Source organism: Neodiprion fabricii, chromosome 1, assembly GCF_021155785.1.
Source record: "Neodiprion fabricii isolate iyNeoFabr1 chromosome 1, iyNeoFabr1.1, whole genome shotgun sequence".
Classification (NCBI taxonomy): Eukaryota; Metazoa; Arthropoda; class Insecta; order Hymenoptera; family Diprionidae; genus Neodiprion; species Neodiprion fabricii.
The window spans coordinates 2,537,624-2,609,712 of record NC_060239.1 but is presented as its reverse complement, the minus strand read 5'-3'; the positions used below and the strand labels follow the sequence as shown (position 1 = coordinate 2,609,712).

Below are 72,089 nucleotides of genomic sequence, written 5' to 3'. Positions count from 1 at the left end.
TATACTTTAATACACTTCGTATCTCGCTTTATCCTTCTCTTCTTCCTCGTTTTTTTCCCCTCCATCTCTCTCCCGTCGTTCCAACGTTCTCTCGTCTTACCCTCAAACCGCGTCTAAATTACACCGAGGAATTCCCTTCGGGGGTTGCGTTACGTATCTGCCTTGTCGTGCATAAATACCGCGTAATAATTCATCCCGTCGGAATGCACTCGGCATGTCGGAATCTGCTATTCGTGAAAAACTACCCAAATACGTCGCCCCGTTACGCGTAACACATTTTTTCCCTCCCCTTTCCGTCCTCTTTTCTCTATTTTATTGTATATAACTCCCGATCATCCGCACCTAATATCCACGCCGTTTCATACCAATAATCGCGGAATAAATTCTTTACGAATCGAGCAGCTTTTTATTTCCCGCTTTTCAAATGGGGTAGGCACAGACTTGGAAACCAGCCTATGATTATCTAATCGAAAAAGAGGGAACGAAGAAATTGATCATCGTATAACTGAGTGTAACAGTGGGTCTCGTTGTCGGTCAATCTGAATATAAAATTTCTTTACACAGTGCAGGACGAGGGATTACGACACTCTGGTCTATTTCCTATTTTGCGTTTAGGTATGTTAGATGTGGATGAGAGCTGGAGCGTGGGCGTGGGCGTGAAAAGTAGAGTGAGCTAGACGGAGATGGAAGGAGGAATAGGAAGAGAGAGAGAGAGAGAGAGAGAGTCGGATATATTTGGGATGGAAACAGAGTGACCCTTGTATTACGAGTCTCGCAGCAGCCATCTCATCCCGTCTGGTTAGCTCTCGCTCCATCGAACTTTGTGACGGTAACCAGACACTGAACAGATTACCGAAACGCTGGCCCGAAATGGTCGCCCTGTGCTCGTTTACTAACGACCCTTTTTCCTCGAGCCCTTCGCCCTCGCCCTGCTCCTCCTTCTCTCTCGTTTCCACAGTTCACTGCTCCGTATCATGGTTGCGGCATATATCGAGCACCCGGATTCAGTAGCCACATGACTCGTCGATCAGTTGACAGGTTCGGTTGTGTAGTGGGACATAAAATTCCAACGTAATATGAGGAGAAAAGAGAAGAGAAAAACAATTAAAAAAAAAAACAAAAACACACTCCAACAACAACATTGAAATTAGTCGAAACCCTTGGAGAATGTAAATTATACGAGCTTTATATCGTATAAGCATTAAATATACGACCCCTCCTGGTCACAGCAAACAAGTGAAAGCCGTGCCGAATTTTTTCCAAGAAAAGGGCATACAGCATAACTCAAACCCCAGTCAAATTCGTGCTCGGAGAGAGAAAAACCCGCCTAACTTGGTTAGGAAATCTCTAGATCACACACCCGCACCATTCCGTGCAGAAGGCAAAAACGTTGAAGGAAATTCTATAAGTCTGTACGCGAGGCACGTGCGGCGTTAAAACTCTATGGCGACGGGGAGGATGGATTTGGCGCGCAAAGCACGCGGCCCGGGACGAAGGAACGGCGTTAAGGGTGAGAGAGTTTCAGCGGGCAAGTTTTGTTCGGGGTGGCTGCGAGGGTGGAGCCTCTTTGACGGCGCGGGTCCCGGGCTTTCGGGGGAAACATTCGTGAAGAGATGGCGAACAGGGGCGGGGGAGGGTTTAGGGGTTGAGGTGGAGCCACGAGGGGTGGGGGAGCGATAAATAACGCCGAGAGGCAAACTTTGCATTTTTTTCCTTTCTTTGCTTTTCGCTTCCTTCTCTTATTCTTTTTTACCTTCTCTCTCTCGCTCCCGGGGAAAGGGGGAGGGATTTCTCTCGTTTCCTCCCTTCCGTTCCCCTCGACTTCCAGGACTTCTACCGCCAAGTTGCGAAACTCGAGCGAAAGGGGGGAGGGGGCGAAGGGACCAAGGACGCGTATCATTGTTACGGAAAATAGAAGCAGAGACCCCTTATACTGCTTCTACTGCCTTTTCTGCAGTAGCCCGCGATGAAATCTTTTTAAAGAAAGTAAATGGAACGGAGATGGAGACGAGGGTATAAAAATGAGACCTCCCCCCCCCCCTTCCGAGTTGGCGCACCGTACCCTGCGTCACTATATACATGTATACCTAAAATATACCTATATACCCGAACTTACATATATTTACCTACATTTATTTACATAGCGTATATACGGTGTATAAATTTTACATGTAAAGTTACGCCGCACAGATTTCACCCAGGAATGAAAGTTCGCAAGGTGAGAACTTTGATTTCCGTCGCTAATTCGTTTATCATCGAATATAAATACGCCATGACGATACATCTGTACTTTTTTCAATTTTGAGTAATTTTTTTCGATTTAAACAATTTTTTTTTCTCCCTCTTCCCAAGATATTGGTACAGCGGAAGGCTTCGGATTAATTTATGAGACCTGCGACACTGGTACAACTTATTTCCATAGTAAGTGCAGTGTGTTCGTAATTTGTTACAGCTGGGTTCTTACCAACAACAACCAGGAGCTTTCTCGGAACGAAACAAGGGGTTCTTTTAGCTCTGCACCCTCGCTCAACCGTTCGATGAGAGGGAGGCTTGACCGGTACTTGAATATTTAAAGGGTCTGGAAGGAGAAGAAACTCGCTTCTTTTCCTGCAGAGGATACGGGGGAAAAACAATCATCGTTTGGTTGGTACCGGCCATTATTTATATCGGGTCAAGTTTCTACCCCTAATTTGGCGATCGATCGTCTCAGAGACGTAGAAAAACTCGATTTGTACTATCGCCCGAAATTTGTCTTCCCAAAATTTCCCCCTTTCCCACGATAAATATTCCGTTGCATGTAATAGAAATTTATCGCCTGCATAAATCTGCAGAATCTTCTCTTATGCAAAGACACGCGTCGAGCGTAGATACAACTCGAAGGCTAATTTTACCAAGTGGAATACATACATGTATAAGTATAAGTGCGGTAGCTTTTGTCGAAAAGGAAATAAATCACACTCTCAGACTGTATCTCGATGTTAGATATGGTATACGGTATGCAAACGAGCCGGTATACTGTACGCCAACCAACAATACCCATTCTCCCATGGTGCACCGCTTATATATATGCGTGTGCGTATAGCGCCAATATCGAGGAGGTGTTATCAAGTTATTTATTTATTTTCTCCTTTTCTTTGCCGCAGGGTGAATTTCCATCAAGGGGAGTACGAGGACAAATAGAATAGGGGCGGCAGGGGGGGGGGGGGGGGAGCAACCCCGTACGTATAAAGCCGCTGTCGCAAGGGGTTTGTTTCTTCGCCCCATCCCTTCACGCAGGAAACGCAAAATGGACTCGTTCGGTTTTTCCTTCGTCTATCTTCGGATGGAATGGGATTTTTTTTTTTTTTTTTATTTTGATCCGATTCGTCGGTTGGAACTGTACATTGTATGGGAGAAAGAAAGAAGATGACAGAATTGTCAAGACGAAAACATACGAGTGAATAAATGTTGAATTCGTTCTTTGCAGAGTTTAATTTCGGAATGACTGTGTAATGGGCGTAATCTATGTGTTCGCAGAAAGAATGTCGTGGTGATGACTATATATATATATATATATATATATATATATATATATATATTTTTTATATATACATATGTACGTAACGATTCAACTGGGTTTTATTGCTCACTCGAGGAAATATATCGCGTGTTTAGATACACATCTATCATTTCACCGCGAGATCAAAGAATTAGCCAGAGATAATAATTTACACCGCTGTTTGTCACCAACCATAACGTTTGATTTACGACGCGATAGAATTACCATTTCGCTCGCTCGCAATTAGCCCGCTACAACTTTCGAGTAGCTGCTGCTGCACACTCGTACCAACCTAATATTTTTTCACATACCGTGATTTTTACTGCCTTTTTATTTCCGCTCATTCAACGTCGCAGCAAATCGTATCGTACCGGAGTTTTTGTATATTTTGAGGATGGAAGAAAATTTTCAACTAGCGAGCGACTACAAATCCGGAAACTTCAACGGTATATCTTTCAATTCTCTGTAATTATCCGCGCTTCCGCTGCAGACAAATGGAGATAATTTGTACGAGATTTACAAGCGTTAGATTAGAACAGTATACGCCGATTTTTAATGTAATAAAATAAAAGAGTTTTAACGACTACGGTATCGTGAATAGTCTATAAATAGAAAATTAACAAATCTTACAAGTTTGTATGCCAGTGAATAAAATTTCGTAATTATTTTATCATACTTGGTATTTATACGTTCAGTGTGTAGGGCATAATTTATTATATCAAGTTCTTGAGTCCGAAAATATTAGTTTATAATAACCGAGCCTAGCAAGGCAAGTGGTATATAAGAAAAAAAAAATAAAAAATAAAAAATAAACGCTTAAAAATATGCTTTCAGGAGAAGATACTCGCTTCTGTTGAAACACTTATGTACCTCCGATATATAATCCATGTATAATACGGCCAATGCCATTGGTGAGTGTGCGCCTAAATATTGATACGAAACCTGGTTTTCGGTCACGCCCAAAATTTATCTGTTAAAAAAATTTCCACTCGTGTATCTAAATAAAGCTTTTTATTTTCAAATCCAAGCATAGGTATAGGTATACAAATGTACCAGGATTAATTACAATTAAGGTATAACAAACTATTGATTGAAATGTTTGACACGAAATTCAAAGTGTGAAAAACTGTGAATTATTTTGAAACGCGAATCGCTTAAAATTATTACCATTTTTCTTTAACCCGAGCTTGCGGAAAATTCTGGCGATATAATTCCTCGATTCGTACCACGGGCAGGACGAGGTGGCGAGCTTTTCACGGTGAAACGGCCAGAAGCTTTGATCGGCTCGGCAGAGGCGCCATCTAGTCGAAGAGCGTTAAAACCGGGAGCCGGAAGTCGGTAAAAAAGATATTTCCCGTAGTAAATGGTTGCGGGTAAGATAGAGCTAGCTCGATATTTGAAAGGTAGAAAGGCGCCGCTGCCTTGATACGTGCCGGTAGATGAATACGGCGGCACGTCAGAGGGTGAAATACATAGAGCCCCGTGTATAAAGAAGCGTATTCCGCGCTTCGCTTATTATGGGAAATACATAGGTATGTACGTGTGTATGTATACATAGATAAGGAGGGAAGAGAGGGGGCGTATAAATAAGAGGGTGGCTCCACTATGAAGATGAAAAGTTATTCCCCGAGAAGAAAAGAAGTGGTCTCATAAATTCCGCTCGCCTCCGGTATAAACAAAGGGGTCGAGTCCCGAGTCGACTCGACTCGTTTAGTCGAGATTCACCGAGTCTCAAGACTCGAGAGTCGAGAGTTGAGATTGCATTAGCTAAACATGGCCGTGCGGTTCCTCGAGTGCCTCGAGATTCTTCTTCCCCCGACCTTTTGCCCCCTCGGTGGATCATCTTCTTCTTAAGTATACGTCACGTCTCGAGTGGATTGCCTCGTTTCGAGGACCGATATAATTATGATACAGTAATGACGGTAATAACGCCTCTCGCCGAAGCACGAAAGCTCCGTTGATCGGCAAAAACGGAAAATCGAAAGGACGGACAACTGGGTGGCGAAACATTTTTTCGCCTGAAATAAGTCGGAGCTTGCAGTACCGAGTCGAAGACTTCGTAGGTACGCTTTTCCTTGCATTCACCTCCAAAATATCCGGCAGCAGGTTGCGAAATGTGTTGCAAAATCGGGGTGACCTGGTGTTTGGATATAATCGCGAGCGAATCGCGCGTCGATTTGGTCGATGTGCTTGCAAGCCAGGCCGACGAAGAAGACGGGAACGTAGGTATGACGGCCAAGCGGAGGAAGTTGATACGAATCTATTCTTGCTCTACAAATAATCATCGCTGTGCAGCTTCTGCAGAGCGATGCAGAGAGAAACGGATGAGCGCCGTTTTCGTCCTTCACAATCGAACAAACTCAATTCTTGTATTTTCTCTCTCACTGTCGATCCAGCCGCAGATGACGCGATTTCCGTGTCGTTGAAAAATGCGCCAAGCCTCGATCTCGACGCCGAAAAACTTCTTGATTGAACGCAATTTTGGAAAAGCTCGAGGCGAACCTTTTCCCCGCTAACAGTCCACGCTTCGAATCATAGTTGGCATCGCGCTGGAGGCCGCGAGCCACTTCCGGGAGTAAAATTTTGTTTTAATAGCTCCGCAAGTATATTTCCGGCACAAAGCGTCTATGTAACAAACACAGCGCGAGACGCAAGCTCAAAGTCTGCCGTTGGCGTATTATATATATTATTGACTAAAAGCGGTTTTGCATACCTACATACGTACGGCGTCGTTTGAAAGGCGTCGGTGGAGGATATTCGCTAGGAGCGAAGTGTAACTCTTCCGCAAGAGATGTGGATATACGTACACGTAGCCGAAGGTTGGTATATATTTACATTACTTACGTATAAAATATATTTATACACAGCATCGCTGGCTGACCAAAGTCCCCCGTAAATCCCAACCCTCTAACGTCAGCGGCTCGTTACCCACGCGGCTTAAGGAATGGACTATAGACCCGCGCTTTTTCTACCGCCGCAAATAATAATTTTGCAGCAAGCTCGGGCCGTTATCGCAAATAGGACGTGACAGCCGTGATTCATGCGCAAAATCCAAGAGCTTTTCCGCGTTCGTCATATATATATTTTTCGAGCAATTTCATGCGCGGTTGAAAAAAACTTGGGTTTAACGTTCGCAAAACTTGTAAAAATCATCGACGATCGTGAATAAAAGAGATTACACGGTGTTTTTTGAAGAGACGTATAATACCTGCAATGCCTAATCTCAACGATGTTTTCCAAAACCTCCGCGGATTCGTATCAACCGAAGCTTTTTCTTCGGCGAATAAAACGTTATGGGAAAATGTATGGTAATAGTTTGGACCTGAATAACGTCAATAATTCGGATACCGTACTTTCGCGGATTGATCAATTCATGAATGAATTTATCCTCGCTGGTCTTGTGGACGAATGTTTCAACGTAATGCCTTGCCGTTATTACTATTACCCTTTTTTCGCAGAGCAACGATGACACAGTTCGATATAACGAACGGTGGATAAATCCTCAGTGAGCCTAAGATTCCTCTCGAGCTGTTGGATCTGAGCGCTACGTTTCAAGGATGGTAAAATGGCTGGGTGAATATTTCTGTAGGAACCGCAGCTCGGCGTTTTTCTCACGGTTTGCGAAGAGCTGGTAAGTTATATAACATTTTCTTAGGCTGCGGGGATCGCCAAGCAATTTGCAGAAGTGAAAAAAAGGAAAGTTAAATTCCTCCGTTTTATTTTACGACAAGTTTTTTCCAAACCTAGGATTCTCGCCCGAGTTTGCGTTGATAATTAACCGTGTTTTCTCTTATTCCCTGGGTATATCAATTCTCAAGCTTTGCAGCTCTTACAGACTGTAACTTATCGCCGAAGTTAACCTCTCGCAACCCTGTCGCCGTTCAACGTATGTCCGAGCAGCTGGTACAGAAATGATTTATGATTTTTACCACGACACCGGGAGCCTTGAGTTTGTAAATATAAGAACAAATTCTCGCTGTTGGACAACGCTGGCTCGGTTTTCACGATGCCACGGACAAGAAACGCCAGCTGCGATTACGACAAATAAAATGCTGCTTGTATAAGAACGTGGAAACGAATATAGAAAAGTATAATCTCGTCTATGCGTCTACAACTTGATACGAAGTGTATTACATTCTCGTCTGTAAACGATTGTATTATCGTTGCAACAAAGTTCAGCCTGGATTTTGTACCGCAGCAAATACTCGCGTGTCTCGCTAATTAAGCCTTACCTCACTTTAATAACCGTACATTCGTTTAACAGCCGCAATCGCAGACTGAAATCGCCGCGTTGTGTATCTCTGCGTAAGATTATCGGCGTTTGTTAAGGATACACGTAACACGGTGTTGAATGGAGAACGGAACGAATAGTTTGTTACGTCATAAGGCGAACGCTTGTTCTTACATCGAGATCATTGTTTCGGTCATTGGAAGCGAAGGATGAATGTGTAAGATTCTCATTGTCTCGTTGACGCATCGTTTGACTTGTCGTTACGCGAAGAACAAACCCAAAGATACTGATTAGCGGACACAGCGTATAGTATTCGCCGTTCATTCATTGTGTTGAATATTTTTTCCCCTCTCTCACTCTCTCACTCTCTCTTATTTTTACGAGGCATAACAGTAAACTGTCGTAACTCAACGGCTTTCAAATAAAAAAGTAAAACACAATGCCCGTTCGCCTTAACTGTATACGTATGGACTTAAGGGCCGATATGTGTATTATAAGTAGACCGTAAAGTTCTATTTACATAAAAGATCCCTAATGGCTTTCCCCAAAATTCAAAAACTTGATATAATAATTCTTCTCGAATAATCAAGACGGTATAAATGTAACATAAAACAGTATCTTAACGTTTAAATTTCTCAGGAAAAGTTATTTCCTTTTTTAAGAAAAAAAAATCCGAACCTTCTTCCGACCGTCCCACGTTATGTAGCCTTTACAATCAAGCGACATTTCATTGGACTTCGATCAAGGCTCAGGGAGGAATCTATTTCCACATGAAACCACGTCACGAGTAAAAGTCGAAGCTAACTCAACGTGAGATCGGTTGATTGCAACGCTCACAAACTATATGCAATAATAATTAACGACATAAATTACAAGCTGACTACATAGTCGCAGTGACCTGAGCATGAAAGTATCGGAACCCGAGGTACTCGGGTATATTATAATTACGGAAAGAGGTATTTACGGTATCAGATCCAAGATTTATTACACGCTTGTTAGAGCAAACGGTTGCGCAATTCTTATACTCATTTAACATTCGACCCGATGCCAACAAGCTGAATATAGTTGCAGATATTTGAAAAATATCTGGAAGCGCGGTACGATCGGTTAGTTAGCCGCACGATCGCGGCTCGAGTTAAGTATAATGCAGGGTAGGAAAATTAGACAGAATAAAAAATCCTCAAACAGCCGACTAGTTTACGGCCAATTATTATCCTCTATATCTTGAGGATAAATTGCACTACAGAAACACGTACACCGCAGGTATATAACTCGCAGGTAAACTATCCTGTAGGCCAAGCGATCTCTCTTTCTCCTTCTCCGTTTCTGGCCCAAGACCCGCGTCTACGTATTTTCCAAAGTCTTGTGCCACGGCGAATCCTGATCAGCGACCTTGCCAGCTTCCGGATGAATCCTTCTCCCAGGATTTATTGGAGCAAAAAATTCTGGAGAATGTCCTTCGACCCTGAAAGCAGCTTACGTCTTTCCAAGGATTCTCCTCTAGCCTCGTCTAATTGATGTTGCGGGAACTTGGAAATCCTTTGAAACCGTTAACGGCAGTCCTTGAAGCCAACATCGTTGACGAATCGTAAGTGGAGTGATAAAAAAAAAATTCTTCGGCTCGTTTTTCGGAATGACCTGATCGATTGTCGTTGATTTATTACATGGATAAGCGGGGACACGACGATTGAGTGGATCACAAGTAGGTGTACCGACTTGCAATTATTCGCATTGTACGAAGTTTCTAGGGTCAAAACCGAAAACGGATATATTTATTGCACTCCGTATAATTTATGGCACCTGACGCGGGTTAAAGACGCTACATTATGGACCATTAACGTTTTATACGACCGCAAGTATCGGAGACTTGACTCGAACTGCTGCTGCTGCACAACCATGCGCGGTAGGTACACCTTCGAGTACTGCAACAACGGTACGATACGAGCAAAGCGTCATAGGACCACCTTCTTCAATGGGCGCCGATCAGCTTCCCGTCCGCGTCCGACGGAGTGAGATATTTTTTCGTTATAGTAAAATAATAGCCTCTGTTCTCCTTTTTCGTCGTTTCGCATTGTTACATCAAGCATCCGTAAAGTCGTTCCAAAGACGCGAACCTTCCGCGTCTAAACTGTTCTCCCGAAGCCGCGCATCGAGCGGTACCCGCGTTAAATTTGCACAAAAAGTCTCAATATCAGAAGCGAATACCCACACGTGCCTCCGCCAACCTAACATGTAGCTAAGAATAAAGAAATACGCGAGAAGACAGGGCGACAGATTTACGGTAAGCGATCGTCGTTCGCCGCACGACGTCCCGTTGAATTCTCAAGAAACGCTCGAGTAGACGAAGCGAAACCTGGCTGCAACATCAAGTATCAACAATATTGCCGGCAAGGGAGTGTCGGATTTTTTCTAACCATACGTGCAGGCATGAAACGCGCTTGGAAGTCTGAAGGAAATAAAACGACTTCTTCGAGAAATACCAGCGGGAGGAAAGAATCCACTGCATCAGCCTTGCCTTGCAAATACATGCATATAGGCTGGAGTTTGTAGAGGAATTCAAAATGGCTGAACTTTAAGCCGCAGAAAGTTTCTTCGGGATCTGACGTCACTTAGCTCGCCTGTACTCCAGTTGCATTTGCAGTTCACTCTCCGTGCTCGTATACCTATACATACACGTATACAGTACACAGTATACGGTATAAGCGTAATGTATCCAGTGTATAAACATACATCGGAATCACAGCTGCGGTACTTGCCGGACTCGCGTGCATGTGCATCGTGCACCGAGCAACATGCGACTCGTTATCAGAATCGTGGACCGTTTGAATCCATCGCGATAGCTGGCCGCGATTTTTTCATATTGAAACCGTATACACAAGGTCCGTGTACCGATGATGTGGACCAAACTACCGATCCAACACTCCCCTACCTCCTATCAGTAGGCCAGTAAATATTCGTAATGATCCGAGCAGTGATTTTATTGCGGAACCGATTAATCCTTCTTCGACATTTTGTATAACTGTATTATTTTTCGTTTTGTTACTGGGATTCTCTTATACCGTTCCTTATACCGTTCTTCTTTTCTTCTTCTTGTTTTTTTTTTCTTTTTTTACAACCCTAAACTGTATTGATTCGAGAATGAGATTTATCGGCAAGGTTTTTCTGGGATAATGTAGATACTGGTTAGATACTTTGGACACCGTGTTCAGCGCCTGGTAGAGTGTGAACGGTTACAGCCCACCTTCGAGATAGCCTCCAGACTCGGGCCACGTAATGGGCTATCGCAGGCGGGTTTATTCCGTTAACAAATCTGTATAACTTTACCGTAGATAAGAAAACTACTCGATCCGTCTATGGAGCTCTTGCATAAGCATCGGACGCTGTATACCATTTGTGCACGAACGCATACAAATGAGTCAGACCGCACAGTTTGTGTGCATGAATAAAATTATGATTCATTAGAAAGCTCATATCGTTCCACACATAACAATCAATCGCTTTGTGGTCTACCCGCATGTCGATCGTCTCCGCGAAAAACCTTTTTAATAAAAAAAAAAAGAAAAAAAAAACAAGAAAAACAAGAAAGAAAGTAATTCAGACTGTTAGGAAACCAAAAAATTTTCTCCAACACCGTTGCCGGTAAGAAGTGCCCGTCATCGCAGACCACCGTTTGTAACACCTGCCCAACCGTGATCGTCTACCTCGTTTGTAGCTAGGTGATGAGAAGTTTGTCGATGGTAGCTAGACCGGAGAAAGGATGGCGGATGAGACGGGACCACGGGGACGAGTGGGCGGGTGGGTTCAGCCACCCGGAGTTTCGAGGAGCTTTAGATTCAAGACGCGGCGAGCAACATGGCGGCCCTCCAAGTTTCAACGCAGCTCTCGGGTTAGCCTGGGTTGAGCAGGGTTCCATTTGGCTCGGCTGGTTCGGGTTGGGTTAGATCCAGCCGTTCCGGTCTGGCCGGGTTGTCTGGCTCTGCTCGGCAGGCGGGGCACGGCGACCGAGATCCCGATCCGCCCGCCCCATGCCCGTCGGCATCCATGCTTCGATCTCTGTGTAGTCCAAGCTTCGTCTGCATATTCCAGCGAGCAGCGCGTTGTTACAGTGTTTGATCGGTACGACGCTTTGATGAACAATCAAGGTCAAATCGAGAGATGGGGGAAATGCGACGTTGGATGGACGATGACGATGACGATGACGTAGGTAAGGAACGTATCAAACAACCATTGTGGGATAAGTACCCCGTGCGAGATGGAGTATCTTGTACCATATCGTCAAAAATAAAAGACATGTGTCTACGAGTACACGCGTGCAACACTGTCGGGTAAATCGAGGTAATTTCATTGACTTGATAATGCGGCGTTAAACCCCAAGATAATTAACGGATGTTCCGATATGCTGTAAGATTGAGGGTTCCTATCCGTAGTCTAATTGACGTTATATACCTATAGACACTGAAATTATACGCGACGTGCCGCTGGAATTTCCTGCTGGTGCTAAACCTGACTCCAAATCGAGGTGAACCTGGTGCGTGGGAGAAGCGACCGGCAGGTATGGTAACTGGCTGGGGTCATTAACGATTGATTTATCAATCGATTTACAGCCCTCGAAAGGCGCACCGCGTTCTCCGATTACCGTGTTGCAGGGTGTGGTCGTGACTGCTAGGAAAGCAGGCTGCGTGGAAACGAGCTTTGAACACGGAACGTAATTAAGGGTCAATCCAAACTGCACTCGCAATATTTGCGTACAAATTGCGCTTATATCAAGTGGGAACTATTTTTGCGAATAAAGTTAGAGTTTATCTGACGGCTTGATTAAAAAAAGTCGACCACCTTGAACTGTGCTGACATTTTTTTTTTAATTTCATATTGGAAAATGTATACGCTAACCGTGAGAGAGAAGACAAAGAAGAAAATAAAGTTATACACCTACGATCCCCTGAGCGATGAAAAAAGGGTTGAAAAAGAAAAAACGATGACACATCCCCAAAGGCGTTATTTACAGTCCGCTTTGGAGTTTAATATTTGGTACCGGCGAAATGTGGACTTCGTTAGTAGTCCAACGGAATCCGTGGTATGTTCTCATTAGCCGTAACCCCCGAGTCGGCCGGTCTCATAGGATGCTGGAGCTTAAAAGCGAGAATCCGCGGCCCCTGCGGTATAATTTGTGCTTAGGGCATAACACAGATGTGGCGCACTCATACTCGGCGTCGCAACGACGAACAACGGCGATGCAAGTTCGTTGGCACCGTCGTCGGAGCACGCAGGCGAGTCGAGTCCCAGTTGGTCCCTGATGTTCGGTCCAATTTACGATCATCCTCCGGCATCTGAGCAGCAGCAGCAGCAGTGGAAGCATCGGCATGAGCTTTTCAGAGACGAGAGACCGAAACCACCAGGTTTCAAATTATTTCCTTCACTTTGTCGAGTCCACCAGAGAGGAAATCGGCGTCAGGACGACGACCGGACCTTAACCACCGCGTAGCTGCATCTCTACGCTCGCACGGAATGAGTTGAAGATATAAAGTGTATAAAATAGCACCGCTATCTAAATTACCTCGGCGCTGATTATCGTGGATGCGTTGGAAGGCTAACGCTCATCTCGACGCGTTGCGCTTCCACATGTTTTTCTCACCGACGACGGCTCTCCGCATGCCCTTCGCTTACACGCATGTACAAATGTACGCACGTATGTGTGCGCGTGCGCCTGTAGCCGAGAGGGATAAAGAAGACGCACGAAGAAGACGCGCGGGCGAACCGGTGCGGCGGCCCGAATAAAATTCAGAATTTATGTAAAACGAGGGAAGAGAGCGAACGGCTAGGGGGTGAGAAGAAGTCGGAGGGGGGTGAAAGAGGCGAAGGAGAAACGCGGTGGAAGCCGTAACGAGCGAACTGGGAGTGCCGGCTTGGTAGCAGCCAACGGGCATCTCCCGCAGGGCTTATTTTCTTATTTTCTTTTCATTTTTCTCTCCCCCGTTTTACTTTTTTCCTTTTTTCTCGTTGTGCTTCTTTTATTTTTCCTCCTCCTCGTTTCAGTTTTTTCTTGTCGTTTTTTTTTTTTTTTTTTTTTTTATCTTCTTACAACTCCCTGACCGTAGAATGAATTTGAATAAAAATGGAAACCGAAGAAGGAGAAACGCCTGTATCCTACCTGTACGTAGATCTCATGTACCGAAAACGCGGAATCTCTTACGCGCCTTTTATACGCCTCTCGGATTATATTCGTATACGTATGCGGATACGCATAAACGTTGGAATTTAATCCTGATTCACGCAACCAAGATATAACTGTGGGTAGTAATAAGACATCGGCATGTTATCGTTATAATACAATCCGCACACGTGCACTGACTATCGCGGATTTAAAACTTAAACCCGAGTTATGTACCGTACACGTTATTCGTATAAGTATTATACCGAGGTATTAGATATATGAATGTATAATATTCTCGTCCGGACGGAAATAACGATTAATTTTTATTCATGCTTTTAAGAAATATTTTACGACGGAACTGTGTGTGTGTGTGTGTGTGCATGTTTTTTTTTTCTTTTGATCACTTTTTGAGCTAATGCGTTATTTATATACGTATGTCATACGGACGTGTATTATACCTATGCTCGCCTAATCAGTTGACATCCATTACACCGAGGGACACTGCGAAGGGTTTGATTTACGATCAGGCAACGATATTATATCTGTTTACGCATTAATACTTCCACTTATCTCTGGCTGCAGGAACGAAAAATGAAAATAAATACATGGATTTGAAAAAACAGACGATGGAAACAAGTAATACTCGAGAATTCGTCAAGTCAGTCAGGTTCCATTCGATTCGTTATACGCGTCGTTAATGATCACGGGTTGAAACGCGGACTCTGGTAGTCCACAATTGCTCAGTTATAATTGTCATTAGCATATTTGCAGAGGAGTGCAAACACGGCACGACACAAGCGCGAAAGCTCCGGTTTAAATAATGTCACCGTTTTCTCAGCGGGCATAAAGCTTAATTAAACGTATAAAATCTTTCGCGTGCGCTTTTCAATTTCTGCCTCCGTACGTAATCCGGCACAGCTCTTCTTTTTTTTATTACGCGCGCAAAACAGAGGTATAAATATTTCGAAATACTGATATTATTTCAAGCTCGCAAGCATCGACTACCGAACCCGAGCAAAAGCACAAAAAAAAAAAAAAAATTACACCTCATTCGGCGATGAATGCTTCAGACTCCTGATAATCTTGTGACGCAATATGACATCGTTGAAAAATAAAATTCTGTATACACAACGCAGACTTTTCTTGCGGGTCAATTGTTTAACTGGAATGTACATACGACTTTTTAAAATATTCCAACATTTATCGTGGAAGAAGAAGAAAATATTTCCGATAACTTTATCGTGTTACTGAAATAATTAATATACCGTAGAAAAAAATGCTGTACGTTATACAGTCTGCATAAAAATCCTTAATGTCATCGGGCGCATCAGCACGGCATATCGGTATGAAATGGAAGTAAAAAAAAAAAAAAAAGAAAAAAAAATACGTAGGTAGATATAAATATATTCAAAAATAGAAGCACGGAGGTTTTGGATCTGAATGTTAATTGAAAAATATTGCGTAATCGATAGGTCTCATCGCTCAGATATCCGGGATTGTTTGAGCACTTCCTACAAACACGGTGCCACCCGTAAGAGCCGGAGCTTTTTGTAAAGGAATAAACTTGGGAATACATCGACATTTAGATAACGATACGATTAGATGCCGAGGCTACCGTCGGGCAGCCTTGCCGTCTAATTCCGGGTATATTCGATGCCATCAACGATGGGATGTACAGAAGTATTCCTCTACATGTGAATTTCTTTCGCAATAATACGAAGAATTGAGAAAACAAGTCGTCCAAGTCAGTCTGACCTAATTTTATTGGACAAAGGAATTTGTTCGCAATTGAGATTACTAGCAGTAATTCCGGTCTCATAAAAATTATCCTATTTTCCTTTGTTCCGCGTCTTGAAGATAGTTCAAAATTAATTAAAAAAAAAAAAAAAAACATCAAGTTTACCATTGAAACCACAATTAATCACCAATGTCGCAAACGACTTCCACCACTTGTATTCTGAACCCTTCAATTATATCCACGGATCGTTCGGAACCTGCCAAGAACAAAACCGCAGGTCCACGCATACAAAGCGCGCAAATATGAGAATATACCTATTGAACAAGCACCGCGAATGCGTCGACTCACCTTGCGGCTGTTATGGCGTCGTGGAGGGCGTTGCGTCGCGGGGCAACGTCCAGGGGGTGAAGGGAGGTGGGGGTGATACCCTATTCCCTCTTGTCTGCGGGAGGGGTTGGTGAACCTGCGATGGCAGTAGCTAGTCCATGACGTCGGGTCCTTGAGCAGCTGTAACAGGAACGATTCACCGGGTCACAATCACAACTGGTTGCGGCGGAAGGATCGGCCTCACAGTCAGAGTAATTCGGCCTCATTTTTGGGTCCGTTCGACTCCCGTCGACGGCCTCGCGCGCACTGGTCCACGATCTTTAATCTTACACCGGCAAGGAATCGCGGGCAAACGACTAGCCGCGAACAGAGGTCAAAAAGCGTCTAACGTCCTGAGCGCGAAACTTGGTCGTTGCGGTGTATTTACGGCGATCAGCGGTAACGTATCCGAGCACGTGTGCCGGGGCTCTGGTTCTGGCCTAGACGCCCGGCTGTAATATCGCGTGGCCGCGGAACTCGGCTCTGTAGGTACAAACAAGACGTAGAAAATCGCGTCGGCGACGCGGGTTGCGAGGCGGTTCCGAGGGGAACCAGGTGGAACAGGCCAATCAGGCTTCAACGCCGCGTGTGTACGTCTACCTGCGGTCGACTTCGGACTTGCACCGGAGGCATTTCGATCGGCTTCGGCATCGCGGCAACCGTCTGTATTAAGCCCATGGATACCCACCTTGGACTCGTCCGTCTGTCCAACGACGCCGCTGGACGTCGGACGTCGCGACGTCCGCTTGACTTTACTACTTTGTAAACGCGGAAAGAACGGAGGGAGTTCGGGAGGCGAAAAGTCGACGATGGATACGACGTTGCCGCACGAAAATTCATCCGGTTGTGTGAATTCAGCCGAGAAGGCTGGCGTTGTGTACAATTTTCCCTGGAACCACGCTGATTGAGTCACTGGACCGTTTTACCTGACCCAACTCGGTTCTAATGGACGGCCGTTGTTATACCCTTTCAACGTTCTTTTAATCTCGTTTTTAATTTTAATGACCGAGGGATTTCGCAAACCAGCTCTCGCTACGCTGGTCTCTTATTTTTTTCTCCTTCTTTTCCTTCAGGTTCCGCAGCGCAGTGACCAAGAAATTAAAGGTTTTCTGATGGACAATGGGAATCCTGCATGTATTACCAAGTATTTACATACCCAGACTGTCCCTGTGGAATCCGAGGTACAAAATTTTGAGAATTCGAGAAAACGACACGACACACCGTGTAGTACAACGTAATCTGTAAATTATAAAATATCTTTTTGGCACGATTTACAGTCACGATGTACAGTCGCGTGGCTGAACGCAATGGCGATGTTTCACCGACTTCGTATATACTCCAGTTGCAGCCCTCGGGAGTATAAATTCGTCGGGCGCATTTGCATGTTTTAATAAAGTTTATAGGCAGGCAATTGTTTGCTTGACAAGCAAGCCATTCCCCGGTACCTACTGTAGCAGAGTTTGTATACTGCAGTATATACATGCGAATGAAAACAAGGGCGTATACCACGGAAAGGGGAAGACGGAGAGAGAGTGTGTGTGTGTGTGCAAGAGAGAGAGAGCGAGAGAGAGGGAGGAAACGTGGGGGATAGACGAAGGGTGAAACACAGTTGCAGAGAAAATTTGAAGGAAAATCGGAGAGAGGGAAACGGTGAACGGAAGTCTAACCTCCGCGGAGGCTGCTTCATTGTTCGTCCTGAGTACGAACGACGGTGGAAATTGTAGACCGAATAAATTATAATTCGTACGCGTATATCTACAAGGGCGGCCTCCCTTCTTCTTTTTCCTCTTCCGCGATTTTGCACCGCTCGAGGATTCAAGGATCGTTGGGTTTCCTTCGCGACGCATAGATTGCAAAGCACCGCGATGATTTACGGCCCCGCATAAACAGCCCGACGTACGCGTATCGTCTTCGTATAATCCTATTCCATTTCGCCCCATCCTCCTCCGATATTTCGCGGGGGATTCAGCCGGATAAAATTCCCTTCCAATTTTGATACACGCAAGCCCCCCACGACAAATATGGATAAGACTGAAAAAACGAAAATTCGCTTCTTAGATAAAGAAGAAGTCAGAGGCAAAACTTATCACGCAGAAGATGGCGTTTTCACGACTTTGCCTATATATTTACATGGCCGCATTGCGAGATAGTGATAGAAATTTACGAGAGGTGCAGATTCGTCGGAAATTGAATAAAATCGTACTTTACGTGCCGTCCGAATTGTAACGATCGAATTTAACAGACAATGAATACATCGGTTGCACAATCCATAGCACAATGGCGACGTGCGGTGTTTTCTTCCAAGCTGAACGAAACCTTTTCGACATCGCTGTTGCGAATGTCTGGAAACACGCCCGCAGACTGAAAGGTGAAAATCCACTCGTCTGTAACAAGCAAATGCTAAAGACAAGGCGAAGGTCTACAGTTTTATTGCTTGTTCGTGCAGTTTGATATGCGAGCAAGAAAATGTCGCTGAAATACCAAAGATGAACGTTGTGCGCGAACATCGTTGAAAAATATTCACGTAATGCGAATTGCGCTTATTTTGAACCCCCGCAAGTTTTGTGTCCGTGAATTTTTTACGACCAGTTCGTATACAAGGGGTGAGAAATGGTCGATTTTGACACGCGAGTCGGGTACGAAATTAGTTTTCTATTTTTATCCATATACGTACACAATAACGATATATATTTCCCCGTGTGCACGACGAAAAGATCGCTCAATGTGTATTTGTGTACCATGCGAACGTGGACACCGGATCGGGGGTAGGTGGCATTCAACCACTTACTGAAATTGCCCTCTGGGAAAAGACAATAAAACATTCATTGCTGGGCATCAAGGTTGATTGCAGCCGCGGTTAGCTGCCACCGCGACTCTCTGGCGTTTAAGCAAAACCCTATACGCACATACATAGTCGGGTGTGAGGTAGCAATTTGTTAATTTATACGCGCGAAATCAAGCACGACAGACAACTGAGGAGAGTGATCGACGCGTATCGCCTATAACGCAGAGAGAACGACGATGATCGCGTTATTGAGTCGCGTGGCAGCGATTAAGATTTTATCGAATCTGTTTTCATAATTTTAATCAACCTGTAGCGGCTACCTAAACACGACGTCGAGGTATGTTAGTAAACGCGCGTAAATTATTAACGCGAGTCTAAAGCAGTGTAAGCTGCGTGTAATAATCGGATCGCTAAAAATAACCGCTGCACAAACGGTTTTACAGCCCGTGTGCGTATACACACGTATATAAAACGCTTCGGTTATCGGTAATTCGTATTTTTGATTCTCCCTCCTCGAATTTTCTCATCTTCGTATCGTGTTTTTTACTTTACTTTTCTTTTTCTCCTTTCTTCGTCACTACTCGAATTTACTCCCCACGGTAATAAAAATGTCGAACATCTTTAGTACACGGTCTGTATAACGTATTACACACGCTTACAGACGTGCGAGAAGCAAAGTTCGAGCGCATAATAAACGAATGAAATCCTCGTCTCACCGATGGTCGCAGACCAGGAAGACCCACACTAAGAAGACGCGAATAATTAACCTAACCGAACCGAAAATTTCAATTAAATGGCCTCTCGAGATTGGTCAGCGATTCGAAACTCGGCCGGATAAGCCGGGACCAGCTGCTCTTGCCGCCGCAACGAATATCTGGAAATATGACTGCGCCATCCCCGCAATTTGAGTACCGTTAATTTCCTCGATTGGTTGTTCGCTCGGCTGCCTTGTCCAGAAATATTCGGTCCAACCCACGAATTAAGAAACCCAGTCTGGGATGTCTTAATTGGTCGGGCTCCTTCTCTCCCCCTGTGGTTTTTCTCCCGTACAGCCGAACTTCTCCCCACTCGTTTCATTCGTGGCCAATGCCAGATACAGCTTCGCGTTCCGATAGTCTCGTTACTGTATTTCGGTTCAAGAACCGCGCCAACACATTATACATATATATATACAAACATATACCCATATGCATATGGGCTCAGGCTCATCGTCGCCAGAGTTTCAACGCATGAACACATCTAATAAATCTAAACACACGCTGCATTTCGAGAGTATAATTCAACCCTTTGTCTGCTCCGACCCGTCAGTGTAATCAAAAGAGTTATTGTCGAGGGTGACGACGTTCTTCAACGAACTCACGCGAGTAAAATCAACGCTAGTTTTCGTTAAATATTAACGTTTGAAACGGGCCTCAATCCGAGTCTGAGGTCGAATCCAGTTGTAGAAACTGATTGTATCGACAGAAATAGAAGAAAGTGGTTGTATACAAGCCGTAATTAGACCCCGACAGTTTTACAATGTATGAAAAAGTGCAGGTTGGGCTTTAAAGCGTTGGGAATTACAAGGGATCAAGAATATGGTATATACCTGAGGTGCGAAGTGCGTGAGGAAGAACACGAGCCTATCTTTATGCCTTGTACCTGTATAAACCGGCGCCATAACCGTGTACACAATGGTCTTTCACCTTTATGATTTTATAAGGGGTAATCTATCAGGAAACGAACGCTAAGTAGGCATTCGTAATTGTGAATACAATATCGTTTCAAGGGTCTCCGCGTCATGCAAGCATCGAGTCACGGTCACAGCTCGAGGTTTAAGAGTAGTTGTAACGTTATCTCGAACTACATCATATCATTCGTCGGATGCTTTTCTAGAGGTTTTAAATTCGGGCCACATGGCTTTGGCATGTGACTATTTTAAACTGTTTTTCAAACGGATATCTCAACTACGTGTCTGCAAATCCACGATCCCTCTCCAAGCGTCGAAACCAAGCCTGATCAATGATTGCCTTTATGAAATCTTTGGGCAAAACGGGCATATTAAGTACGGACAAATGTCCGTTCGTATCCAAATACTGCCGCGGAGGTTTGACGTATAATGAAATATATGAAATATAAACGTTCTAGAGAAGAAAAAAGCATTACACCAAAGAGAATTGCAATAGCAGCTTCCTGCAGTTGAAGTTGAACAACTTTAGGTACCTACTTTGGCGAATGGGAAATGCATTGTTGTAGTAAGTTGATATAAACGAATGTTGATGGACGTACTACGGTTAGGTAGTTAGACAGGTAGGTACATAATAAAATGAGTGCCCATTGAGTGTTGAGTGTTGTGTGTTTTGCAGCCACGAGTTAATAAAAATGCGAGAACGCTGTTTTCCATTCGTTGTTAAAACAAAGAAACGAAAAATAAAAAAATAAAAAAACCAGAATTACGATGATACAATTCTTGGATGTATGTATTTATCGTAATGTGCATTATACCTATGTACCGTCATATTTATCACCTACTTAACTCCTTACGCCGATTTGTCTTAGAGGTAACCTCCTTCCCTACCTCGACCCCTTCAACTTACCTACGTATAACGTTACTACGTTCACACTTCTCGCGGTCCCTCGAGCATGGTGCGGGAGAGCATATAAGAGCTCATAAATGTGAATTTAAGAGGCGCAATAAAAACACATTGAAATCGAGAGTGAGCGACCGTATGCAGAAGCCAGATTGATCGTTCCGTCTCCCTCACCTTCCGTTTTCCGTCTCTCACTCACCTTCTCTTTCTCTCTTTTGCGAATATATTCGCGGGCTTGACTGCACCGGACGCATATATATAACCGAAGTGTCAACTCTTTTCGCCGGTGAAAAATCAGGCCGGAAAGATAGGCCACGGCAACGTATTTCCGAAAATTTTTCAAGGACACTACCAGCTATTCCGCGGGGACTTATACCTACCCCGAAACAACATTATATTCCTGTCAGCACGACCGGCGTTTATTTGGACTCAGACTTTACCGCCGTGACGGCGTTAAGCACGTCGTAAGCAAATGGGAGTCGAACGAATGGAGGTTACGGCAATTCTTAAATCTCACTTGCCAGACTTGCGCTTTCCATTTCATTTCCGAGGTTTTGCGCGCCAGGAGAAAATCGACCTACAGCGGCGAAAATTGGAGAAAATAAGGAAACAAAAAATATGTTTAACGCACCGTGATTGTTCACCCCTTTCAGTCTTGTTGATACTCTCCAAACGAGATGTTTGTCCCAAAGACATTCGTCACAACGAGGTATTTCCTCACCGAGTCCTTGGGCCCTTCTTTTAGGGGCCTGAATACTGCTTCGGAGAATCGACCGAAACCAGCTGCGGGTCTTCCAAGCGTAAAGTTCAATTGATATGATTTTAATTTTTTTACCGTCGACTGCGACGATACGTAAATGAAAGGCCTGGGGTCGAGCTGGCAGAGATTCGAAGCTGAGACAGTGAGCGGCCATGATTCTCTCCGAGGTTATATGTATAAGTCTGGATCAGCTTTCGTCTAGCAATCTTTATTGTGCATATAACAGGCCTGCGTTTACATCTGTTGCACATCGGGTCTATGTACGTAAGTCGAAACGGCAATCAATTGATTTTTATCTATCGTATCCGTGACGTCGGCTGTAGCGATACGGTATAAAATACGATAGACCAAGGTAAAAGGATAAAAATACGAGAAAAATCAAGATTCCGTAGGTAAATTTTCAATAATTATTCACAGTCTCGATGCTGAGAGAAGACGCAGGCCTTCCGAGATCGGACGAGCCACCGATTCTTGGACAGCAAAGCCAGAGCCCGGCTGTTTCTCCAGGCATAAATATCGACCGACACACCGACTCCGTGGACACGCAACCATATCGGACCAGCGAACCCAGCTCGCCGTCGGTTCTCCAGCTCTTTTCATCGACGAAGGGCAGCGACGTTAGTTCCCGATAACTTAACGTTCGTCCGACAAGAGCGTGAAACGTTTTTGAATAAAATTCAAATAAAACACCGGTGACGCTGTCGAGTCGTGGTAAGAAAACAAAATTCTGAAGCTATCAGCGTGGCACGTTATGGAAAGTGAATTTGAAAGATACCAGGACCCAAACCACACTTCCAATTCCATTCTCCAGTCCAGCTTGCAGGCGGCATCGCATAACAGAATGGATAACACGGCGAAGTGAAGAAGTGAAGGGTTCGATTCACTGTCGGCGAGGCTGAACACGGATGGCTCGAACAGGGAGCACACGTATTGCGACCTGGTACACCTATACAAGTTTCCGTTCCGCCGTTCCGTGTCCGTGCCCACGAGCTGGAAGTAGCGGGGCGACCGGCGAACCTGGACGAAGTTATCTGGAAGGCGTGCATGAAGACCGCTCGCAGGTTGCCAATTACATGCAAATTCCTCGGCGAAGGGGTATAACTTTTTTCATCTAGCTGCCGCTGCCGCTGCTGCTGCCGCTGCCGCTCGGCTATAAAGCGCAGCAGAAACCTCGAGCCGATTGGCCCGCCGTCGAACCCTGACATGTGGGTATTATATTCACGGAGGAATCTCTCCACGTCAGCATCTGCATATTCCAGGCCTGTTTCCGTAATAACTTTCAGCCGCGTTCAATGGATAGGCGTGCATTGAAAATGACCAAGCCCCGAGTTTCCGTTTCACAATCAGCCCTTAGTGAGTATATCGCGCCACTTCCGTTGCGGAATTTGTTCCTCGCGTCACGGTATCGGGGCGTAGTAAGCGGAATGGAAACGAGCGAGGCAGGCTGGAATGGACTGCGAAGCCGTCTGAAAGGGTATCGGCAGGTAGGTGAGTACTCGGATACTTAGAAACGACTGTTAGAACGTCTGAGAAAAATTTTCTTCTTCCTCGTCATCGACGTCATCACAATTACAGATATTTACAACTTGTTCGGTGTGTACACAATGGGTGAAAAGTAATTTGGTAAATCACTCGTCAAACATGACCCCCATAAACTTGTCTGAAATATTTAGGCTGCTGAGTCAACAAAGTGTCCGAAACAGGTATAAGTCGAGGGAATTGAACGAGCTTAACCGCATCAAGGAAAGTTTACAATACTACGGTAGTTGTATTCAAGTTTCTCTACGGACGTACACGCGATGTCAGCAGTTCGGTTCGACCTGGCCATATTTGAGGTGAAGAAAAAAAAGCACACGGAACCTTGCGACTCGTTGTCCGAGCTTTCAAACCACACGGCAAATAATACATTGCCAATTACCGCATGAGGCAGGTGAGTATAATGATATGGTATTCATGCTCGGCACACATGCCTGGTCGTGTGGCGCACGGCATCCGTGTATTGTACGTGCCGGCAACGTTTCCCAAAGGTTATAACAACCGCCGTAAAACAATGAGCCCCGCGTCGCAGGTGTAGGCGGTCGTGTTTCGAGCTTGCAAATGTAGCGCCATCATAAACAAGGCGGAAGGTAGGTAGGTACACTGTAATGCAGGGTATGCATGCGGCTGACCACCACCTAACCCAAGACCCCCGTTACGCGGTCGCTAAGCACTCAGAAACCAAGCTCACTCAACATTAGACCCACCGGTAGGTGCATTACGGCGATACATGTCAAGTCGGATCGTAGCTCAAATTGGATCACGCAACTTGTATCTCGATGGCTGCTAATTGCGTTCAAATTTCAATACTGTGCCAGGTATACACCTTCGGATACTCCAAGTACTCGGTACCGACTCGCGTTGTCCGTACATTCATAATTGTGCCGAACGAATCTCTTGGATGATCCGGATCAGTTGCAATGGTGGGAAATGGACAGAGATACTTCGGTGATTATTAGTGCCGATGCTTACCGTATACGTGTGAATAAGTACGCAATGGCGCGGCTCTGCTACTGCTGCACAGGACGAAGAGTTTACGGTCTCTCAACGTTATATTGCCTGTATATCGCTCACAATTCTCCGCTAATGCTTTACCCATTAGTTTAAATTGGTTGTCAAACTTTTGCTGCTACCCAGACCACGCGGCTGTGTGTAACGGTGTCGGGTGATTAAAACGAGAATAGATGAACTTTTCGACGAAAAAATGATAAGACACCGATTCACCAATTTCTAAATACACTCGTATCTATACTGCAGAAATTTTCTCATTACGGAGGTCATAAATATTCAAATATCACACGCGTTACATTATATGAAAACGGATCGTAATTAGAGATATGAAGTCGAAACGGTTCAAGTCCCGAAATGAAGCCGTGTGGAGGATTACCCTGCAGGATCGTTGGTTAAATACAGGAGTTATTAAAAATGTATATCAGGATACCAGAACGAACGGAGATTCGGACTCGTGAATTGCGGTACAGGGAGCCCAAAACGGTGCGGTGAGCATAACTCGGTGTTATTACATCCGTTAATCTCCAGGGTTGTTCCGGCGGCGTATAAGGGGTGAAATTGGTGAGGGTAGAGGGAAACTATAACCACGGGTCTGACAGGAATCGTACAGCCATTAGGCATGGTTAAAATATTCGAAAAATTCGTGTGAACAAAAAACAAATTCCTCCACCGAGCATTTCAGTCTAATCTCTTCTCGCGGACTAAAAGGGCTGCATAGACAACGGAGAGGGATGAAAAGTGAGGAAAAGAGGATAGGGGAAGACGAGCTGTAACGGTGAAATCATTTCTTGGAATTTCGAACCTTACGTAGGTTGCACAAATACGTGTTTAGGGTTTACGTAAGAAGCTAAATACACGCGGAGCCGGAGGATGAAGAGGATGAATAAGGAGGTGGGAAAGGCTGCATCCAGCCTAAGGTAAAGGGGGAGGCGGGCAGGGAGAAAGGGCGAAAGAAGCGAAGCATCTAATGGATGCGAATATATCGCGGCAATAAATTTCACAAAAAGCGGTGAGAGTGCTTCGGTGCACGGGGAGTGTTCGGGAACTTACTTCTTGTCGGACGAGAGGCGAAGCTGAGGGAAGAAAGGAAGGTAGGAAGGAAGGAAGGAAGGAAGGAAGGTGGAAAGGAAAGATGGCGCAAATCGAAGAAAAAGGAGAAAAACCGTGGAAAGCTAGTCGAGAGCAAGCCGGACTCCCCGTCACGTTCACGCTACGTGACGGCGGCCATCTTGGCTCGACGAGGCGACGACCAATCCTCGCGCCTTTCGTCTCTCGGCGGCAAAAGCGAAGCAGGGGTGCGCGGTGGGGCGGAATAAGGGTGGGAGCAGCCTCGGAGGGCGGAAGGGGGTGAGGGGCGAACAACCCCCGACGCGAAGGCAACATCCCCGCCAACAGAACCACCCGGCAGCCACGATCAATACCGGCTACGCCCCACCCTCCACCCTCGCAACTCCCGCTGCAGGGGTTCAAGTCGTACGGAAGATACATTCTCTTAGAATCCAGGGGAACGTAAGTAACAAAATGACGCAACCAGGCGAATATATTTTACCCATACATATTGAACCCAGCTTCTGATATTATACGTACAAAGCACACGTTGCTGATATTTGAAAATTTGAAATAAATTGAACAGAGAAATTCCAGACTTTATTCTTCGTCGTATTAAAGAAAAAGATGCGTTCTAGAAAAATTCTTTCTTGACTCAGAATTATTTTCAACTAAGCAATGATATTTTTCTCTCAAAATGGCAATTAGGTACCAAAAAAAAAAAAAAGAAAAGAAAAGAAATTGATAATTCTTAAATGCGAAAAGTTTCTTCACAGCTTTATGAATATATTTATGAGATATGTACTGCGCAAAGGAATGGCGAATTCTGCGCGACAATGATCAAAATGGGTGCGGTCGTCGGTGGTTTTCAAATTCCTCCGTTCCTTTTCATCCTTTATTTTACTTCTTTCTTTAACTTTTTTATTTTTTACACGACCAGCCCCATTTTGCGACCGCAATAAAAAGGCTGATTTCTCGAGTGAGGTACCTATATCTCAATTAGAGAAGTAGGTAACTACCTGAACGAAGAAGATAATTTTGCGTCCCCGCTTTACGAGTGAGTCCGTGAGTTGGGTTGATCGTGGGCGATAGCCCGGGGTTTATAAGATATCTGCAAGTTTCGTTTTTCTCCGTCCAGTTCCGACCATAAGATCGAAGAGAAAGAGTCTTGTGATCTTCTGCCTGGTTGTACATTCGCTTGTGGAAATTGCACCGCTGCGGTAAGAACGCTTGAATTATTCCGCGAGGTGGAAAAAATTAAAATTCGAACTCGGTACGGGCTCGTTCAGGAACGTCGCGAAGCTCTCTCGAGGGATTCCGCGAGCTCTTTGTAACCCGACCGCCTCGCAAGCTGCCGCGGTTGGGATCCACGTACCTCGACATTCTGGCTCCCTGAACGAGCCTCGAAACAAAGGGGGTCGAGCTATTCCAACACTCTAAATACAATATGTAATGAAAAGTTTCCTCATCAACGAAAGTTGTCCGACGTATAGCCCCCGCTGTTGTACTCGTGGTTACCCACTCCTCTCTTTCTCGTTACTTTGCAGTAACGGAAGAACAGGGAAATGCAGGACCGACACTATATTACGGGTGTATATACGGTATAGTTGTTGGGGGATGAGCTTGGCTGATGAAAAACGAGAATAACGATGATAATATTAACGTCGCCGGTACTCTGGACGGCCACAAATGTCAGAGGGAAAAAGTCTCGGGGTTTAAGGTGAAATAGAGAAATTTCAGAGTCGTGAAAGTGTAAATTAAGATTTTTGTGAAGATCTCGGTGGAACGAAACGCGGACCAATCGCACCGGAGGAGGATTAACTGAGACGTAAAATGGGCGTAGTGGAATATAGATGCGGGAATAACCCACACTGTTCTTCGGAACGTGTGTATATACCTACTTATGGAAAAAATCTGGTATATGGGAACCGAGTAGAGCAGCTGAAGAATTACGAAGACGTGGAAAGCGGAATAAGGGTAAGAAGAAGAAGAGGAAGAGGAGCGTTGTGTGGATTATGCGTGAAGGTTGAACGGCACCGAGTTGCCTCTTCTTCGTCTTCTTCTTCTTCTTCTTCTGGCGGAGGGAACGAAGGAGAAATACGTCGAGGCTCTGCCCTCTGATTATATCCACTGGTGGTTCGTATAATAACAAGTTCATAAAGACGGTGAAGCGCATGCCCACCGCACTCACAAATGTTATGAATAATATTACCATTGCACGGGGCCCCCCGAAGCGGAGGCCATGGCTCCTCCACCGCCGCTCGACGAGGGTCCAAGGATCCTCCGAAGGCAGCCGGCCTATCGTCGATCCTCAGGGCCGCGTGGGAGGAGGACGAGGATTCATCCGAAAAGGTTATATAGTAGGGACGGCCTCGAAGACGTCTTATTTGAAACAATGTTTCTAGTCGCGGAGCCGCTCCTCCAGGACCGTAGTAAATCCTCATTCGAATCCCCTTCCTTCTATCCCTCTCGGAACGCTCATGCCCGTATAAAAGGATGAAGAGAGAGAGAGAGGGAGGAGAAAAAGAAAAAGAAAAGAAAAGAGAAAATCTTCTCTCATCCGCGCATATAGTCCTTTATTTTATTCGCCGAGTCTTGACGTCGGTCAAGCTTTGATGTAGGTCTTCCAGTATGGGTGCCCGCATCTCACGCACGGAGTCCAATTCAACCGTCTGAACAGGCCGGGAAAATTACATCGAGCATCGGCGATACGGGATAAGCTACAAAATTCGTTTCTTCCTTCGTCTTGTTTCTGCTATCTATTCTAAAGGATCGCTCTCTTTCGGCGTCACGATTCTGCTCTCGACCACGCCCAGGCACCGTCGAATCCCGTTGGAACATGAGAACGGGACAAAGGGTGAAGCGCACGAGGTACCGAGTCCTGAATTAATTGTAAGACGAACTCTTGGCTCCGTTAACGATTACCTTAAAAGCTCGTACGACTAGGAGCTTTTTGGAACGAGGGTGATCCTACAGGTAGCCAAAAGTCAAATCACCTTGGCATATGGATCGGAGCTTTTACATATATCCAAAGTCGCACACGAGATAACTCGACGAGTAATAAATCAGATGGCAAGTCTGCACGACACGCGAGTCGTAATATTTAAGTTAATGGCTTCGTGATAATAAAGTTAATGGCTTTATGATAGTCGTTCGAGACACCGGCTTACGTGTGTATAAACTGCACGTAGAAATATGGAGGAGGTGTGCGCATTCGTACATGGATCACCTTCGCCACACCTGTCCGACGATATCCAGAAGCCGTCAAGTCCTGATTTCGACCTCGCGTTAACCAGGAACACGTGACCCATGCCCGGCATCCCGGACGAGGCACGGGACCCTCTTCCAAGGGGTGGTGAAGGATGAAAATGCTCTTCTTTTGAAAATTGGGCTAATTGAGCCACGCGTTGATCCGACGATGATCGTTTACGAACATTTATATCAAGAGTGGATCGAGTTTCTGATGGTAAATTTAACGCCAATCGGCGTCGCTCGTAAGGGGTGGATAACCTGGATGAGGATGGAACCGAATCGCGTGTCGAGGAGAAGTGACAAAAACGAGAAACACGAGCGGAAGAAACTCGAGAGGAAAGCTCGCGAGTAAATTGCTCCCTTATGATGTTCGCGTAAGTATGGCTGTGGGTTAAATATTCACCACTCGAGTGGCGTGCGTTCTACGAGAGCGAAATTATGCCCCCGCCTAACCCGGGCTTAGGTGCGTGGTAGGTACTACGGCGTTTCGCTTTGACGATTAAATCTAACTGCCACGGTTAATTAGTCCCTGAGCAAATTGACCGCGGTCAGTCGGACGGCTACTCCGAGTCGCAATTCTCGATAACTCGAAGCGTACTTTACCGCACGAACATCGAAACCATATTCAGCCGCGGATTACTTTCCGGTAATTTGATAGCCAATCCGTTTGTCCGCGATAAACGAAAACGCGACGTTGGGACGGTTTTCCGTGAATAGATATAGATTCGGACCGTCGAGAGAAAAAATTATTTTCTATCTTTTCTGATTACCGTGTCCCAGCTAAGTGTTCCGACGATATTGTGGAGTTCATTGGAACCGCAGCGGGCATATCGGGAATGAAATTGACACATGGACAGGGGTTGAATATCGAGAGATGCCTAATTGAATCCAACAGCGATGGCTGCGGCACGGCTATATAGACGGGGAGAGATACGGCCGACCGTAAATAAGTTATTACGACTTCTGACAGTATTTACTAAATTGATCCAATAATCCCCCCAGCGCCACATAAAGCAACGTGGCAATATACCTGTAAGATATGTACATCTACGTATGTATTACATGCATAAAAATATATACCAAATCCGTATAATACCTTCATTATTTCTACACCGCTAATTAATTATGTATACAAGGGAGCCCGTTTCCTTGTTTCTATTTTTTCATTAGCTTTCAGCTTTCATACACCTTCTTGTCTGATGATAATTCCTGAAGATGAACGTTTGGATAAGTTACCAAGAGATACTGCCGAGTTTCAGCTTAATTAATCCAGGCGAGGTATGTTAAGTGTACATACATCCAGCTCTGCACCCACGTAAACACGATGAAACCGAACTTAACGTCGGTACAAAACTTGATAAGAATCTCGTTAGAGTCCCGGAGTGTAATTAACGTCTGCAGGTTGACCGAAGCCGATGGCGCAGAGCTTTATGCAAAGCTTCCTTGCGATGTGGTTGGAAGTGAGCAACTGTAGAACACATCGGAGGCCGCCATTTCCCACATTCGGAATTCATTTTGGGGCAAAAAGTTCGCGCTGCTTTCGTCGCGTATGAAAACGGAGCTTAAATGTAATCTGAATTTGTAATAGACCGAATGATTACATTTAGACGGATTGCGGCACATGAACCTTATATTCCTGCACTCCACTGTCCGCTGAGTGATTTATACATAAAGTTGTTTTTGCAACTCGCACGAGTCGGCGGAGTCAAAGAAATATCAAACATTTCTCAACAGGCGCGATTTATAACAAGACATGTGCTGCGTACATTCAGGAAAAGAAAAAGAAAGCTAAATATATATGTATAAATATAAACGAATAAATCAGGAAGAAAAACAAGGACTTTGGCATATCCTTGCTCACGTACAACCTGTCCTGCACTTTTTATTCCTACCAAGCGTACGGCAATTAAACGTTTAATTACCTTGCAATTTGCAGTCGTGAAAATTTCACGGAATGCACGGTTGTCGTAGCAGTCAAATGATCATAAACGCGAAAACTTCAGGGGAGTGCGATGTTTGATTTCGACGTTGACGTAAATATCTCCAAATATCAAAGTCCACGTATCTCAAAAGCGAAAGAAGGCTTGACAGCCCCATTCTATACACAATTCTGAAGAAAAACACTCCAACGCTTTTTCATTTGACGCAGGAATAAAGAAATGGTGTAGATTCTACAAACTTAGTATCAGATCCATTGAACTAAGAATTGCGATTTCGTAGAATCCATGCCATTTATTTATTACTGCGTCCAAGAAAAACGTATTGGAATGTTTTTGTTCAGAATTGCACATAGAATGGGACTGTTGGGCCCTTTTTCGCTTTTGAGATACGTGGACTTCGATATTTTGAGATACATGCGCCAGGGACACTCGCTTGATTTCCACCGCAGTGATCGACGTGAAATTTCAGATCCTTCGAATAGACCTCCTCCTCGATAGACCTCTGTAACGATTTTCCGAACACTCGAAGTCTCGAAGGGTCGGTGGATGGATCGAGGATGCAAAATCGAGTTTCGGTTCGGTTCGCCTCGGCATCTGCACGCTGTTCGCGGTGGTATAACACGGCTTCGTATAAGTATTATTTTGTTGCGTTTAAATGAGCTGTTGGTCGCGGCCGGTTAACGCGTCTAATAAACATGAAATATTACGACAATAAAAGAATCATCATATAATGCCGAAGTACCGAAGTCCCGGTGCTCCCGCACGAGAGTCAACCTCTCTCCGCGCCTTGGTGCCAGGCCGTTCTCCATCTCTCTCTGCCTTTCGTTTTTGCACTCATTCCCTCTCTTTCCCTCTCTCCTCTGTTCTCCGCAAGCTTTATCTCACGCGTTCTTCTCGTCGCTCAGGTATCCAGATTCGATTCGCTTCTCAACGTATCGTACTCGCTGTATAAGGAGCTTTTCGGGAATCGCGCGTGAAATTACGCTGTTCGCACCAATGCAGGTATAAACGAATTTTCGGATCAATAATCGTGGGAACGCGATTCAGCGCCGGTTCGTCTTGCGTAGGGGAAAAATCTTGATGGTCGATCTCATTAGTCGTCGTCGTTAGAACCCGCGTCGCGTATTGAAACGTCCAAAATACTCGACACTTCGACGCTCTTATTACCCGGGAGCGACGTTCGGCGTTATCGTTATCGTAAGTCACGATAAGAGAAACGTGGTGGCAGATTTATTCAAGCCAATAGTCGGACAAAAACGTCCGTTTGACATCGAAATTTAGAAAAATATCATCCACGCAGAAGGAGACTCCTCGTATTCGCGTAGAGAAGAAAAATATCAGATTTTACTCGAATTTTCTGGAAAAGAAGGACACGTTAAAGCTTGTGGCAAAAAATACCCATGTCACCTATATTTTTCACTATAAATTTACCAGATTTTATTCTCCACACAGTGATTTTCACTACTATTCACCTCTAGAGTAAATTCTGTATTTTACGAATTATATTTGACCAAAGACCCGATGCGTTCTTCTTTTACTCCAGCTTGCGTAAAATCTGCTCTTTAATTCTGTCCGTGAATCGTTCTATAAAAAATTTGCCTACTCACCTCTGATTTCGAGAGACCGTTGATGCGGAGGGGAGCCAAGAGGGCGAATTCCTCGTCGCCGCATGAGGAATCCTGAAACAAAAAGCACGCGAAACGTCAGTCGATTAAAATAATTTTCACGATTGTTCAGAAAGATTTCAATTGTAAAAATGAAACAGAATCAGTTCGATCCTACAAGTCAGATCGCGTTTTACACAAGTCACGAATTCGTTCCATTATAACTACGGAGTTGGCTGCCTCACCTAATTCGTGGATATTTCGGTGTTATTTTAAAGCTTCGCGGAGCTTACGTTCATGACTGCATATTCATGGCGAGGAAACAGCGTTTATCAACGACACAATGGCTCCGCTCAATGAGCAACAACGTCGTAAAGCTGCACGGTCCAACGCGCAGACTGCAACGCTTTGACAGAAGCCCCTCGCACCTATCCTAGCGATATGTGACATCCGGCATTGCGGCAGTCTGTAAACGCGTGCGATGCACCACTATTTTATCTTTAAAATTCAGTCGCAACTAGCTGCCCCGACTTTCCTCCTGGCAGCTAACAGCAGAACGGAAATGGTGCCAAAAGTTTTTGCACCGCGTAAAAACCGAGTGCCAAAATATGCCGAGTGGTCTTCTGTGACACTAGCGACGGGTTGTCTCGCAGTACATCGAACTATTCACGCACCAAAATTGGTGAAAATAAATAAATCGCTATTATCTTGCGATTCATGCAAAAATCTTGAGAATATACGTTTTTTTTTATTTTTATACGTATTCATTCGCGTACTGCAAAGCCTGTCGACACCTTTCCGATGTTTAACCCGTGTCTTTTTTCCCTCGTCTGCAGTCTATGTATACACATATATGTGTATATTTGTGATATATTTATAAACTGGCTAGCACTTTTGAAGTGTAAAGTGAGCGCGTTGTGTATACGGAACGAAAACAGATATGGAGTACAGAAGAGAGGAGTGAAAAATAGGACTATCCTACCCAGTGGCGTCGGAAGATGAGCGTCGGCCATTCCGCGGCCGTCGGGACGCCTCGGAGCGTCGATGCAAGATCCGTCGCTGGAAGAGCGTGGATATTTCGATCCGCAGCGCACATACCGAGTCCACGAATCGTACCGAATCAAAAAATCCGTCAGTCTGAGACGGAGTCGTGACCAAGACTGGTCATTCCTGGGTCGAGGAAGGCAACGCGACGGATCGTCATGGGATGAAAAACCCGACAAATGGCGGAAGAGAGGCAGAAGCGAGTGTAGAGAAAAAAAAGATCAGAAAAAGAAAACAAAAAAGAAAGAAAAAAAAAAAGCAATAAAAGGGAAGAACGAAAGAATGGGACACGCCGTTAAAGCGACCTTGGAACTCTATTAGCACCCTACTTAAGTGCGTCCAGTGCCGACCGGTACATGGGGGAAAAAAAATTGGAGTATTGACGGAAGACGAGAGGCCCATTTGCCGGCCTTGGAGAGGAGAGAGCCGGCCGAATCGAGGGCTCGCCATCCCTTTGTCGAGAAATTGGACCCGGCACCCTTTCCTCACAGCCAGACCGCGAAGAACCTTGTTTCCGGAAACCGGCGGATGGTTCACGACGTTTTCTTGCACCAAGTGCAGGGCATCTGCCGATATTTATAGCCTGATTTCGAGAAAACCGTCTCGTGAAAAGAGAACGAGGGAGAGAGAGGGAGAGGAAAATAGCGTAGCTTGAGAGCTTGCGGCAGAATGTTGTCAAATTAATTTATGCCCAGTTAAATGGTAGTGTATACGGTACCCTAAATGTCAACTGCAAGTTACAGAAGTGACGAATAGCTTCTCAAACACGCTTTCTTGCTCGCCTCGCGTTACATTTGGATTTTAAAAGCCACACTTCTCGTTTCCGAGATCCTTAAATCGTGATTTCAGTCCCGGAATATAAATTTGGGAATCGTAATTTGGGCGAATAGTTGAAGAGGGACGAAAATCGAAGAGAATATCCTTTTCAAGGCTTGAATTTAAGAGCTAGAAGATTTTTCTATCCGCACAAAATGGACCTACACACAATTTTCTTCACGATCCTGGGACGTGTTCAAAAGAGCATTTGCTTTTCGGCGTAGGGTTGAAAATACTCCCTTAAATATATCGTCAACCTATTTCGAGCGATCTAAATTAGTTTTCGAGCGATTTTCCCACCCGATACAAATCTAAACAGCTACGGGAGACGCGTCGATGTCCGTGAATAAATTTATAGGCTAGACGATCGAAGTTCAGCGGGGTGTTTTTTGGTGGGTTTGCTAATTGGCCAATCAGCGTTTCTTTCACCCCTGGGTTAAGTCTTTAGTGTAAACATAAATAAATTCAACGATGCAGCGGGCAATTAACATAAGAGTTCGAGGGCAACCCAGCTGGAGATGTAAAAACAGCCGGCCAAAGATTTATAAATACGATTGTAGAGTCAATTACATCAAAGCAGCACATATAAGAAAAAGCAGATTACGATATTTTTCAAACGGCATGATAACAAATAGCGAGAACATCAAAACGACGTGGTTCATCTTCTTTAGGGTCCCTTCTGTCTCCCCTGTTGCAAATTAAAAAAAAAAAAAAAAAAAAAAGAAAAGGCGACGGTTTCGAGCCGCGGGGGTAAATTTTTCTCTGGGACAAACACGGGAGGCGATCAAGCTCCTTCGGTTCGCACGAGTAAGCCGCCGCTAGTGTTGGCTGGCAAATGGGAATTCGCTGATATCACGGCACCGTGAGCTTGATGGGGGCCCGACCGGTTGATAAGGGTTGTTACTCGGCCATACGTGCAGGGCTGCGGCTGGAAACGAGTCCGACATCGTAGCTCGTCCGTCTTCGCCGCGTCTCGGCCTCTCCCCTCATCCAGAAAAGCAATCATCCTTCCGCGTGACGTCATAAATCGAAAGCCATAACGGCGATGCCGCGACGTTAGGTGGCGCCTGGCATCCCTTTGCCCTTTGCCCGGAACCCCTAAACCCAGCCGAAACCCAGCCAAGAGTAATTTCACCTCGCGGCGCTTGTCGCGGGTGAAAGATTTTCCGAACTTTCTTACGAAGGGTAAAACTCGCGCACCGTTCCACCGGTAACTTATTACACTGAATAAAAGATGAAATATATTAAATCAAAAAAGAGAAGGAGAACGAGTATAACAATAACTTGAGAGAGGAAAGAACTCTCGTCTGGCACCTGCAGGTTCGGTTGTATAAAAAAATTTATTCATTCGTTCTAATGAATGAGTAAACGTATAAAATCGTGAAAGCTGATGAGCTTGCGCTAATATTTCCTACAGCGGCTCTTCGCGCGTGGCAGGGTCGAAAACTTCCTTCAATAATTGGCACATCGATCAGGCACTAAAACCGAGAGACGGTAGCGGGAAAAAAGGGTGTTTGCTCGTTTGGGATCGCTCGGAGGGCGGAAGAAGCCCTGAGTCGGGTGGCCGGAAAAAGAGGGAGGGGTCGGAAAAGTAATCGGTAGCATTCGAGGCACGCCCGTGGGGATTTACCCGCGTACCTACGTTCTTGCTCTGTAATATACGACTTCCGTACGCTGATGGAATATTTGAAAAATCCTCAGTCAAGCCGGCGATAAAACTATACAAGGAGCGTCCCTTTCTCTCGACAGCTACGATCGGTATGGTAACATTTGTACGTCCACCTCAATTCCCGACGGCTCGGTCCACTTCGTTACGGATCCTGGACCCGGGCCACTTATATTCTCGTACAATACTGCCGCGCACTTCTTCGCTCCAGGCTCCAGCATCGCGCCGAGATAAAGGACCAGACGCCTCGATCTTATCCCTTCGGATGGCATGTGCCTGGCAAATTTACAATACCGCTCTGTTCACCCTCGGCCGTGTTACCACGTATACGAATATCTGTATCAAGCGATCTCCTTCACTGTTACGGGGCAGCCAGGCCTAGTTCTCAGTGATAAATTCATAGACCAGGCCCTTGCCCAGGGATTTTCTCTATCTTTCAACTTTTGATGGATAATTCATGGCTTTATTTTTCAAATCTGTAGGGTAGGGAAACGGTAGGTATCTTCGTGGAAATCGAGCTTTAGGTCGTAATGGTGAAAACAAAAACCATGCCAATTCACGAGACTCGTCAAATTCTACATCGGTTCACGTTGTTAATCTAGTTTCCATATCTTTCCAACATCGTCACGCGGTCCGGGATATCTAGCGACGAATCGGAGTTTCTTTTACGAAGCGATCGGTGTTCGGAAACGTTGAGTAATCGCGCGGCGTTGGAAATGAGCGTTATCCCGAGGTGAGTATACGTAGGCTCGTTATCGAAAAAAGCTGGAATATTATCTGCGGGGCGCAAAGTGCCTCGGCAACCGGGGAATGTTGGCAGGCATGTAATATTCACGAGCACTATAGCACTGAGTCCCGAAGCCGGAGGGCTGAGCACCGTCTGGATGGAATGTACGAGGCACTTTGGCCCCGCGTGCGAAGAGCGATCTCGAAGCGAACTCCGAGGTCCGTAGAAACCCGCCATCTCGGACCACCGAGGAGTGCGAGATAATCCGAGTGGAAGAGGATGAAATCTGAGTTACGTCCCACTGCAGCCTGTGCATAAGGATGGGGAGAATATTTTCCTCGTCCTGAATTCAGCTGCTCATTTTAAGGTCCTCCGCAGTCCGCGTAATCTTTCAAGCCATTCTCGTTATCCTCGGAACCAAGACGGAGTGAAAATATCTTTTATCTTTTCTCCCAGTTGTCTTCGTTCGTATTTTTTTTTCCTTCTTCTTCTTCTTCTTCTTCGTTTCAAGCCGGAAACGTCACGCCGTATAAATTCTAGGGCTCAGCCCTCGCAGGGCGAGAGACGTAAACCGTGTTTCTGGGGTTAGTTTTGGTTGCTACGCCTAAGCCTCGACACGTGAACACAATTATTTTTCTCTCGGTATAAGGTATGGACTTAGCTCGAGTCGGGGAACCAAATGCTGGGCGTGTACGGTATATTACATATTCTAGAGTCTTAGAAGCCCTTATCCTAGAAAAATGGAGGCAAAGAGAAGAGAGAGGAGCTTTTTTCCGGCTGACGTGTTAAGCTGCTGCTGTGTGAGTAAATGTAGTCTGCACACATGAGTTTGTATCTGCAGGACGCTCCAGGACGAGGAGGTAGAAGACGTATAAGGTGGAGGATACATAAGAAGAAGAAGAAGAAGAAGAGCGGGAAAGACGCGAGTCGTAAAACGCTGTACCTACTCCCCAAAGAAAATACGAATTAAAGCAACGCGGACGACGCGAAGGGGCGACGGGAAGCAGGAAACTTTCGTATATAATCAAAGCCGGAGGGAAACTCCGAAGCTCGCTTGCCTCGCTGTCTTTCTCCCGGTACCTATGTATAAAAGTAGCTTCAGGGTATTCGCCGATATAGGTACATAAGCACCTACGTCGAGCAGCTTTAACGCATAGACCGTTCCGGATCTAGCGAAAGACGGAAAGGAAAAAAAAGAGATGAAATAATAAAATGGAATGAAAGTAAAGAATCTGCCGAGTGAGCAATGCGTGAAATTGATCCGGCGATTCGCCGACGTGGCCTGTATTAACGATAACGCGTTCTTGTCTCTGTAACAGAGCTTGACGATGATGACGCCGATGACGATATAAAATCGAGAGAGCCCGGGGCCGGAAATTCGATCAATCGGAGTGCGGCGGGCGAGAATTGTAATCAGCTGGAGAGAGCGTTAAATTGACCAAACACGAAGCAGACATTCCTGCAGGATCCGTGGCTGGTGTACACCTAGCAATAAAACGTAGTCCAGGGTGTACGGTAAACAACAGCCGTGACCAAATCCCCCTGATTGAGGACGCGGTAAAAGCAGAGGCAGGGGTTGCGAGGGGGAGCGAGGGAGGAGCTGCGGAAATGGCACTCATCCCGGCAGAAACCCGTTGCGTAAATGCGGGCGAGGTACACGCCGCCGTTTCGGGGGTAGATAACTCATCGAACCCTCCCCGGGGGTGGGTACGGGGGATGCGAAATGCGGTTTCCAACCCTTTCGCGAGGGGTGAAGAAGCCGAATAGTTATAGTGCGAGGCCCCTCCCAAACGCGACAATATAACTTTGGACCGTAGCGGGCGCCGTAAAGCCTCTGTATTTAATTTACTGAATAATTGGAATCAAGCTGCCTCATTTGTGTGCGGGCCACCCCCGTTCTCTTCTCTTTCCGCCTCTCTGCCCGGCAGCCACGGATCCTGCGGGAGCCTGATGAGGAGATTTGTGCGCGGCCGTAAAACCCACCCCCTTTCCACCCCGCCGCGGGAACGGGCTTCTCCTCTGGAGCCCGGGGGTGAATAAAGATGGCCAGATAATGGAACGCTTGCGACGGGTCGCGAGGCGCGGGGGCGGCAGTCGCTGGATTAAATAAGCCGCAAGGGCTTCCAGAGTCGCCATGCGCTTCGTCCCCGTAACGGTGCCTCGACACGCTGCAGCCTCGCCTCGCCTCGCCGTGAGCGGCGTACGTGACGCGAGCTTTCGGCCGGCTACGTCATCGGCGCAGAATTGTGTGCGCACTCCGAGCCGCCAATCAGGGGACTCCTGTAACGCGGCGCATCGCCTGCGCAGGCGCAAAACCTGTTCCGTAGGATCGATGGCCGCGATCACCGACTGCTCAGCGTGAGAGAGAGAGAGCGAGATAGAGGGGGGAGAGAGATGCTGAGGAGCGGATTGCGAGCGGATTGGATGTGCCGAGATGGCCACGCTTTTCTCTCGCGATTCGGATCCCACGATTTTCACGCTGACGGCGGAAATTTATAAGTTATTAGAAATTATCGATCGCGAAGACATTGGCGTCACGATTCGGGTAATGGATAATTGATTATCTGATAGAATATAGTAATCTTTTCCGAAATTTTAAAATAGCTAAATATATATTAAGGTAGTATTTTTAACCGTAACATTGAATTATGGATTGAGACAAGGAATTTTTGAAAGTTCGCGGAAATCTGCAGCAGACTCGAGAGGTCGAAAAACTGCGGGCAGAAATTAAAACCAATGAAATTCCGAGTATTCTATTTACTGTACATGTTCACGTAACGGAAATATTGCGATTGCTTGTCGGAAGTAAGATCGACGATCGCTTGTGAGCTTCTATAAGCTCAATACTAACTCAAGACTGCCTCTATTTGCGTTGACTCTACTGTGTTCAGCCTTCTATGGATGTGGATGAAATAATTCGAAATGCCATTTGCCTTGTTAAAAACTAAATTAAACTGAAGGCGACATTCAAAGCGATTGAAGTAAATTGGCAGTTTAGTAAGACGCGTTGTGGTAAGCTGTAGCTTATATGCGATCACGTATGACATGAATGCTTGCGTCACTACAGGCATGACTGAGTTCTCTTTCAAAATTGTCGTTATATGAAAACTGTATCGCAAAATTGAATTCCAAACGATCGCCTTGCTCTATTTTCATTCTAAAATCTTTGGTATTTTCAGAGAAAAAGCATAGTGCAAAGATAGGGTAGAATGCCTGGCTGCCTGGCCGCTTGGAGAAAAGAAGCTTGGGTGGTCCCGATTTGAACGCAGGCGCGGGGAAGTCCCGGTCGAACATCCACCACACTCTCAAACACCTCATAGGTACAGTATATGCTGTATTCAGGGATTCAGAGCGAGCAGTAACTCCCACCCTGCACACCGGTGAACGAGGCCTCAGTGTGTAGAGCTTCGGGTTCAAGGGATACTGCGAAACACACCACCGTGAAGCTTGGCATGCAGGCATTGCAGCGAAAAGAAGAAGAAGAAGAAGAAGAAAAGGAAGCGAGATGCGTACGTTCGCTTGGCTACAAATTAACCTCGCGACTCACCAGCGGATTCCCCCCTTGCCACTCCCTTCCTCTTCCTTTTCCTCCTCCCTTTCCCTTCACCCTTCCGCAATAGCAGCTTAACCAGTCAGGCGAATGCCTGATAACGCTGCATTCAGCCCGCGGCGCTCTCCTTCCTTCCCTTCCCTTTCCTTCCCTTTTCTGCAGCCCATCCCGTAATTACTCGCGGGCCCTCGTTGCTCCCTCATGGCGTGGATAATGCCTGTACTGGGCGGACGACGAGGCGCCCGGGGGTAATGAAGTTACCTCTGCGTGATCCACGCGATTTTCATGTTCGCGGTGTATTTGCAGGGTACTCGATCGCACGCTACGTGCCAAATTTCCAGCCATTCACGCTCGGTAATCGGTGCGAAAAGCAGAAGGTGGGATGAGAAATGGCAGGATTATTACAGCTTGTGGAACATATTCAGCTTGAAAATATTCAGAGAGATAATGGGGAAGAGAATTTGGAGGTGAAAAATAATTGCTTCATATATTTCAGACCTTGTTTCTTGCTTTTCAAATTTCTTCTTCATTTTTAGCATCACTTAGTTAATTCCATCTCATAATTCGATTCGCTTGGAAATTAGCAACGTAAATATTCATACCAACTTCATTACAGGATTAAATAATTACTACAGAGGGTTTGTAAAATTATTCGATCCAAACGATTTAACGTCTAGTGATATTGAAAATCTGTTTTCCTTGCACCCATTTTATAATCAAATATATTCACGATCAACGCGATAAAATATAAATGCGTTAGGGAATTGTTGAAGTTTTCAAGTAACATTATGGATTGAAGTGCATTTCAAGGCTTGTCAATAATATTAATTTACGGTTTTTGAAAAATTGCAACAAGGTGACGAAAAACAAATTTTAGGAATTGTTGGAGGCGTTGGGAACCCGAGAAGCGAAAACCTCGTAGGATCGATATCGGGATACAGCGCGCTGCAGCATCCCAGGAGATGATGCAGCTGTATCCCAGTACCCTTTGCCCCAGGGAGTCGTTCCGACTCCCTACCTTACCGCCAGAATACGCCTTACTGACGCTAGGTAACCTCGAGGCGACGGGTATAGCAAGCAGGTTTTTTCCCTTAACGAGAACTGGTAAGCCAGGATCATTGTGTCGGTCGAACATTTATCCTTTTGACTAAAAACCCTCGAACAGAGATTAACAACGGCGGACAAACTGATCCCTCTAAGGAAACGAAAGTTTTTTCACCAGTAGAAACAAAAAAACGACTAGTTTTCCAGACGACTTGAAACTAGAAAAAAAAAAATTCATAAATCATCCGACAACTGTGATTACAGGCAAAAATACGACCAAGGGTATCCCGGTTGTGACGAAGGTAAGAGTGTGATATTATCGTCCGAGTTTTAAGGTGTATGCCGAACATTTGTTACCGCAAAGATTTACGAACATAATAAAGGGTGTAAATTGGAACAATAAAGATCGTTCACGCGTGATGAATGTTGGCGAACGCGTGTCCGTCCCACGTGCTTATCAAAGAAATCACGGACGTAGGTGTCTCACTGCTCCGTTCATACAGTCGAAGCACCGGCAATGCAGCGTTCTACATTCTCATTTGCACAGTGGAAATATCCCTGGTGGGTAAGACCGGCTGCGTGTCGAAGCGGTTGAACGCGTGGGGCGATATTTAATTGCGAATGATTTATAAATCACGATAATTTATCACTTTAATGAGGGGAAATAACGGTGATAATGACGAATGAAAGAAAGACGAGAAGCGGTAGTTATAGACATGATGAGACTAATGACGAAGTCCGATTACCCGCCATTAACGACGTGATATAATAGCAAGAGAAAATTCATGTTATGTAAATTAATCAACTGCTTAACTAATGTGTCTGCCGGAGTCAAAACTCCTAGTACCAATAGTTACACAACGGCGCGTGGCGTTCTTCGTTATTCCGATGGAAAAAAAAAAAGAAAAAAATTCTCGATCGGAGATGCCGAGTAATCAGAATCGCGAATTGCCGAAAGCGGAATGGAAAATTCGAGGAGATTGAACAAGTTTCAGTGAATACGAGAGAACGGCGATGAAGGGGAAAAAATTCAGCTTTAACGGATCGATCCTCGAGATTTCCCCGCAGCATCCCTTCGGCGTCACGGGTGGGGAAAAACGACGCAAGCTCGAATCTTGCGCACGCAATGTTACAGAATGATGGCCGCCGCGGTGCGTCTCGAGCTTTCAAAGCCGAAGAAGGGAAATTGTATGGGAGCCAAGGAGGGATAAGCGGCGGAGAGGCTTGGGACTTCATTGGCAGGAACCCCATGGGGCGAGGCGTTGCTACGTGCACCGGAGGTCGCAGCGGCCATCATGGATTCCAGTATGGCCGCCGAGGTAGTTGCTGCCAGCTGAAACCGCGCTGTGGAATATCAGTGTGTGGGCGAGGCGCGTGTGTGAGCTATGAGCAGGCCACACCGAGAAACGGGATAAGCAACCCGTTTCGGGTCTCGCGCCTGCAGCGATGGAGGGAATAAGGAAGACGGCGAGTAAGGAAGGAAGGAAGGAAGGAAGGAAGGAAGGAAGGTTTGTTTAGGGAACCGAGCGAGACGAACTGCGTTAATAAGGAGCTCATATTTGACGAGCTAGTTAAACTGTTGGTCCATAAAAGTTAAGATTATAAATAAATAAGTTTTTTAGTGGAATATAATAGCCGGGCAATTCATCAATCCAACACTTGACTTATCCTATACCTATTTAAGGTTGTAAAGCAACAAATATTAGCACAGCGTCGTTAAACAAACACTAAATTACCTTCTCCCTCAGAGCCGCACAGACTCTTTATAGACAGGTACCTACCATGCGGAATGATCGTTAATCTCGTGTCCAAGCTAGAAAGTACCAACGCACATATTTCTTGCAAAAATTTATTCCTCTCGCAATCAATGACGAGGAGATTTAAATTTGAAATTTACAAAATTTACGACAGTCAAATTGCGGATACTCCTTTGGCAAATTGTTCAACATTGTTTGGAACAAGCTCGATTATCATTCTAAACAATTCGAGAATTATTTCAAATGCATTTTTTCAAATGGTCAATCTAGCGAGTTGATGCATTTACTATTCGTAATCGCATAAGAACGAATTAATGCCGCTCTCGTTTCGTAATCTTTACATTAGAGGGTAATTAGTAACCATACTAACTTACGGAGGGAATAAACGGGACCATTATCATCACAGCAGGGTGTATTATAGTTGAAATAAAAATAAAGCCTGTCAACTTGTCACTCTCTTGTTATTTAGCGTAAGGTGACTCAAGTTCAAGCTGCCCCCCGAAAAGAATAAATTATAACCTTTCCCCCGATCTGAAATAATGGCCACTATAACAACCGGATAAAGTTTTACTGCGGCGACCCGCACGATTATAATAAATCTTCATTTTTTTTTGAAGAATAAGAAGACAAAAGAGTGCCTAAAATATACGATTTTGGAAATCGGAATCAACGACAGCCATAAAATCAGACAAAAATGTGAAATTCTCGCGTGCGAATTGCGTAGCTGGTACAATAATAACAGAAAGAAAACAACAGTCGAAATAATGGTCAGTTAGATTGTCTTCCTTTTCGTGGACATTAAATTGTATCGGATACAAGCAGAAGATATCTAAACAGCTAATCACATATTCATCAATAGCGTATTACTCACATTTGTCCAGTAGCAAAGATCGGTGCAAAACACGGCATAGATTCTCCACCTTCAAGCTGCACCGCTCAGAAAACTCTGGAGCACCTCAGCTAATCTCGTACGACTCGTCTAATGGCTAGAATATGCTCACAACACAGCTCACACCGATCGCATTGAAACACCATTACAGCAGAAGAAATACGGATTTGTTGGAAATGCTCTCGCAAAAGTGAAAATAGACGCGACTCGTGGGCGCCGGAGAAGTGAGTAGTACAAACTCGGGTGAGGTCGGACAAGCGGGGCGACGGCGAGGCGTCTTTGTTTACCTCGACACGCCAGTTTCGATTCGCAACCTTAACCGGGCGAATGACGTAAACGACACAACAAGTATCGATTCGAGGAAATTATCTGCGAGTCCGACCCTAACAGTCGCTACTACTTATCCCTCGGTGAGTAGAAGCGGACTGGCGACGCCGGCGTCGCATCGAAACGGATGTTTTCCCTGTTTACCTTGCGGGAGGTGATTTTCCGAGAGTTTTGATACGGTTCGGAGTGATTTATTAATTTTTAGTGAGGTGAATTGTTACCGGCGAAATTCTTCAACGATCGGCGACGCCCAGGGATCGAAACACGTGAGTATAACAGTGACCTTTTTCTCTCTCTCTCTCTCTCTCTCTCTCTCGTTCTCTGCATACTTGGGTTCGAATAAACGGTAGGTCTGAATTCCTTCCATTGAAGAAAATATCGGCCATACAACCAACCGGCCGGTATACGTCGAAGCGACGGAGGGGCAATAATAATTCGCCGGCAATAAAGTCGCGTGAAGGCATTTTTACAGCTACGGTTTCATTACTATCATGTTTGTTATTATGGGATTGAAACGCCTCATAAATCTCTGTGTCCACGTGGCCGCGAGGCTCTGTATACTTTTACCGAGCCCTGCCTCCTCCACCTTATTGCCGATATTACAGTCTCTGGTACGAAGGAGATGCCACCCTTCGTACGTTTGCAGTCCAACTTTTTTCTACAAACACAAGCTTTGCGATCCTGAACGTGTGTTTTTTCTGTCCATTGTCAATAATCCGTTGCTTGAAAAATGTTCTAAATTAATTTTTGAACTTAACTCATCTTATTTATCATTTTTGATTCTAGACGTTTTTTTTTTTAAATTTAATTCAATGCACGAATGTTGACAGCGGTTAAATTTACCCGCAATTTCGGGCAAATTTGCTTTCGAAATGGAGCTGCAGTAATTTAGACTGCGTGTACTTTACTCTTAACCCTTGATTAAATTTATGCCCGTCACGTTGCGTAGTAAACCGCTAGGCCTACTCAACCGACATCGAAGGTGAGCCAACCATGTTTATTGAGCTTTTACTCTCCGCGAACTTGCGTTACTTTTAAAAGTGAATTTATGTCGCGCCACTCCAAAACCTGTTACTTTTAAACTGAACATCATACGAAACACCAAATCTCTACGTTTTTATAGTGCGCAATCACGTTTAAAACAAATCCTGAAAAATCTTGGTATATTGAGAATTCACAAATATCGTAAGGTGCTAATCTGGTCATGGAATTACTGTCGCTGAAATGAATTTAATTCTTTTTCTCTCTTTCGCTGAGGCACGTAAAACAGATTTGAAACCAATTTTAATTCAGCTCGTTGATAAAAACCGGAAATTCGTACGATCGTCCGTACGTGAAACAAATACTTTAAGCACCGTTATCAACAGCCTATTCTGCCTCTAATTTACCCACCGTGTTTCCAATTTTTATTTTCCAACTGAAAGCAGCAATCATTTATACTCGCAGTGGCTTGACATCGTGATTGAATACATGGCTTGGCTAATTGTAAACAAGTTTCTTGGCGGTACAACCTGCTCATTGCTTTGTATTATACGACGCGCAGTAATTTCCAGCTCGCTTATTTAATGCTAGACTGCAAAAACGTGAGCATTCCTTTTTTTTTTATTTGTATGTAAATTGCATTCCAGTAGATCAAAACTAGCGAAATCATAGATAACATAATTGAATGTAAATGAGACCTTGTGAATACATTTGTTTTTTCAACCACAACGTAATTTTATACATAGTTTTGTATAAGTAATCGGTATGCACGGATTTGAATGAGTTAAAATCAACGTTGGAAGGTTATCCCGGAATCAAATACCATAAGTTGTTACAAAAATGGTGATTAACAAAACACGTTCGCGGTTGATTTTGAAAATTTTGTATAAGACATTCGTCACGCGCGTACGCGCAGGTGTTTACGTGTAAAACAATTACCTGCAGGGAGCTTTATGGAGTTTAACAAGCAAGCGCCATGACATCCCTCGTAATTGCAATTATATTAAATCATCATCCGTGATTACGCAGCTGCTGGTAGAATTGCAGCGCTACGTTACCTCAAAAAAACCACAATATTTTTATCCCGTTCGTACGGACGAGAAACAAAAATCTAGTCGTTAATTTTACGACGAAGATGCAGTTGTGCTACAAATTGTGTACAGATGTTAATTACCGCCGAGATTGATGATACGTGGTGAAATAATATTTAAACGCAGCGCGCAGCGTAAATGCATTCATGTACGTTATACATGTGCGAGATGAAAACGTTGTGTGAGAAACAGGAACTTGAATGAAAATGATTTATATTCACGACGCTCCGCGGCAAACAATGCTTCGGTAGTAAACTTTCATCCCATTTAATTCTACAATTTAATTTTCTGTTATACGCAAAGTGGATTAACACACTGCCCGCATTTAATTCTCCGCGAGCTATGTCACGTGAAATTGCATGTCTCGAAATTCATACCGTGGGATAGACAGTTTTCATCAACGAATAATTTCTCCTCGGCTAATATTATTCTGCATACCTTTCCGTATTCGCGTCTTGATGGTTAAAAAATTTCCGAGCGAGTTACAAAGTTGCGCAGACAATATCACCAAAGAACAATACGGCAGGCAGCACTTATCACTCGGAGATTCTAATTGGCAATTTATTTTTACCACCCGAACGCTGTGCGTTAATTACCGAGTCTCATGCCTGCATCCGTCTAATCGTCTTTTAAAATCAATTGCACAATCAGACTGACGCAGATAGCGTCCCAGATAATCTCTTTCAGCACCGACTGGCGCGTTCCGGACTTTTACGAGCACTGAGCACATGTGCTCGCGAAGATACCCGCGTACATCTTTGTTCGCACGAAAATTAATATTACACAGGTGGGCGCGTCGTCGACATCTTCGAAGCTTGCGCTACCCTTTATCAGTCAATGTTAGGTCAGGATAGGTTGTAAAAGCTCGCAACGACGCTCGACGAAATTGGAACGAGCTTACGCAAATCGTGTCATTTTCAAGGGTAGATATTTAACACGCCATGGTCATGTGGCGTAATACATTGTAATTTTAGTAACAAACAATGCTGAAATCGTACCTTTTTTGTCTTGGATGGATGCGTTGTGAGGAGCTGAGTTGTATCGATGAAATGTAAAAATAAAAAAAAAATATATGTATATATATGCAATAAATAAATAAACAAATATTGAACAATCGTCGAAACACTGGAGTTTAAACCACTGCAACTATAGATCACTGTCCGTGAAGAGGGTTTGGTGCGATTTACATTCACAGGTCGAAAGCACAGTCGAATATTTTCAAGCTTAGCTATACATATACGAAACCGATATTAAGTAAAAAGTACCGAGACAAATTACGGGGATATTAATCCTGATCAGCACGTGGCGACTGCCTTCCGCGTTGTAAATGACAGCTGGATGTGAAAAGCTTCGGGCTCCCGCGTTTCGTTCGGGGTTGCGGTGATCACTACTCCTGGTGGCTGATCGCGACCAGCAATGGCGGCGCGGGCAAAGAAGGCGCGATCGGAGGGGTCTTGGTCCGCGCGAAGCCGTCGTCAGAAACGGACAAGGGAGAGGACGACGGGCCCCGTGGAATCGCGGTAGCGGACCAACAGCGCACCAATCCTCCTTGATGAAACAAGCCTGATCATGGTAAGCAAGCGAGATAGGAACGCCGTGCGCACTGAGACCGCCGTCGCGACGCGCGCCCCGGCGCCGACCCCCCACCCCTTTCTGCCCCTCATTCCCCCTCCCTCCTCCAGCCCCTCGGAGAGCTTGGTTCCTCCTCCGAGTCTCCCTCCTCCTCGGTTTCGTTCCGACTGCGCCTCCTCCGTCGGCTTCTCGGCGTCCCAGAGATCGCTGCCCTCCTCGTCTTTCTCTAACACCGCGAGGGTTACTCGGGGGTGTCTTAGGACCGGGGTGTGGCTTTCCGTGGTGCCCGTGCCGAGGTTCACTCGGGGCTTCTCCTTTTTAGCGAGCCGTTTAGCCCGCCAGCCTTTGTTATTTTTTCTAATGGCCAATTGGATCGGGTTCCCGGCCCGTTTTCACTCGTGTTCTTTTTTGTTGGACGGTTTTTGTACTTTTTCATCAACACCACCACCATTCCACCTTACGAACCACCGCGTAGGTACTGTTTTCTTCCCTACTTCGCCCAGTCTCTTGACCGTTAAAATCGTGTCGAGGACCATCCTTCGGTTAATGTAGGTACTTTACACTGCAGTTTAGATTCTCAGAACGATACAGGCGGATATGGGACCCCGCAAGATCGTGTTTTCACCTTGTCGCGAGGGTCGTTATGGTTACAAATCAATTCTTCAGACGCGCTGTGTGTGTCTGTATATATATATATATTACAAATCTAACTTGAATTATTGCCGCAGATCTGTGGGTCTTTTTTTTTGCTATTCGAAATATCTACTCAACTTGGATACAATTTTCGCCCTTTACGATCCACGCCACTCCTTGTTATGTCTTGTATATTGTCGTACATTGGCATTATGCTCACCCCGCGCTATTTCCTTGTGCTTTGCCAAAAGACCTCACAGGGCTTCGGCCCCATCCGCATCTAGAATCTTGAATTTTCTCAACCAGGTTCATCGGAACATTTGTAGAAGTTCTTGAGAGAAAATAACGAAGACACGGATGAAGATATTTTTTGTGAAGGTGAATTTCGCAGATTACGAACGTGAAATTCTCTTCGTTCGTAATTAAAAATTCATCCCCTGTTATCACAAATCGATGTAAAATATTTTATAATCTTGAATCGTCGATAATGAACGAATTTTGCAAAGAATTTGCGAAAGTGAATTTTGAACGACGATCTAAATGCGTAGCCAGTTTGAATACAAGGCGTTGAATCAAGATTTTTACTGTCGAAAAGAGCCACGGAGTAATAAAAGTTCGGCCGGATTGAGATTATCAAACCATATATATTATACATGTTTTTGATTATTTTTTTTTTCTTTTTTTTTACCATTAGAGAAGCGTTGCAGTATAATCTGTTTTTTTAATCCGAGTAAAACAAAAAAAAGCTGCCGCTCTGCCCGAATCCCTGGTCTCAACTCGATCTAAAGCCTCGCTTGCCGAGAATTGCTGTCGAAACGTTTTATCTCTCACGTACTTATCTGACCGTATTCCTTTTTATATTATTTTCGTCCCATATCCTTCTTCGAGTCCTTCCCTTTTTCTCTTGTTAAGTGTATTTCGAGAACAGGGCTGCAGCACTCTCACGCAGAGCCGAAGACAGTACATCCAACGCATCCAACCCAGACTGAACCGACCCACCGACCTGCCACTTGCACTAAAATACGAGCTGGTCGGTTCTGTCTCGTGTCACCGGCGAAGCCGGCCGCACCTACACCCATACACGACAACCAACCCCATATGTCGAGTCGTTGCAGGTACACGTGCGAGACCCGTTCGTCCATATGTCACAGCTCCAGCTCGCAGGTTTTCTTGTACCAACGAGATACGTTTCAACGGTCGTAACTCCGCGTCTTTTACCTACCCAAGGCCAAGTCACCTGGGCAACGATGATAGTTTATTACGATATTCCCGGAATAAATTGAACCCTTTCGATACTTGCTTGGCCCGCAAGGGCGTGAGATATTTTATACACCAAACGGCGGGTCGAAAGATGACGATTTTTTAAAAAGACAGATGGCGCTGGCTCAACGACGTTTCTCGCTGACGATCGATCGCCGTTTTCAGGAACGTTGAACCGAATTTATTATTGTATAGAACGAGAAGCTGTTTGAGCTTGCGCAGCTCTCCACTTCCCTGCACCCCTGTCGAACCGCGAGGAAAAAGAGAGGAAATTCCTCGCCTGCTAGAGAAACGAGGGTGGCCGCTCGCGTCGTTGCAGAACGAGGAAGAGAAGCACGGAATCGATCACCCCGCCAAGGTCCAGGGCAAAGCCTCGTCTCGCCCGGGCTTTCTCGACTTCCTCTACACCCTCCGTTCTCCCGCTCTGCCACTCCTCTACATCCACCTCCCTCTCTCTCTCTTTTTCCGGATAACTCGAATCGCGGTCCGTCAAAGCGGAGCGCGTTGACGAAAGGTTTTAGAGTTTTAGAAAATCGCGATATTTTCACAATATAAAGTTAGAAGAATCAATCGAGTCGACGCTTTGATGAAACTCGATCGGGGAAGTGGAACCGATGAACGACGACCGCGTAGGTAATGGAATACGCAGAATCGTTTGATGGTGGTTTTTCAAGGCCCATGAATACGCGGTGCGTAGTCGAAACCCTTGACCGGGGTGATAATGGCCGCAGGGGCGGAGGGCTGGAACAAGGTGAATATAGCATCGCAGGGTGCAACGCAGCTAAGCGCAGGGATAGGTAATATACGTGCAGCACGCCCGCGGGATGATCCTCCGTCAAGAGTTGTTATATTTATCGAGATACTCAAATACGCTTTACGATCTATTAAACACCATGCGAAATGCTCCGGTGCCGTTGGACACGGCCAATGTCTCACATCCCGAGTTCCATAAAGGTTTTTGTCTTGAATTTCCGGCGCTTGCGATCAAGCGCGTATCTCAGGCGGCCCTTTTCGGGCTGAACTTGAAATGAGGATCGATCCGTTATGGCGTGGATACGTATAAACAACTGCTGCCCTGGGTATTGATTGGGTTGCTCTTTTTACTTGTGTACGGGAAAACAAAAGGGGATGAAAAAATGAGGCGGGATTCGAAAGGTGAGAGGCTGACATTTTTGCTACTCGCATTTTCTTTTCCGTCAATATTCTTGGGCCGGTCATTTGCGAAGCGTGAGCGTCTTTCTTGCTCGGATGGCAATTTCGAGGGTGAATAGACCGTCCATTGTTCCTCCTATCCCGGCAGTATAACCTTTGGCGAGGGAAGCGATACGGGCTTTTGTCGTAGTGCGAAAGGGTAAAACAGCGTGACCGTAACGCGGATTTCGGACAAAGAATCGCGGTGAGAATGTTGCCGGAAATACGAGCTACCGGAGCTGAGTATCCGAATACGGGTCGAGAAAAAAAATTGTACAGCGAAAATCAGGCTGCTTGAAGGAATTGGAGAAATCTAGGTGAAGGTCGGAGGATCCGTTTCACCGTATTGCTGACAAAAGGGATTCGTCAAACTCGGACACTTCCGTGTTTCAAATTAGGGGTGAAAAAAAAAAATTTACACCCCTCTGCCGGGCTACCGAAAAGTGAAACTCGGACGTTTTTCGTTTCGGAATAAAACTGTGTTTGTTCCTGCTGCTGCTGCTGCGTCAATAAAATCTTCGCCTCGTCTTCTTCGGGGCAGAAAAAATTTTGAAACGAGGTACAAGACCAGCTCCGTTTATTCTTTTCGGCGTCTAGTTAAACCGCGTGTTCAATTCACCTCACGTATTTCTTCCTTGTGTAACTTAATACCAGGAAAACCACGTGTTTGATTTTCGACAGTCTCGTTTGTGCCGCTTACGTCACTTTAACGCTGTAGAAGTTGAAAGGAATTGTGGATAGTAACGTTCATCGTGCGATATGGACATCAGAAACAGACTTTTTCAACAGTGGTAAAAACGCAACGCATTTCTTTTTTACACCGTTTTAATGCGGGCGTTTGGCCGCGCTAGCCATCCTCGATTACTACTTAAACAGATACCGAAGAGCCTGACCTACGAGAACGGGAAGTTTGCACCTGTTGGTCGCGTGATATTTAGCGGACCGTAATTACGGCTGAAAAATTATACCGGAAGAGAGGACCGGTTGAGGTTTGTTTGCGTGAGTGTGTCCGCGGAGTGAAATGTGGGTCGCTTTCGGTTCTCGCCTATAATCCGTTGTAACATCACCGCGCGGCAACCAATTTTTCACAAATAAATCCTTACTCTCGGATACCGCGTACACGCAACGACCAATTAAACGGCGATCATTATATTCAGGGTCAGCTGATACCGGCTCATTTAATAGTCTACTTCCACATTTACAAGCCATTGAACCAAACGGTTATACACGTAGACGTAGAATTGGTGCTACTGCGCAAAGTTATTGGCCCGGCATTGTAAAATTTAACCCCGTGTACCTTCCCTCAATTCCCGATCCATCGTTACCGGCTTTTCTAACTCAACTCTAAGGCCCGCGAAGCTCTTATATTTACTTACTTGCGCGTATTGTATATCACGTTTACCTTGTACAGTCTCCGGGTCGTCCGACACTCGACGATGTCAAATACAGACGTCGGGAGACGGAGGAAAATACAACCCGCCTCCTCCTCATTACCCTGCATACTCTGTTTGTACACGCTTAAACACCTGCCGTTACTTCCCGTCTCGTCTGACCGCGGCACCACTTCATTATCGAACCATAATCGTAACGCCGATTACAACCGCCATTTTATAACCCTTGTGACTAATTATTCGATCGTATAACTGACCAAGGGTCAATTAGCCATTCCGACCTCGGTGCCTACACGATTTGCGGCTCTTAACCATCCGACGGGTAGGAAATCGAGGTGAAATTATATTTGCTTCCGCGAATCAATAGATTTAAAAACAAATTGTAGTGTACGCTTGTCACGAGATATTTGTGCGATTAATTTGTGCAGCTATAATATAACAGCAATAAGGATGTTGAAAAATGTTGGAGAAATAATGTTAACGAAAATTGGAATCTGCGATGTCAGTTCTATTTTATGTGGCACAGTCATGATAGCAAAAATTTCGCCTATATTCAAAAAGCTTGTCTGAAAAGTTACATTTTTCTTCACGTAACTTGACAGTTTTGGGATTTAATTATCCGCACAATAAGTTTATTGCCGAGTAATTTATGAACAGGTTTTTCCACTGTTAAAATCGTGTTCAACTGAGCTCCAGTTTATATACGGATTTGCAATTTAGATGCTCAATAAATATGTAACCTACTCATCAGGGTGACTGAGATTTTTAAGAATGTTTAAAATTCTGTACAGAAGTGTAGGAAGACAATTTTAGAATTGATAGTCAGTCTTCAGACCGGCCTTGCCGAACGCTAAAACGAAGGTGATAAATGCAATACGACTGAATTGCACAATGTGAACACGTGGATAGCGTAGGTTGGTACATACATGAAGGTGTTCTTTGTTTGCCGCAGGTGAGCTTATCAGTTTTACGTACAAGGTGAGCGCACGTTGCAGTGCGGCATGGAGGAAAACGATAGCTGGTTGGATATGCCCACATTTCGCGTTATCTGAACCGCCATAACCGCAAGCGGTTAATCGACAATTGATACAAATATCGGCGAGATCGATTTGTTGCGGGCTAAAAAAGAGAACGCTGAATCCGACGGCGTTCGGCCGTCGAAAGCTCTTGACGAAAATCATTCGAGAATTTTTTTTTTACCAACTTTCTTAATTAACGATTCGATACAACCGGTGGCGGCCGTTAAAAATCAGAGGGAAGAAGTAGGAAAAGAGGTGAGAAAATCGGGCTTTGTAGAAATCCGCCTGCGATAGATGCGACCAGATGTGCTCGGGAAGCGGTGTGTTTTTACTAACGACTAACGTTTCCTTCCAAGAAATACAGCAAAAACCAATCAACAGCCGCCCCAGAACTTCCCGAGAACTTTATTTTATAGTAATAGAAATTTCTCGTTCTTGGAATAACCGGTAGATCGATGTGTTTTTTTTTTTTTTCGTTTCCTTCCGCGCCCAATATCGCGTCGGTTATTTTTTTCTCACGGTAATAGGATGCATAATTTACCCATCTTACCGATTACATAATATTCGGTATCGAAAAAAGACCAGACAAAAGTTGAACACTTTATTCTGAAACTGAACCGAACACTCCGCGGAAATGATCGGGTTAAATTGTAGAGATATTATTAATCGATATCGGAGCAAATTCAACTCTGGATCCATCGATCATTCGTATATTAACGAAAAGAGCGACGCGATGCTGATCAAATCTGAGGCACAGAGTTCGTTAAAGCGTGTTAAAAAATTTCTTTGCAGTAAGTGCGGACCACGTTGCCAACTAGCCGTAAATTATTGACAGCTTAAAGTAATTCACTCACCGATTTGAATCGATGCGAGGGTTAAAATATCCGTGGAAGCGACTCGGTCGACGTCTTCGAGGTCTCGGGGCGAGATTAGAGGAGATCTTGCGAGGCGAGACCGAGCGATCTTCCTCCCAAGGCCGTCGGGAGCAGAGGGTGAAGTGCTTTGGTATAAGTAAAAGTGTTCCTCACATCCCCAATCGAACGCGACTCGCCGCGTGCTTCGCGTCGGCGTATCGTCGGCGCTCCTGCGCGCGCAAATATTCGCCACCCCTGATACGCCGTCATCCCTGATATCCCCAGCCTCCCTCTTCTCTCGCTCGAACCGCCTTCAAGGCGATTCTTCCCGGCGAGGGTGGTGGTGGAGATTCGCGCCCTTATCGGCCCGCTTTCCATCCCGCAGGGCCACTCCCTTGCTCCGAGAAGAATTGCCACTTTACCCGCGGCGCACCGAACCGCATGAAAATATTTTCGCGAATACCGGGGGGGGGGTGAGATTCAATTCACCGCTTGATTAAAGTTCGGCTTGCTTGAAAAATGTTCCTCGAGATTTCACTGCACGTGCACCGATGACACAGGTGAACAAAAAAAAATTTTGTTTCTCTTTTTTTGGAGCTTATATTTGAATGAGTAAATTTTGATTCTACATGCCGAACGATAACTAAAATTTTCATTTAATATTTATAGGGTTTACTTTTGTCTTTTTTACGTTGATAAATATAACACCGGTCGAAACGATTTTTCAGTCTGAATTCTAGGTGTCAAATCTTGATTTGTTCTAGGTATTAGTGAAAGAAAAAATAGTTTTGTTGGATAAAGTTCGCTTTTGTTTGAGAAGAATAACAATTAAACACGCCGTAGTTTCGCAGCTAAATTTTTAAATAATATTGAATTGATAAGAACGTCAAGAAATCATAATTTGTCATCTAGAACCCAGACTCAAAATTCGTGTTGACCGTTCTAATACAGGTATAAAAAAATGTGCACATGTTTTTCTCTAAAACTCTCAAAGATTGTTCAACTGTGGAGCAACAATTTCATCCCCGTAACACAATAATTACGGCAAAATGCGAGGAGGTTATTTTTTTCACTTTACTTTCTCTCGCGTTAAATTCTACTCGTTAGCTTGATGTTTATGTTATTTTACTTCCACCATTGCGTTCCTTTATTTTTTCATCTTCTTCTTTTAATTGGACGTAATTGGCGAGAGGGTGATTACCCCGAAGTGGTGACAAGGAGCGATCGCTCAGGCGTCCGAGCGCGTGATTCGTTTATTTTTAACAGCAGTCTCGGACTCGATATATTTCCGACATGTTAAGGAATCCGTCTTGTTTATTTCTCCAGTCTAAGGGTTAGCCGTCTATTTGTTGGGTCACCCGGAACCCGATTTATTTATATTACACGCCTCTGCCTCTGCATGCGTCGGCGGCTTGCGGAGAACGTTTTGCAGGCATCACCAAAGCGCCGAGCTTTCTACCTATGCCGTTGTCTTCGAGAAAAAGTCCCGTCAGCCTGTAAACCCTCTCAAAAAACGTAGAGAAGTTGACGCGTTCACGTATCGCGTCTGAAATCCGGAAAACTCGTTCAGATTCAAGGATCGGACAAGACCTGAAACTCTCACTCCCTGACGAAAATCGTTGTATCACACCCAGCGAAGCGTGGAATAATTTCGTGGTCATTTACTATCGCACAAGCCGGTGTACGCGGTGTCGAAGAAAAATAAATAACCATCCTGATTTCAATTTCTTCACGAGGTAGAGAGCGTAAGGTGACGCTCTTTTACTGCCTCACACTGCTGGGATGCAGGGATGGGAATCGAGTACGTATCTCTCTTTGCTTCTATTCCACGCTCGTCTTGCTATACCTATAAAATTAACGTCTAACAGCTGAGGACAGATTTACAGCAGATGTTTTCGCGCTTGGTGACACGTGATCGTTCTCAAAGACTCGAATCTTCGCTCGTCGTTGACACGAACTTCGTAAGACACGCGAGCGCGTACGACGATCGTTGTTTGAAAGAGAAAGAAAATTCAGGATCGAGTTAATAAATTTAGGTCAAATATTTATCCAACGATTACTTTTTACATTTTTATACCAGGCATGGCAACGAAAAGTTAATAATCCTGAGCTTGTAAAAACAAAGTGAGCCAACAGTTACACTCACTCGAGTTGCGGTTGAACGGTATTATTTTAATGTGACCAAATGGAAATAAATTCAGAAGGATCGGTTAATGGGTTGCACCATTATAAGATATAACTCAGGTATAATATCCGTTGGGAAAATGGAAGACGGAGGATATATAGGATAAAGTAAAACGGTGTTGAGCGAGAAAAGAGCTGATGGAAAAAAAAAAAAAAAAAAAATATACTTTGGAGCGTCTCGAGACGTGTACGCAGGATGTTTTACGAAGGTAAATTACAGAGCTCTTTTTGCCGCCTCTACACTCGACCGTCGTGATTCTCGAAGGTGCGGAACGCATTGCGATCGGTGAGAGCTGCGGTATGCTTGAATTTTTCGAAATTTAACACACGCCAGCAGGGCAGCAGCCCTGCGTAATCTCTCTTTGCTCTTTTACAGCTCCTGCCGATAATTCGAGGGGTTTATGTAGCGGAGCAGTTAAGTGAATATTAAACGTCGCTCTAGTGCCTCGATATTCCTCGGGAAAAGAACACCTCGTACCCTCGATTTCCCTGCTCTTAAGGAGGAAACAAAAATTCGAACAAAAACGAAATTATCCTTCGACGAGGGCAGCAAAATGGCGGCCGGATCGCCCGCTCCGTTCCATTCTCCAGACAAACCTGCACCCTGGCCTTGGTTCTCTTCGTAGCATCTCGACGTACGTTTCCGCGTTTAATTAGCCCGGCTATAAGCCTGCGGAGTTTCGGTCCGCGGGGGATCCCGGAGATATTAAATTTACGAAGGGAATTGTGGGCCGCCTCGCCGCCTCGTCGGGTTGGTCTAGGTCTGCAATTCGGCTCCGCTCTTCGGCCCGGATCAATGTTTGCCATGGAACCGTTGAGGCCGTCAGACTCGCCGGAAATTAGGCGCAAGTCAAAACTAACGCGAGGCGGGGACGCGTTTCGCTTTGATGCGATTTGATCGATTGATTGCGCGTTGACGCTGAAAAGGGAAGAAATGTCGATGAATGAACCGTGGAAAAAGGGGTGAGCGGAAATTTACTCGAAACGATTTGTACCTCGTGTTGAAGAGGATATTAGATTGCAAACTACGATAATGGTGACGAGGCTGTTTCGATGAAAGTGTCGGCACCGGACTGACCGGTCATTCCCGTTGACTGTCGAACTGTACCGCTTCATCCCACCGAGGTGTGGGTGCCTCGCTCCTCTCCGTTTCACTGGACAGCCACACTTTTCCCCGTATAACGACACATCCACCTGGATTTATCACGTCGTCAGGATTTCAAACGATTGTCTCCTTTACAAGACAAATACCCACTCACCTATATCTTATATATATGTATGTATATATATGTATATATATTCCGTATATCCGTTCCATTCGAAAATGTACGAAAGGACGCGAATCGAAGTCCAATTGAACGGAATATTTTTGATGGTGTACAAGAATAACGCAAAGTTGTCTGTTGCTTTTATTTATTTTTCTTGTATCGCTATTTCACGCCATGAAAGAGTACATTTTTTTGAGAGACTAGGTATATTAAGTTTTGTAACGACGTGCACTTTTACTACACCTGCACCGTTGATTAGCCTTTAAAAGTCAAGACCTGTCGTCTCTCACATTTGGATAAAGAGACAAGGGTAAAATTACATGTCGCAGTTTTTAATCAGGTCATCCACTTTGATTCGGTCTCGAGCATTTTTGTCTTCAACCGAATAAACCTGAACCATCAGCCGAGCATGCGTATTTCAAAAATCACCGCGTAGAAGGTTTTCCGGTGCATCCAAAACCCCATCTAACCACACGAAATCGTTCGATCAATCGTTGATAAGTCTAATTGAAATCAAATGTGATCTTAAACATACGCGAGACATTTTTCTTCCATTATCTAGCGTCAACGTAAATCCGTCGGAGAGTGATTCTCCGGGGTTATAAAAAAAATCGTTGAATTTTTCCTACTTATACAGGCGGCAAGTACGCGCCCGTGCTCCCGATAACGTAGGCGGAGGCTGGTCCCGGGTCGATGTTGTATTCAGCTCGACGATGGTGTTATGGAGCGTAACGGAGCACAGGAACCATGATTGTGTTGAACGGCGGGTCGCGCGGGGGGGAGGGCAGGGGGATGGAACGAGAGAGGCCGCAGGGGTCGTGAGAAAGAAGGAGAGAGAATCTTTCTCGGAGGGCGGGTCCGGGCTGCAGGGCAGGGCCAGGAGAGAGGGAGCGGGAGATCCTCGCCCGGGCCGCCATCAGAGGGTGAATTGGGAGCCGAGGGCATAAATAACGGCACGTAACCACCCCTTTTGCCGGTGGCGGTGTTGCTGCCCGTGAGGGAAAGGCAGCGCTTTCCACACCGAGACGACGAGAGGGCGAGCTGTAAGCAAGGATCAACTTTTTTTCGGCTGACGTTTCCTCCCTGCGAAAGAAACGTACCAGAAACTGTGGTACCGAGTTAAGGGAGAAATTAGAAACACGCCAAGGACACGAAAGAGAGACCGGTTGGCTTCACCTTTAACTAACAGCCCCGGTGCTAAAGAAATTGATAAACTCGGATTGGAGTTGCTGCTCCGGTGTTCAACCTTTGTCTCAAACCACTGTTGTGGATGATTAAAGGTGAGTATCGTTTCACAGTTTTTAGAAAATCTGTGGAGGGATTGGAATCTTCGGTTATTCGGTTTTTGGTGACGTTGATTCACCGGCGGAGTTTGAACAGGGAATTGGATGGGTCGGCGTACCTCACGCTCGGCCTGTACCGCTCGAGGCGTAGGCAGCGAGAGATCTTTAACTCTTTTTTGTGAGGGACCAGCCCCCGCATGGACCACGTCGTAAAGTAGCATTAATTGAAAATCGTGGCTTTGCCGTTGGACAAGAGAACGGAGCTGGGGAACCTGGCTCGTGAATAAGGCATGAGCTCCGGTTGAAAAATAAACCGTCGAAACTAAACGCGGGGGAGCTCGTAGGGAGGAGATAAAGGGGATAAAGAAGGAAGAAAGAAGGATAAATTCCGCCCTGTGGAACCGACGGACACCGCGCGGGGGTCCGAGATGTGGTTAAGTCACGAGCCGCCCCCGGTTTCTTCGTTTCGGCTGACAAGCCGGCTTACTGCCCCATCAAAGTGAAATATATGTATAAGGCAGCTACGAAGTTCTCAGCTCGAAATCCCGACGACGCAGACAGCTCGGGGCGTAAAAGCAGACCAGCGGACACCTTCGCGATATGGACAAAGTAGAAGTTCACCGCGATTCCGACAGACCGCAAGCCAAACTCGCCCTTCGTGCTCGGCATCCGCCGAAGCTGTGGTCTGGCGAGTGCGATGAGAAAATTTGCTGGACATTTTTTGTTTTGTTTCTTTTTCAGATGAACTCGAAGCGCCTGGAGAAGCCAACAACGGATCGGCGTGGCTCTCGCGAACCTCAAGCATGTGTCCGTAATAAAATCTGGAGAGTCACCGTCCAACGGGGGTGTAAAACGAGAAATCGTTGTCTTCGCACTATTCAAATCCTGGTGATCGTTCAGGGACGCAAAGTGAGACTAACGATGAGCGACCGTGCAATTGATACCACGTACCCACAATGTACTACTTTCCTAATTTATAGTGCAGTCCATAATAAACTGCCGCCATCAAGTCGCGGTTCGCGCTCGAGTGATGGGCTTGAATGCAGAACCGGAGCCTCCGCCAGCGTTTCATTGGAAAATAAATATGGCCGAACGCTGCACCTTGGACGGATCCTGAATGTTGGGTATTGGAAGGAATTAAGTGCCCGACGGGTTATTCGCGAGCCGCGAATCCCAGGCCTCGGCGATCATCTGCCTATCGGCCGCGCTCCGGCTTCCAGCTCGTTTACATTGAGCCTCAAAGTACCTCGGAGGCTGCACCTTGTTATTTCTTTGTGCCGAGCCTCAAGGTCCGACGCCATCCTTGCACAGGTGAGCGAACTCTCTTCGGTCATACTTTTTTATACACTCTCCAGGTCGGCTGGTCAGTGTTTGGTACCTGGTAATGGCGAACGGCCGGATGGATCGAGGCGCAACGAAATCTCAATGAAAAGCTTTGCCCAATTATTATTATTGTTGTTTTTATTGTTATTATTATTATTATTATTATTATTACAGTGTGCATTACGGAGCGGAGTATTTGTTGTATATTATACCAATGCACAATGTTGAACTAACCGCGGAAAGTTACGAGATATTCAAATATTGACACTATAAACATAACACCTTCATAAAAGTTACCGCGCATAACGAGCTCGCGACAACTCACAAATACACCGGCAGCTGTCGCTGTTCAAGATACTCCAGTAATGAAACCAGCTGTATACACGTAGATGTGGTCGGAGGAGCATGATATGCCTGCAAATGATTTATCTCAAGTTCAAGACGGTTCGTTGAACACGATTATCAAGAAATTTGGAGAGTGCTTCACCCACATAGTCTGTACCTAAAATAGTCTAGTTAAAATTCTTTGAAATTTCATCCAAAACCTAAATTAGTTGATTTACGTTCAAGTTATACTCGGAGCTATACCAGATTCATTTGTACCAGTGAACATTTGATCAAAGTCTCGAGAGCAGGGACAAGTTTTGGTAAAGAAGAATATCTTGGCCGGAGGAGGAGCTGGAGGACCAGAGTGGTTATCACGGGAGAGGAGGATCGGGAATAGATGCACTTCGATACGAGACGTTGGAATGTGTAGACCGGAGGCGAGAGGACCCCTCCAGCCGCTTTGTGCGTGGAGGTGCAGTAGGTATCTGCGTTTTATACGACACCCTTCGTCCATAAATTACGTTAGTCGTTATTTTACGCTTCCAGAGCCATCTTAGATTCGGCTCGATACTTCCTCGCCGGTTCGTTCTTCGTCCGTCCTCTGCTGCCTGAACAATCGCGTCGAGTTCCCGCAGCCTGATCGCGAGTCCAACGGATGATCGAGGGGAATTCCTGAAGGAGTTCAGTTCGCCGATGAAGATGGAGGGCCGATTGAGTCGTAAGCCCCGATGACCGGTCTCGAAGCGAGATAAGTGATAATTGGCCGAGACGTGGGTGGTGGGTGTTCGTCGCTTCTTGGTTGTCATCCGGTTTTTTCCCCCCCGTTCCGTCAATTAAACGCTCTGTACCACGATCCGGCGATTAGTTAGGCTAATCAAATTCCGGGCTGAGAGAATATGCACCCAGCTTATATCGTCCTCCATTTCGCTCGCGTTAATTGCTCCCCATCCTCACCCGACTCGACGCCACTTACGGGGATAAACGTTGACGCGACGTAGGCGTCGACCTGAGCCTCTTTATCTCGATCCTGGCGTGCTGGGAGCGGCCGCGCGGCTCTTCGGTCTATCTTTCGCGTTGAGTCACGCGAGGCAATCACCGAGAGTGTGTCGAGCGTGCGGAAAGCCATCCCCCACACCATCCACGATCCACCCTTTCCTCGATCATCCTGACTTGCACGAGTTTCGCGATGGAATTCGGTGTCGCGGATTCCTCGAGCCTGCTTCTTTGGACGACTTGAGAAAATATGTGCTTGGGCCGCCATTCTTCCCTCCCGGTACGCGTCGGAGACGTTTTTTCCTCGAGTGAAAGAAGAATACAGATGAAGTCGTAAATTTCTTTTCCTTTTCCCCCGTCAGCCACTGTGCACTCGTTCCAAGGGGGAAATTCAGAATTAACGACGTTACCGTCGTCATCGGTATGAATGCAAATGCGAAAGATAATATTCTCCGAGGAAAAGAGAAAAACTGAAGGGGGGATCCGAGCCGCCAGCTCCTCGGATCGAGTTCGCATCCCCTGTGCCGGAGGGATCCGCTCCGCACCGGACCCCATGATTCTATTAGCGATTGTGCGCATTAACGGCCTCGGGTTTATTATGCTGAACGGTCGGTTTTATAGCTATATCTTGAAATATATACCCTGGAATACATATACAGTCGGCCATCCGTACCCCACAGACTCGAGCTCTCGGCTTGGAGGGTGGTTGACACCAATTATGTCTATGATATAGATGTATCTGGTGATTTGTCTCCCGATTCAGGTCCACGCGTTCGTCTCGAAGACGCGCAAGCAAACCGTATCGCATTGTACTCACCCCCCGCCCCTAGTCACATTTTATCCCCTAAGTACATTGCGTTGGGTACCCGTCCTACATCTCGTTAAGAGTCTGCCTTTCCGCCTGTTCTGAATGCTGGCAAAATGGGGATTGGTTTAGGCTCTGTCTGAGGGTGGGATTTGTATATCCAAGAGTGATTCAGGACGAGATTCAATCCGCAGAAGGTTGCACAAAGTTTTACTCACAGATTTTAAGTTGTTCGATAATCTGATTGTGCTTGTGGCAGCTATGATGAAACCGTCGTGGTTGGGTACCTTATACACAATGTTTGAAATTGTTTGATCAATTTCATCAGCTTTCTTGCCGCTTATCAAAGACTCGAGAGTTGATTGGATAGACGGAGAGAATTCAAAGCAGATGAGAAATGTGGGACGTTTTTTTTTTTTTTATATCTATACGTTATCACGGGAACGTTACATTTGTCATCTGTCAACCTGAGGTTCGATGACTTGTGGACAAAATGGCTAAGTGACAACGTGACTCTTCTCGAAACGGAGAAGGAAAATGTTTCTGGTTTTGGAGGGTTGCTAGAGCGAGTAAAGAAGGGTCGCTCCCCTTGGAAGTTTCATCTCCGGGATCTACGAAGGGGATCTCCGGTTCTGCGAGCCGCGATGGCGGTTGTTTCCTGACGAGGGGGATGCGCGGAGGCCGAACGACGAGTCGAAGGGAAACGAGAAGGGAGAGAAGGGAAGAGGGTCGTAAAACAGCGGAAGTCGACTCGAGAGCCGGCGAAGCGCGCTGGCATCGCATCGCATCTCATCGCATCGCGTCGCGTCGCATCCCGCGCTTTGAGAGATCCGCGCTAAGCTCTGCGACTTTTGTGTTAGTCTATCCGCGGCCTCTACGACGACACACCGATCCTACGGCATTATACGGCGCAGTCGAGGCAACCCTCTTCCTTCACCCTCCGCCGATATAGGGCGATTCAAGTATAAGAGCCTCCGGAGAATACCGTCTTGGCAAACAAGTCCCAGGGGATGAATTGACGCCATTTTACCCCGGCCTTCCATCCGCCTGTTTTAACTGCCGACGCAGTTTGCGGTTGTAATTAGGGACACGCGGGGTGTAATTATTCCGGAAGCTCGATGCCTGCTCGACTTTCCCTATTTTTTTATTTATTTTTATTTTTTTCTTCTCTTTGATCGTAAGGAAATTAAACGAATAAATAAAATTGCCGCTGAATTCATTGAGTAATCTCTGTAATTATCGAGATTCTTATTTAAACAAAATCTACTAATCAAGGTCCAAATGTCGAGTGTGAAACGTGGTGTAGGAAGGGAGACGCGGCGTGACTATACGGCAAGAAGCCTTATCGTCGAGTGAATCCTTCGCGGAGCGGCCGTTAAAACTGAAACTACAGAGATAGTACAAACGGAATTTTAGAGAGGCGCTAGCGCAATTCCATTCTTTGAATACCACCCTCTCTTCTCCCCGTCTTCCCGTCTCTCTACCAAAGTCCCTCTCAGCGTCGTCTCCACCTCTTTCCTTCTCGTATACTCACTTCAGAATCTCTACGAAACGACCGCTCTGATTACACATTTGCATTCCGAGTCATGATCCACGCTGGCTCTGCTGATATATACGTATAATTCAAACGCGAAAGTTAACCTAAGGCTAAACGAAAATGCAAACTCATCTTCTCTGATGAGTTTGTGATCGGACAAAGTTTACCGATGAGGTTGGTGTGGTTTTTTTTTTTTGTCAGAATTGAACGTTCCACGCGAGAGTCAATTTCATTTTTCTTCTTAAAGAGGAATGATGCAAATTATCGGACACGGTTCAAACCAATTTGTATAAATCAACTTTGACAGATGCAGTAAGCTATCAAGAAAATTAAAGTCTTTTCAATAAAATTTCAAGCTTTTCGAAACTCATTTTGCACAGTCAACGATCAGTCGGACTGATGCAAATATTATAATTCACTACTTCGAAAACTTGTCATTTGCTTATTCCTGTACAAATGTTACTTTCAGCAAGCCTGAATACATTGCAATTACTGTTATTAATTTTTTTCATTACTTCAAGAAGTTGAGTTTCTTCTGTTTCAAATAACGTTACACTACAACCTGAGTCAATCTGTATTTTCTCTGTTTGGCAAACTTATTTTGCACTGATACTTTTACTGGGCCCAAAGAATTCTTTAAAATGTTCGTACTTATCTCTTTTTTCATTCACCGCGTTCTGAATATCGGTTATTCGTACTTACAGCGAGCCTTCTCCGGTGTAAATGTATATCCGAGTCCAGGGTGTGCGCTTTTTGTAACTACTTTAACGTTCTTGAACTTGCACTAGAATCCAGATCGACACATTCGGTGCAGATGGGGTTGCGAAGTGCAGTTGTTGTTTCGGTTAAGTGAAGTACTTCATGCCCTCTCGAATATCGGGGGCAGTGGAGTGACGTTTGCCAATTTGATGGGCAATACGACGTGACAAGAGCGTCCTTGCTTCGGCTTTCCTTTCCTTTCCTTTCCTTTCCTTCCTTTCCGTTCCGTTCCTTCTCTGTCTCTCCTGTTAAACGATTATTTTTGTTGACGTCGTAAATCCCTTTAACCGCGCCACTTCGAGTGCTTCAATATCCCCGTGACTACCACCCCCAACTTCACCCCAGAGACTATCACGTCTCAATGATATCTCACTCCTTACCACGAACATTGCCGCACGCTAGTAGGTACCTGGTAATCTCTTTCCAAGTGTCGCTATGTCGTTCCTCCATGATTTCACCCGCGGCTGAATAAACCGTTCCGGAAAATAGCGCGATTCGTGGATGACGGCGTCCGGTCGAGACGACCGCAGAGGAAAACTGCGCGTTTTCATTCCTCTCGGACCCCGAGACCCGGAAGTTCCAGTCTCTCTTCACCCACTCCCGGGACGATTCTCCCTTTGACCTTAATTGCCGGTATTACAGCCTCAGGCGTCCCGCGCAGGCTGCCAAACAAAGTTTTTTTTTTTTCTACCCCAAGTTTCTAAACCTTCGCCGGAGTGAAATCCTTCCGGGTTCGTTATTCCTGACCGCCGCCGCTTATGCTTCCAGATTTCTCTCTGCGGTCGGTCAGGATTGTCGGTGCAGGTTAGGTATCCACGGGTTTATGATGCGGGGTACCGGGACAATGCGACCTGAGAACAAGGAATGCCGGGCGGACAGTCAAAATCGCTCATAAATGCCGTGCCTCGCGTTTTTTGCGGAAAGAAAGAGAAAAAACCTTTGTCTCTTATTGTCCCCTTCCTTACTCTTATAGAATCCGTACTAATTAGGACCGCCGGATGGCGATTAATTAGACCCTGTCCGACGCAGCCGTCGACCTTATCTACTCGCTGTCGTCGCGACGGAATTCGGCCCAATCCAAGCGGGTGATTCACTCCACGAGATTTTGAAAACTCACTCTACCCGTTCCCGCCACCATCTCTGTTTCGGCTTCTAGTTCCTGCGCAACCGTAAAGATAAAAAAATAGGGCCTGGAGGAGGCGACGAGATGAGAAAGGCCATTAAACTTGTCGAAAAGGAGACACGAATCCGTTACAGTCCGCTGCTCTACATCCTCGGGATTTTCTCCTAGAGATAAACTCGAGACGCCGTTCGAGTCTTCGACTACATCCCTATCAAATCTGGAGCCGCATTCGACTTTTTATCATCTCAAGTGAACCTGTTCACGCGTTGCCACGTCTATGGCCCAACTTCCGTTGCGCCAGTATTCTCATTTGTGCGTTTGAAGTCGTTGGAATTTTTCTCTGTTTTTCGTCGCGACGGTGTTCGTCGGCAAAATTCACCCCAGATCTCCTTCGCCTGGACGAAGAAAACCGCAGCGACGGGATGGAGGCTGGATAAGCGGATGAATTTTGAAGCGACATCAATTTTACAACGAGCAGTATACCCCAGTGCAGCCAACTGCAATATATTTACACGTGTATTTATGGGCAGCCACTTTGGCTTATGGGCCTGGCCGCCGCGTTGCTGCATATTCTGCAGCTGTGTTGCTCGTTGCCCAGGGGCCAAGGAGCCTGAAACTTTTGCATTTAGCAGCTTAATGTCCGAGACGTATAGGCACAACTTAACTAAATTGCGCAGAGAATAATTTAACTCTCAGTCTCTCTCTCGCGAAGCTGCTGCCCAGCACTTAGCACGCTTGCTGACGTTTATTAGCCACACTTACCGTCCGACCAGTTCGCGCGCTCCAGGTTATTCTCCTGCTCTCTTTTCTCCTCTCGATTTACCCTCGCAGCCTGCCTCGCGGACCTCCTCGAACACATTTCAAAAAAGTTCCTCCCCGGATCAGACCCGAGGTTTATTATCGTTTATAGGTATATATTCTCGGGCTCGGTGAAAGGGGTCAGTATATCATATCTTTCAGGGGAGCTGATTTTGGTGGTGGTTTTTAATTCTTTTATTTTTCACTTCTAAATCACAGCCGCTCCTCGAATTCCGGCTAAAGATCAAGGAGCTGACTCCATCTCGAGAGGATGCCATCGGCCAAACGTCTTCGAAGATCGGGTCTCGCCACTCCCACGGATGCTGCATCGGTGGTCCGGAGGATTCTTAAAAAGCAGAAAATCCCACCCACTTGAGCCACCCGCGTATCTCGTTTCAAGGGGGAGGAATCGGAGCTCTCGGACGAAACGAAAAAAACAAAAATGAAACACGCACAAAGAGAGAAAAGGGAGAGGAATTTAAAAACCAGTTCTCCTCGCGGATACAAATCATGACCCTAAACTATAATACCCAGCCACACCTCTTCCCTTTCTCCCTCTCTTTCTCTTCTTCTCTTCTTCTCTTCTTCCCTTGCCGCCTCTCCCCTCTCGACTCTTTGTGTAATGGACGACGACTTCAGCCTAGACTCCGACTTTTTGACTCCGTGATACTTTCGAGCTGTCAGCCTAGCTTCAAAGTCGATAAATTAAAAAACCATTTTTACATTCAGAGGCATATACACACTGCGTCGCTTATATATACCTGCCCGCATTTAGTGCATTCTTAAAACCCCGAGAGTTTCTTTCCCAAAAGCGTGCCGCCGCGATCGAGTTATACTCCGAATTCCTTTCACATTCCTCTCGGACATCTTCATCCCTGAGACTGATTCGCAGGACGAATCGCTTCGCCTCACGAATAAAAAATCGCTCCGAACACTCGATGGGGGGTGTGAATAAAAACCGATATCAACGGCACCAAGAACCTCGTTAAAATAAAACTCAGTATGTGAAAGCATGCTTCACAGTCTTGAGAAATATCGCGTTACTGAGAATCCGCAACGGTTCAAGGCTTGTCAATTACAATTAGCGCTGCAAGATCGCTGAGCTCGCTATCGGAGCTCGTTTTCCATCTTGGAAAAAGACGACGAGCGAAGAGGTGCGCATTCACGACTCCACGACGAAACGCGAGGAGGTACGGACATGCAGATGTGCTCGAAGAGCCTCCTGATAAAAGGAGAAAGAAGGAGCTCGCGTCGGGTTTCATTCGCGGCAGGACCGCGGCTGCGGGAAGAGACCGGGAATAAGCTCGAAAGGACGAGCCAGGCGATCGAGGAGAGCGGAGAGGGTCGTAAAACGATGAGTGCACCGCGCTCGACTCGAGATCCCGCACGCAGATAATTGTGTAAGTGGACCCTCTCGACGGTCCCCTGTTTTTCTCGACGGTGGTCGAGCCATCCATTGAAACACCTTAGTCGCCTCCCAAAATCCGAGCACTTCTCCCAAAGAAGCCGAACCCCTCCACCAGGTCCCAATGTCCTCTGAACAACCGACTGAATTTTCAATTAACTGCGAACATCGTTCCGTTTTTGAGGCATTTAACAAATTTTGCGTGAAACGCAATGATCGGCTCTAATTGTTTACTTTTATTTTTTCTTTTTTTAATTACGTTCTTCGAGTAAAAATATTTCCAAATTCAATCCTCTCGTCTGCAGAAATTGCAGGGCGTTGTTTTTCCGCAAGGGAATTGAACCTGAACTACTGTTACAAAGTAAAGGAATGCATCTTACGGTTGATCGAGACAAGACTAGGTGCGGAGAGTCGGGTTTAATCGCCGAAGTAACGTTGCAGGTTGGTGAAAATTCTTCACCGCATTCGCTCCCTGCGGGCTGCACCAGGCAATATTAAAGGCGAAGATGCCCCTCGTGCTTGCACGCATGGCGTAATGTCCCTCTACACCATAGCTGCAGAGTGCAGCACCGAAGGAAGAGCGTTTATGGCCGTTGCTAGCATGAATATTTACGTCCCGACCATTATTGTCTACATAATAGCGGATAGGCACGCGGTGAAGTTGGGTATGGGTTGGGAAATGAGGATTAGCTCAGAGGTGATGCGACATCCTTATGCAGATTGCCGTTCATCCTGGAGGAAAAATTACCAAAGTCACAACCCGCGCGCGGCTGAATTCCCGGAATAAGTTAAATTTTTTGGGGGAATTTCCGGGCGATGGAATTCAGAAAATTTTGTTGCTTTTTTCCCCAAGAGAACGGTTCACCCCGAAGAGGGTGAATCGAATAATATACAAGACGGGGGAATTTCACTGCTCGGTATAAACAGGAGAGTTTATTTTATTACAGTGAGCAAGGATTTATTTACACTGGGAGTAAATTTTACTTCATTTAAATGAATATTTATTCATCTTGGAGGATATTTAGTGAGAGATTAAAAAACTCCGTGGTGTTGGTTGAATGTTTTCAAACCATGCGCGGTACAGTGGCTTTGTAGCGTTGAGTTTAATAATTGTGAAGCTTGCTTACAAACGAATTAGAGAAAATACACTTCATGAAAATCAACCATTACGCAAATTTAAAGATCTCTTAAAACGATATCATTTTATTAGATGATTTATAACTCGAGAAAACATCTTTGGTTCTATTCTTCAGGCTTTGAATACATCTTACTCCTTCGCTTCACATTCTTGTAATTAAAAAAAAAAAATATGGAGGACCTTTTCGTTCTTAGAATATTCAAGGGAACGAATTCCAAGACCTGTTCTACAAGAACCAAAAGAAAGAAAAATAACCAGTCGGTTAAAAAACTTCGAAAAAGTTGGAACTGTTCCCGAATGTCAAAGTTCGTTCGTGCAATTAAGGTTAACATACTTCGTCCGAAGAACGGAAAGTAAAAAACATATCAGATCTACGAGTCAGTCGTTTTTATTTACGCGTTCTGGAGAGTCGGCATCGCGATCTTCGATAAACAAGCACAAATCTTTAGAATTTTTAAGCAACGCATACCGCATATCTCTTTTTAAACATAGTTACAAGCAGACTCGATAATTCTGAAACGAAATTTTCCGCAGCCTGGTAATTATGCAATATACTAATAAATGATCATCCTCACGAGTGTTGTACAGATATAATTATGGTTCATTTATCTGTAGAACACTGACTGTGTTTATTTATTTTTTTTTTTTTTTGCATGGAAGAGATACGTGCGGAATGTAGAATATATAATTTCAGAGAGAGAAGATTCTGAGACGGATTTACGTAACGCGACAAAGCTAAGCGAACGTAAAAAGGCCGCCCGATAGTCAACGAATGTCGGTTTCTCTTCCTTATACCCACTCTTATCAATTCTCAGATAAACAACCCGAGGCTTTCGGCAAAAGAGAACGGCCTTCCGACTAATCTGCTATATTCTTTTCGTGAAAAGTCGACTGGGCGGAGGCGACTGACGTGTGTGCGAGGGTGTGTCTGCATGCGTGAGATCGATCGAGCCCTCGCCAAGGGGATGTTCTCGGGTCACCAACGCAAACTCTGTTACGGGGATAAAAAAATCCTCATGCAATTTTCAAGCTATCAAAACTTGATACCGAAAGTTTGCACTGCACTGAGAGAAATTTTTAGTTTTGATTACCGCTCAGTCCTTAACTATTTTCACTTTTTACCACAACAGAAAAATATAGTTCTAGGTAGAAAATGAAAATTAGTTTTTTAGCTAGTGTCCGTTACTATTCCTTCTCATTACGATCACTGTTACTGTATTTTGTTGTGACCGTTGCGAAAATTTAATGCTTGTGCAAGAATAAATTGACGTTAAAGCCTTATTCAACTAAAGACGTACAGTCAACCTCACAAACTGATTTTCCTATGCAATTACCGAAAAAGGATCGACAATAGCGCAAAATGGTTACGCGTACCTCGTTTTTCGTAATTCCAACGATATTCAAACATTTTTTTTTTAACAATACCTGTTTTACTGAATATTTCTAGTTACTGTAACAAATGAAATTTTTCTCAGTGTGCATTTAACGTGTATCAAAAATTTCGCATCACAGTGTCCAAAATTCTGTTTTGATTTGGCGATACGGTTTATGCCAAGTCCGAACATGCCGTAATGGATCCGTCTTGAAAAGTGCGAATGGAAATGTGCCTTGAAATTCAAAGAGTATACGTGTGTGTAAAAGTTCGCTTCCAACAAGTGTAGAAAATTTGGTAATTGTTGACTTTAATTTTTTTTCAGTTTCCTCGAAAGTTTTTGTCTTTCTCTACAGCGTGGTGCCGACTGATTCTTTGCGACGCGAACGGCGTTGGTGCCATAAAAGTAATAATTGTTATTATTATTGTATACAGCTGACCGGACGAGTTGTGTTTGTGCAGGCTCTCCGGGCTGCTCGTCATCTCCGTAACTCCGGGTCCCGGGTCCAAAGGAATTTATTGCATCTTGCCCTCGTCGCGCAGCCCGAACCAGCTTCTCTCGCTTCTCAAAAATAGAAAATTCTCAACTGCAGCAAAAACCCTCGGCTCCGGAGACGCGAAGCGATGCAGGAGGAGCGATATTCGAGTTTGAAACGAAACAAGAACAAGGTACGACTCAACATTTTTCCATCCGATCAGTGAAATACTGCGGGTGCTTTGAGCAAGATAAATACAGCAAAGACCTGTATTTATTCCATCTCTCAATCTTTACGCTCTTTCGATATTATTTATCGCCATACGCTGCTTTGGAACGATACATACATACGTGCGCAACGGAGTCGTCTCTAGTTGAGCTTGGATCCCTGGACGAGTAACAAGCCTAACGCACCTGTAAATTACCCAGAGACACGTACGTGAATATCCTGCGGTGCGACACGAGACTCTCGGTGTGCGTCGGAGCGATCCGCAATGAGTAAATCGAATATCCGAGGTATCAATGGAGTCGTGATCACCCAGGATCACTCCAACATCATAAATTAGGATCCTCGAACCGTTAACGCCGCGTCATAAGAACGGAACATTTTCGTTCTTAGAGCCGATTCGCCTCGTGCGTCAAAGAGAAAGAGAGACAAAAAAAAAATAAATAAATAAAAATAACGACAACGACAAAAGAAACAGTATTAAATCAACAACGAGACGAACGACGATGACGTTATGCTCTCGACTCACCATAGAAGACACGGCATAACGACCAACCTCTGGCTCTTCGTCGAAGGTGCGCCATGCACTAGGACCAACTTCTAAGGACGAAAAGCGAAGCAAAGCTGATCCGTCGGGCGCCGAATCGCGCGAAGCTCCGAGCCGGGCAGCGGCGTCTTGTTTCACGTGTTAATAAATAGCCGGGTTATTACCCACAAGCTAATTTCTCAGCC

General features: G+C 45.4%; 1 long non-coding RNA gene across 1 annotated transcript; it reads right to left on the bottom strand.

The window, feature by feature from the left end:
- Window positions 1-16,124: 16,124 nt before the first annotated feature.
- Window positions 16,125-47,802, bottom strand: LOC124180925. The gene is made up of 3 exons (XR_006870334.1): window positions 47,420-47,802; window positions 32,533-32,604; window positions 16,125-16,165 (listed from the first exon to the last, which is right to left on the bottom strand). It is a non-coding gene; the product is annotated as an uncharacterized LOC124180925 (long non-coding RNA).
- Window positions 47,803-72,089: the final 24,287 nt, after the last annotated feature.